At 31.7% G+C, this 72,089-nt stretch overlaps 6 protein-coding genes across 6 annotated transcripts; 5 read left to right on the top strand and 1 right to left on the bottom strand.

Moving 5' to 3' along the window:
- The first annotated feature begins 3,401 nt into the window (after positions 1 to 3,401).
- LOC137825276 (uncharacterized) lies at positions 3,402 to 7,970 on the top strand. The gene is made up of 4 exons (XM_068630949.1): positions 3,402 to 4,545; positions 4,786 to 5,479; positions 5,765 to 6,618; positions 7,762 to 7,970. The coding sequence occupies exons 1-4, from the start codon at positions 3,402 to 3,404 to the stop codon at positions 7,968 to 7,970; spliced, it is 2,901 nt and encodes a 966-aa protein (XP_068487050.1).
- Positions 7,971 to 22,157: 14,187 nt separating this feature from the next.
- LOC137825800 (ethylene-responsive transcription factor RAP2-13-like) lies at positions 22,158 to 24,054 on the bottom strand. The gene has a single exon (XM_068631589.1). It carries the CDS (start codon positions 23,467 to 23,469, stop codon positions 22,486 to 22,488), a length of 984 nt encoding a protein of 327 aa, XP_068487690.1. The 5' UTR covers positions 23,470 to 24,054; the 3' UTR covers positions 22,158 to 22,485.
- An 11,576-nt stretch (positions 24,055 to 35,630) lies between these two features.
- On the top strand, positions 35,631 to 36,590 carry LOC137825275 (uncharacterized). The gene has a single exon (XM_068630948.1). The coding sequence runs from the start codon at positions 35,631 to 35,633 to the stop codon at positions 36,588 to 36,590; it is 960 nt and encodes a 319-aa protein (XP_068487049.1).
- Positions 36,591 to 36,731: 141 nt separating this feature from the next.
- LOC137825274 (uncharacterized) lies at positions 36,732 to 39,233 on the top strand. Its single transcript, XM_068630947.1, has 3 exons — positions 36,732 to 37,873; positions 37,956 to 38,166; positions 38,541 to 39,233. Exons 1-3 carry the CDS (start codon positions 36,732 to 36,734, stop codon positions 39,231 to 39,233), a joined length of 2,046 nt encoding a protein of 681 aa, XP_068487048.1.
- A 133-nt stretch (positions 39,234 to 39,366) lies between these two features.
- Positions 39,367 to 41,446, top strand: LOC137825273 (uncharacterized). The gene is made up of 8 exons (XM_068630945.1): positions 39,367 to 39,496; positions 39,602 to 39,862; positions 39,950 to 40,191; positions 40,286 to 40,498; positions 40,578 to 40,670; positions 40,771 to 40,872; positions 41,005 to 41,100; positions 41,327 to 41,446. The coding sequence occupies exons 1-8, from the start codon at positions 39,367 to 39,369 to the stop codon at positions 41,444 to 41,446; spliced, it is 1,257 nt and encodes a 418-aa protein (XP_068487046.1).
- A 19,036-nt stretch (positions 41,447 to 60,482) lies between these two features.
- Positions 60,483 to 61,175, top strand: LOC137825272 (uncharacterized). Its single transcript, XM_068630944.1, has 2 exons — positions 60,483 to 60,654; positions 60,994 to 61,175. The coding sequence occupies exons 1-2, from the start codon at positions 60,483 to 60,485 to the stop codon at positions 61,173 to 61,175; spliced, it is 354 nt and encodes a 117-aa protein (XP_068487045.1).
- The last annotated feature ends 10,914 nt before the right edge of the window (positions 61,176 to 72,089 follow it).

The raw sequence follows: 72,089 nt of genomic DNA, 5'->3' as shown, positions 1-72,089 counted from the left end.
CATCAATATCATGGTGCCCAATTTTGTGTGTTAGGTTGATGTGAGTTGATTTTAGAATTGCACATTTTTATGGTGGCACTTTGTTTGTGATTTTTTATTTTAGCAATTATGGTGAGAGACCCAAAGAAGATCCCAACAGGACACGAACTTAACCAAGTGGTTAAGTAAGTGTGAAGTTTATCTTCTAGAGGGGAAAAGGAAAACACAAATATATGGTGATTATGATGATGATTGTGGAATTTAAAAGGCACAAAATGAAGCAAAGAATGAAGAAGATGACCAAATGGAAAAAGACATAAACAAGAACATAATAAGGAATGTAAATGGTGAAATGGAAAGGAATGAAAAGAGTAAGGGTGAAGGAAGTTTATAGAGATAAATGGAATGATCACGCCACTTGGAGAGTGGGAGGCCCCAAGATAAGTGACAAAGATCCACCACTTGAAATGCTCACACACTCAAGATAAGACCCCTAACAATGAGTACTCAAGACTCACAAAATCACTCCTGCAGAGTTTCTTTACTATATCAAATTCAATGTCAAATACATGAGGCAAGGCATTCTGTTTATAGGAGAGAGTGTCTTGGAGAACAAGATAGAGGGGTAGGGGTGCCATTTATGAGAAGCCTTCTAGAAGGTAGGTCAAAGAAACCCTAAACCTAGAAGCACTTGTCATGAAAGGTGGACTTGGCACAAGCCCAAATTACTAACACACTTTACTCAAAGTACTAAGCACACCTTACACAAATCACTAAGCCCACCCTACATAAATCACTAAGCACACCTTACTCAAATTAATAAGCACACCCTACTCAAATTACTAAGCACATCCTACTTTAGTTTACTCTTCTATTCGGACCCCCAAAGTGAGCCCAATTTATTTACATAAATTCTCTTGTGGAAAGACAAGAAGGAAGAACTTCTGATATTCTAGTTTATATCTGGTTCTTCTTCTACTGATGCTTTCTCGAGGTTTGGTGGGGCCTGACTTTGTATACTGAGATGATTGATCACAGTGTGAGTTGTCGCTTGTGCCGTTGGTCATCTGTTTGGCTAATTGGTTTGTATCATAGGTTGTGATGGAGATCAAGGCCAAGGACAAATAGAAGCCAATCAACAAGGACAAGAAGAGGAAGAGGACCAAGAGGTAGATGTGCAAGACGTCATTCATCCTCCTCAAAGGCTTACACGAAGCATGTTCAAGGCCTTAGGAAATAATGGACAATTGTTTTCTTTATTTGTAATATCTTTGGTAGATGGTGCTTAAGAGGGAAACATAAGAAACCTCTTTTGTAAAAAGCATCCTTAGTTGTAGTTTAGAAATATTAGAAGCTTAGGGGGGTGTGAACTTAGTAAGGGATGCTAGGGGGAGTGTAGATATGAGTTAGGAGGTGCCAAACTAGGAAGGAAAGTCACACTTCCTTCATGCACAAGTTGGCGCCGAAAGATGCATGTCATTAGGGGCACATTTGCATTTGATTAGCTTCGCATTTCAGCACCTTATAGGCTATAAATAGAGGTGCTTGGCTTGTACAAATCAGATTTGGAATTGGTAGTAAGAAAACTCTACTCAATTTGAGAGAGAAATTGGAAGAGCTTCGGTGCCTTCATCAAGTCTTATCTTGGGTGTCTATGGTGAACCTCAAGTGGCGGCAACACACTAATCTTGGAGTATCCACACTCTAAGTGGCGTGATCACTCACCTATTCTTCCATCTCCATAAGTTTTCTATTCTCAAGCTTTGTTTCCTTTTCATGTTCAAGTTCTAGCTTTCTTGTTTTTCAATTCTGTTTGGTACCTTAGCTATATTCTTCAATTCTGTTCGGTAATTCCTTTTCTTTGGCTGAGTTTAATTGTGTTTTCTTCCATTCTTGTTGTTTGATTCAATTTGACAATACATGGACTTCCATGAGAGCTTTGGTTCGGTGCAAAGTCTTGGTGAGTTCTTGAATTAGAACATTGATCCAATTCTAATTAAAGTGCCAATTCATGACCAACTCAAGTTGTTCCTAAGAATGTCAAAGAATCATGTATTCTTGCTATTGCATTCACATCATGTGGTATCTAGAGTTTAGGTTTTGTGTTGCTTAATTTTTGAGTTGTGTTGCACTTTATTTTCAAGAGCTCTTTATTTCAAGTTGTTTACCATTCTGTTTTAGGTTTTATTTTGAGTTTCCTTGCTGTTTTTCTTTTGTTACACAAAGTGTTTGTGAAAAGGATTATGGCACTCATTGTTCATATGAGTTTGGCTGCTCTTTTGGAATGGCATTCTCCTTCCTTGAGTTGACCTTAAGCTTCCTTTCACTTGTTGTTATATCTTGTGATATGTCTTTTAATTTTGTAATCATGTCAAGTTTTGTCTTAGTCATGTTATTCCATAATTGTCAACACTTCTTGTAGTACTTTTATTGCTTTGATTGTTTCTTGCTTTGGTTTACTTTCTGTTTCTGAGTTTATTGCTTGATCCTTTGTGCATTTTCCTTTTTAGATTTGAGTTCATGCTTGTATTCTAGACCTATACAAGTTCCTATACACAATTTTCTATATGTCTTTGCTAGTTCATCATACTGTTTTTCATTCCTAAATAGGATACTCTGTTTTCTTACAAACGTGCTACTGTTTTCAATTTACTGCAATTAATTGGCTCACTCGAAATTTGTGAAAATTTGGATTTACATTCTTCAAAGTGTTACAAAAGCATAGCAAAAAGAATTACTCAAAAATTCCAAGTACACAAAAAATGATAAATAAAATACGAAAAGTGTACAATTTTGCCGAAAAAAATACGGTAATCTGGCAGCAATTTTGAAAATTTTATTTCTCTCATTTGGCTTACTGTTTTTACCTCTTTCCAGTGCCATTATTGAGTTGAGACATTGAAGTTTCTGTGGTTAATTTTTCACATTCCAGTTCGCTTCCAATCATTCCAGTTAAATCTGTAAACATAGCACAGTTTGCATACAACATTTTTTTCTTGTAGTTCTGTTTTTTGTTTCTTAAATCTACTCTAGTACTTTTCTCTAAGACTCTTTTGGTGTGCCTTCTTTCTTCATTGAGTTCTTTATTTTCTTGCTTGTCTTTCATTCATTAATCTTTGAGTTCGTCTTACATATAGTATTCCTTTTGCAATTACCTTTCTTTGCTTATACCTTTTCTTGTTTGTCATTCTTTCTTCTTTGGTTTTGTGGTGAAGTACTTTCAAGATTGTGTGCTTTTGCTTTGGCATTTTTCACTTGAGGATTACTAAGGCCTTAAGATAAGCTTGGTGCAGAGAGCATTCTTTCTTTGAGAGTGAATTTCAGTGACCACTTCACTTCGGTTTTGGGTCCCATTTCTTTTAGCTAACTTTGTTTCCTAACCTTTGTTTGTTGTTTTGTGTTTGCTGTTTCTCTTTGATAAAATGGCTCCATCTTCTAGTGAGGAATCTTGCAAGCAGAATTCACCTTCTAAAGCTTCTCTTCGTGGTGAATTACAAGAAGCTCAACGCCATATTAGAAGATTGGAGGAAAGGTTGCAAAAACTGGACATGCAACAAGCTGGACCGTCTCATGCTCACCATGCAGCGCACCATTCACATAGACATTCGTCTAGGGGTTCATCCAATGCTTTTGGCCGTGAAGAAGTGCGAAGAAGAAGGGAGCCAACTCATTCCTTTCATGGCTATGATCCTAAAGGGAGAGACCACCGTGAGAATGGATATTACCGAGAGGCTAAAGCTAGACTTCATTTGGTCAAGCTTCCAAGCTTCAATGGAGATAGTGATCCTAACATCTATCTAGATTGGGAGGCCAAGTGTGAGCAGATTTTTGATCTACATGGGGTCCAAGATGAGCATAAGTATAAGTTAGCTACTTTAGAATTTTGTGATTATGCCATGCAATGGTGGCATGGACTTGTAAAGGACATTATGTTTCACAAGGGTCCTCCCGTGGACTCTTGGAACTCTCTTAAGTTTCAAATGCGCGCTAGATTTGTGCCGCCCCACTTTAGGAAAGACCTTATGTTGAAACTCCAACGGTTTCAACAAGGCACGTTAAGTGTGGACGCTTATTATAAAGAATTAGAAATGCTTTTGTGTAAGTTAGAAATACGTGAGGATGGCGAAGCTTTGATTGCTAGGTTTGTTAGTGGGTTAAGGAAGGAATTACAAGAGTATTCATCATTTGGGTCTTTAATTCATCTAGCAATGAAGGTGGAAGCCCAACTTGCTAAGAAAAACTCTTTTAAAAATCCCCCAAATGATGGTTACTACTCCAAATCTTGGAAGAACAAAAAGTCTTTTTCAAAATTTCCTTCCCAAGATTCTTCTTTCAAACTCAAGGAATCTAAGCCATCTACTTCTAGGCCTAAATCCCCAACAAAAACGTCTAATAAAAAATGCTTTAAATGTTTAGGATATGGTCATATAGCTGCGAATTGCCCCTCTAAAAGAAGTATGTACATGCATGAAGGCATTGTAGTTAGTGAACATGATTCCGATTCTCCTAAACATGTATCCTTTTCTAGGCAATCAAGTGGGGATGAAAGTGAGAGTCCACTAGAAGGTGATTTGTTAGTTGTGAGAAGACTCCTTGGCCAAGTTTCCCAACCTTTTGACGAAAGTCAAAGGGAAAATATTTTCCATACAAGGTGTCTTATTCAAAACAACATTTGCTCCTTAATAGTGGATGGGGGTAGTTGTGCCAATGTGGCTAGTACAAGAGTGGTAGATAAGCTTGGCTTGCCTACTATCTCTCATACCAAGCCCTATAAGTTACAATGGCTTAGTGAAGTGGGTGAAATAGTTGTGAATAGACAAGTCCTCATCCATTTCTCTATTGGCAAGTACAAAGATGAGGTCTTGTGTGATGTTGTGCCCATGGAAGCCACACATGTGCTTTTAGGAAGGCCTTGGCAATTTGATCGAAAAAATTTACATGATGGCTTTACAAACAAAATTTCTTTTGATTTCCATGGTCACAAGATTACTCTCAAATCTCTCTCACCTAGAGAAGTCCATGAGGACCAAATAGTCATGAAGAAAAAGAGGGAGAGTGAAAAAGAAAAAATTCCTAAGCCTACACTTCTTGTGTCTAGGCATGAGGTCCAAAGGGAAATAGTGTCTGACAATCCTATTTTCTTAGCTATCCCTAGACCTCTTAAGATAGAAACACTTGTTGATAGTCCTCATTGTTTGGAAGATTTGGTAAAGGAGTTTAATGATGTTTTTCAAGATCCTCCCAAAGGCCTTCCACCTTTGAGAGGGATTGAGCATCAAATTGATCTAATCACGGGATCTTCTTTACCCAATCGTCCAGCATATAGGACCAATCCAAGTGAAACCAAGGAAATTCGCCAACAAGTTGAAGCTTTAATAGAAAAAGGTTGGGTTCAAGATAGCATGAGCCCTTGTGCTATGCCTATCATCCTTGTACCTAAGAAAGATGGATCATGGAGGATGTGTTCGGATTGTAGGGCTATCAATAACATTACAATTAAGTATAGGCATCCCATACCTAGACTTGATGATTTGTTGGATGAATTACATGGTTCCAAAATTTTTTCAAAGATTGATCTTAAAAGCGACTACAATCAAATCCGTATCAAACCGGGTGATGAATGGAAGACGGCTTTTAAGACCAACTTTGGTCTATATGAGTGGTTAGTTATGCCTTTTGGCTTAACTAATGCGCCAAGCACTTTCATGCGCCTCATGCATCATGTGTTGAGACCTTTCATTGGTAAGTTTGTTGTTGTTTATTTTGATGATATTCTCATTTATAGCTTATCTTTGAAAGACCATAGAGTGCATGTTAGAGAAGTTTTAGAAACCCTTAGGAAGGAACAATTGTATGCTAATCTTGCTAAATGCATGTTTGCTCTTGACCATATAGAATTCCTAGGATTTGTTGTAAGTAGCAAAGGGGTCCATGTGGACCAAGCTAAGATAGTGGCCATTCAAAATTGGCCTACACCTTCAAACATGAATGAAGTCCGAAGTTTTCATGGACTTGCGTCTTTCTATAGACGCTTTGTACCTAACTTTGGTACAATAGCCGCACCTCTCAATGACATAGTGAAAAAGGATGTGGTTTTTCAATGGGGAGAAGCACAACAAAACGCTTTTGAGCTTTTAAAAGAAAAATTGACTAATGCTCCCATATTAGCCCTTCCTAATTTCACTAAGACCTTTGAGATAGAGTGTGACGCTTCCAACATAGGCATTGGGGTTGTCCTCCTTCAAGAGGGCCACCCCATAGCTTACATTAGTGAGAAATTGAAAGGGAGTCATCTCAACTATTCCACTTATGATAAGGAGTTATATGCCCTTGTTAGAGCTTTGTATACTTGGCAACATTATCTTTTTCCTAAAGAGTTTGTGATCCATAGTGATCATGAATCTCTTAAATATTTGAAAAGCCAAAACAAGCTCAACAAAAGGCATGCTAAGCGGGTGGAATTCCTTGAGCAATTTCCTTATGTGATCAAGCACAAGCAAGGCAAAGTAAATATTGTGGCCGATGCACTTTCTCGAAGATATACTTTGCTCAATCTTTTAGGCTCTCAATTTCTTGGCTTTGATCACATCAAGGATCTTTATCATGATGACCTTGATTTTTCTCAAATCTATCAAGAGTGTCTTAGGGGAGGACACAAAGATTTTTTTATACAAGATGGATTTCTTTTTAAGGGAAAACGTCTTTGTGTTCCTCAGGGATCTATTAGATTATCTCTTGTTAGAGAAGCACATGAGGGAGGCTTAATGGGTCACTTTGGGGTTGCTAAAACTTTGGATGTGTTGCATGATCATTTTTATTGGCCTCATATGCATAAACATGTTCATAGTTGGTGTGATAAATGCATAGCTTGCCGCAAGGCTAAATCTAGAATGCACCCCCATGGTTTATATACCCCCCTTCCTATCCCTTCAATGCCTTGGGTAGACATATCTATGGATTTCATCTTAGGCTTACCCAAGACATCAAAGGGAAAGGACTCCATTTTTGTGGTAGTGGATCGTTTTTCAAAGATGGCTCACTTTATTCCTTGCCACAAAGTGGATGATGCATGTCATATAGCAAACCTCTTCTTTCAAGAAGTGGTTCGTTTGCATGGGATCCCTAGAACTATTGTGTCCGATAGAGACCCAAAGTTCTTGAGCCACTTTTGGAAGACCTTGTGGGGCAAGCTTGGAACTAAGCTTTTATTTTCTACCACTTGCCACCCACAAACTGATGGTCAAACCGAGGTGGTCAATCGAACATTGGGCCAACTATTGAGATGCTTCATTTCCGGGAATCCTAGAGTGTGGGAGAATTTACTACCTCATATTGAATTTGCCTATAACCGTGTAGTAAATTCTACCACCTCTCATTCTCCTTTTGAGGTTGTTTATGGGTTTAATCCCTTAACACCTCTTGATCTTCTTCCTATTCTGAATCTTGGAGATGTCTTGTGCAAAGATGGTGATGAAAAGGCTTCTTTTGTAAAAACTTTGCATAAAGACATCAAGATGAGAATTGAGAAGAAGGTTGGCAAGTATGCTGAACTTGCCAATAAGAGGAGAAAAGCATTGTTGTTTGATGAAGGAGATTGGGTTTGGCTTCACTTGAGGAAGGATCGTTTTCCTACTCAAAGGAAGTCCAAACTGATGCCTCGTGGGGATGGACCTTTCCAAGTCCTCAAGAGGATTAATGACAATGCTTATGAGTTAGATATGCCTGATACATTCTTAGGTAGTCATACTTTTAATGTCAGCGATCTAACTCCTTTTTCTGTAGGTCTCCAGAATTTGTGGACGAATTCTCTCCAACTCGGGGAGTATGATGGAGATCAAGGCCAAGGACAAATAGAAGCCAATCAACAAGGACAAGAAGAGGAAGAGGACCAAGAGGTAGATGTGCAAGACGTCATTCATCCTCCTCAAAGGCTTACACGAAGCATGTTCAAGGCCTTAGGAAATAATGGACAATTGTTTTCTTATTTGTAATATCTTTGGTAGATGGTGCTTAAGAGGGAAACATAAGAAACCTCTTTTGTAAAAAGCATCCTTAGTTGTAGTTTAGAAATATTATAAGCTTAGGGGGGTGTGAACTTAGTAAGGGATGCTAGGGGGGAGTGTAGATATGAGTTAGGAGGTGTCAAACTAGGAAGGAAAGTCACACTTCCTTCATGCACAAGTTGGCGCCAAAAGATGCATGTCATTATGGGCACATTTGCATTTGATTAGCTTTGCATTTCAGCACCTTATAGGCTATAAATAGAGGTGCTTGGCTTGTACAAATCAGATTTGGAATTGGTAGTAAGAAAATTCTACTCAATTTGAGAGAGAAATTGGAAGAGCTTTGGTGCCTTCATCAAGTCTTATCTTGGGTGTCTATGGTGAACCTCAAGTGGCGGCAACACACTAATCTTGGAGTATCCACACTCTAAGTGGCGTGATCACTCACCTATTCTTCCATCTCCATAAGTTTTCTATTCTCAAGCTTTGTTTCCTTTTCATGTTCAAGTTCTAGCTTTCTTGTTTTTCAATTCTGTTTGGTACCTTAGCTATATTCTTCAATTCTGTTTGGTAATTCCTTTTCTTTGGTTGAGTTTAATTGTGTTTTCTTCCATTCTTGTTGTTTGATTCAATTTGACAATACATGGACTTCCATGAGAGCTTTGGTTCGGTGCAAAGTCTTGGTGAGTTCTTGAATTAGAACATTGATCCAATTCTAATTAAAGTGCCAATTCATGACCAACTCAAGTTGTTCCTAAGAATGTCAAAGAATCATGTATTCTTGCTATTGCATTCACATCAGGTTGTAAGGAATTCCCTTATTATTGTTTAAGAGTTGCATCAGTATGCCCAAAGTGCTTCAAGAAATTTCTTCATCCATTTGCCATTTTTGAACTCATAGTCATTTTTAGATTTTGATATGACCTTGTAAGCAAATTTGACTTGCTCATTTGTTTGTGAGTGCTTATCTAAACTAGTGACGTGATGGATATCAAGACCTTCAAAAAGTTGTTTGAAACCCTTGTTTGTGAATTGTCTACTGTTGTAAGTGGTTAGGTTGTGTGTAACCCCATATCAACATATTATGTTTCTCCTTTACAAACTTTTGTACTTGGTGGTCAATTATTTTTTGCTAAGGATTTGACGTCTATCCATATTTTTAAGTGATTTACAACTAGGAGGATTAACTTATGTTCACACTTAGCTAGCAAGAAATGTTTGATGATGTTCATACTCTATACAATAAATAACCAAGGAGAGGTGATGTCATGTACTTCCTCTAGGGCGGAGTGTATGAGGTTTTTGCGTTGTTGACTTTTTGTGCATCTCTTAACATATTTAGCACAATCCCTTCGCACATTAGGCTAATAATATCCTACTCAAAGTATATAGGTAGCCATCATTTTTCCTTATATTGTATTTCGAATATGCCTCAACAATATAAATACATCTAAAAAATGATGTTGAGTACCCTTATTTAAACAATTTTTCTTTTACCATCACGAATCATGATGCCTTTTTTGCGATTTTTCTTTTCTTCTTAGAATTTCTAATGTTTGTTCCCTTGGAGGACATATTCTCATATAAGTTGCATCCAAAAGATTGGATTAATGGTTATTTCTTTGCATTCTTTTATCGTAAATGTGGTGTATGCTAACATTTGTTAGGTTATTGTTTCATGTTACCCATTTTTCTTTGTGCTCAATGGTTTCAAAAAAAAGGTCAACACGTGTGTTCCCTTCACGAAATATGTTCTCAATGCACGCTTCCTCAAATTTAGCCATAGGGTTGAATATGTGATGAAAATGTTAAAGCAGTAGAGGATTTTTAACTTGATATTATTCGCTCATATGACCTACTGTCAATTGGGACTTACTTCAACATATGAACTCTTGTCTTTGGCCAAGAGTGAATGGTGATCAATGCATCATATTTAGCTTCTTGTTCAAGGTTATGAACTTGAAATGAAAAGATTGCTAGATAATAAAATTATACGGACCTTTCTACAATTGTATTTGCTTGTCTATCCTTCTTGGTTGAAGAACTCTCCATACGCAACATCCATCATACATATTCTTATTTTTAAGTTTCAATTCACATTCATTAACAAATTCTATTAGGTTTTGTTCCTTAATTGGTCCTCTAGGCTCATCATACTTGATACTAAATTTTCATAATTCAACCAACCAAACAATCATCCTTCCTGCTAACTTTGATTTGTGAAGTACTTTTTGATATTAGGCAATTTGTTTGTAGAATGTCTTGATGAATTTGAAAATATAGTCGTTTGAAAGTAATAATAAGTGCAAGATCCATCATTTTGATCAACTGGTATCTAGTTTCGAAGTCTTGGAGGACTCAAATGGTGAAGTAAATTGGTGTTTGTTTCTTGTTTCCATGTACAATTGTTGCACATATAGATTTTTTGGAGATAAAAAGTTTATAGGAAAAAAGGTGTTCTTAGTGTTAGTGTTGAAAGAATGGGAAACAAAGATAGGAAACTTTCAAATTCAAGAATATATACTTACACATTTTTTCCCTTTGAAGAGTTGCATTTTTTTAATCAATTATACAATTGGTTTGGTCTTCTTAACTAGCTTTGGCAATAAGTATGATATGAAGGTGATATGTGGATCACTTTAAAGTTTTTGGGACTTCGCATGTCGATTAAAGCTTGGAACTTATCCGAATTCGCCTCCATGCCTTACTGGGTTAGCATAAAGACCAAGAACTTACCTCTCTACCTTGAAGACACATTTCTCAAGGTTGAGTCTCATTTCATATTTTCATACTTAAGAGAAAACTTCATTCAAGCCAGCAATTTCTTGTCCAATTGAGTCTGACTTGACGACCTTATCATCAACATAAACCTCCACGTTCATACCAACGACATTTCTTATTAAGGCCCGTATAATTTGTGCACATCTTCCATTTTTTTCCTTTCTTGATCAAAATAACATTGGCCAACCATGGGGTATATTGTACCTCTCGAATAAATTTAGCTTGCATTAACTTCCTGACCTCTGGCTCAACCACCAATCTTCTCTCTTCCCATAAACTTTTCTTTTCATAAAACATCAGGTGTGTGTGTGTCTGCATATGATTTATGGTAGATAACTTTACATTTTATCCCTTACATGTTCATAAATGTCTAGGAAAATGATTCTTATTATTCTTAAGGATCACAACTAGGCTCCTTTTTTGGGATCCAATTAGATTCCCTCATGCCTTATATATGTCCCTCTCCTTTGATCAACATGGGTCATCACACCTTTTTAAGTCCAAATGGGAATTTTAAAGCAGGGTGGGGTTGTTGAAACTAGTGTGTTTGTGTCCAATGGTCCACTATCTGTAAAAAGTTGAAATACAAAATAAATATTAGTCTTTATAAAGACATATATGAAATCTCTAATACGTTTTTTCAAAATATTTAAAGTTTTTTAATACATGTTCTCAAGAATTAACAATATTGACACAAACTACGGTCTACATCCAATGTGTGACATAATAACTACATTCAAAACTTTCTTGTTGTCTATTGCACTAATAAATGAAATTCAAGTAAGTTAATTTATTGAAAAACTAAAAAAACAAGAATTTAATAGTTTCAATGAAGAACTAAATATATAAATCCAACTTAGATTATGTGATGATGAAATGGATCTACCATCAAAGACATTGCATACATTAATGACACTAAAAAGAAAAGCCATTAGTAATTTACAATATGTTATATAAACTACAATAACATATTATTTTGTAATTAAAACATATCCATGTATTGTAACCTTCATATCTACATTTGACTTTCTATGCAATGAACAAAAATCACACAACAGTATTGTCCATGGGATAAATAAGCATCAATTGCTAATAAGACCTAGAATAGCCAATTGATTATTCATGTTCTTTGAATTATGTAACATTTAAATGTAACGAGTTTTACTTACCCATTAATAAAAGGGTTCATGTGAATCTTCTTTTCAGGACTCATGAATCCATCATTGGATGTAAGTTTGACATTCCATTTTTTTATTCCTAGACTTTTATATAGATTGAGGCTCAAGGAAACCATAAATATTAGCATTCCCCATGTTGATAATTAATTGATTTGTATACCTACATTATTAATATATATATATATATATTAGTGACAATGGCTTATCTCATGAAACATCAATTCATTAAATAACATCTAAAGATTTAAAGTGTACTTACACCATCCATAGTTGAATGAGTGTAATGTTCAACATTTGATTACCTATGATTTCAAAGACATCCTACATTTTTATGTATAATGATATATTACCATTGTCAATGCCAAAAATTGTGGCATCCCAAGAAATGGCACAAGATGCCTGAAACAAATCATATGAAATCCTAACCAACTCCTAAGTTGGATTAACATTTTGTTCAAGTTTTGGTTGAGGCTGAGGCTTAAATCACCACCAATTGGGGCCTTTTGTCTCCTCCTAGGATCCTGTAAAACATAATAACAAGCATTATATATAAATCCAAATAAAATTAAAAGAATCTAATGAAATATAACTGATAATTTTTTGAAATGGCCTCAATCAGGTGTGTAGGCTACGAAATGAATGTTCCAAGTGCCTCTCCCACTACTTTAACCTCCATTGTGACATTGTAACTACAACACTTTCGTCTCTGACTTTTTCAACCACTACTCTAGTGAAATCATCATGCATGGGCATGGTGTGCATGATTGAACCTCCTAAATACACTATCACAATGACCACTGCATGAGGAGGAACTTCTCAAACAAACAACCTTCGTGTGTTTTCTCCTTTTCTAAGTCCTCAGAAGTGCAACTACTTTTTGTACTAACACAACCACAAGTAGGAAGTACATATGGGTCAATCGCATTATGTTGTTGGAAGATACTCATGGACTCCAATCGTCGGTCGAATTGACGTCTCAGCTCATTAGTAACTTGTGCTTTTATCTAATTAGTTAATTGTAGTGTCAATTGTGCAGTTAATTGCTCTATCATCTCCTGACTAACAAATCCTATTGAAGAGTTGGGTGAGGAGTTCATCCAAAGTATTGTTGAACACCCACATGAAAACTAGTAGTACGCACATGATCGGGGTTCTCTTGAGTGCCAATAGCAATGGTCAGTATGTCATTTCGACCTACGAAAACAAAACTTCCCTATGAGCTTTGCTCTATTAGGGCATTCTGTAATGAATAATATTGTTATTCATATTACGTAATATTAAAATAAAAGAAAGAATATGATAAATCCCTTGTGTATATTGAACACATAGGGTTATGTTTATATAGAAAAAGAAACATATAGGCTAAGCCCATTAAATAAATAAAAATATCTAACAATATCTATCATATCTCATAATATCTAGTAATACCTAATAATATCTAGCACTCCCCCTCAAGCTGGTGCATATCAATCATATGTACCCAACTTGTTACAAATGTAATCAATCTTAGGCCCTCGTAAGGGTTTAGAAAAAAATATTTGTTAATTGATCATTTTTGAATTAACAAACTCAGTCTTGATATCTCCTGATATAATATTTTCTCGAATAAAATGACAATCAATCTCAATATGTTTGGTCCTTTCATGAAAAGTTGGATTTGAGATAATATGAAGAGTAGCCTGGTTATCACATATAAGTTTCATTTGAGTGATCTCTCAAAATTGCAATTCTTTAATTGTTTAAGCCAAATAAGCTCACAAGTAGCCGAGGTCATAACTTTATATTCTTCTTCTACACTAGATCTCGCCACAACACTTTGTTTCTTTCTCTTCCAAGAGATTAAGTCAATAGAGACACAATAACCTAAAGTTGATCTTCTATCAGATGGAGATCTTGCACAATCAGCATCTGAATAACAAACGACTTTAGTATGGTTATTGTGAACATATAACAAACCTTTTCTAGGAGAGCCTTTAATGTACTTCAGTATATGAATGACTGAATTCCAATGGTCTTCACATGGAGAATTAAGAAATTGACTCACCACACTGATTGCAAAGGAAAAATAGGACGAGTAATAGTGAGATAGTTCAATTTTCCAACTAATCTTTTATACTTCTCAGGATCTGAAAGAGGCTCCCCCTGATTGGGTAGAAGTTTGACATTATGATCCATTGGAGTATCAACAAATTTTTAATTCATCAACCCAATTTCCTCCAAAATATCCAATGCATATTTTCTTTAAGAGATAAAAATACCAGTATTGGATTGTGCTACCTCAATCCCCAAGAAATATCTGAGTTTTCCAAGATCTTTGGTCTAAAACTGTTGACAAAGGTGTTGTTTTACTTGTGAAATGCCATGGTGATCCCTCCTTGTAAGAACAATGTGATCAACATATATTACAAGATAAATACACCCAACACTCGAGTGATGATAAAAAACTGAATGATCTACTTCACTGAGAGTCATACCAAAATGTTAAACAAAATTGCTAAATTTTATAAACCAAGCCTTAGGAGACTGCTTGAGGCCATATAAGGATTTGTGAAGACGACATACCAATCCAGAAAACTCCCCTGAGCAACAAAATTGGGAGGTTGCTCCATATAATTTTCTTCCTGCAGATCCCCATTAAGAAAGGCATTTTTTACATCCAGTTGATAAAGAGGTCATCGTTGAAGAACAACCATGGCTATGAATAACCGAACAGAAGTCATCTTTGCCACTGGAGAAAAATTATTACCATAATCTAAACCAAAAATTTGGGTATAACCCTTAGCCATAAAACGAGCTTTGAGACGATCATGTAAGGCATCACCTATTGATTTTGGAATGTATATAGAAGAAATAAAAGAAATGCAGGTATAAAAAGGTTGAGATAGTCTATGGTAACTCAAAGCAGTATAATGTGGAGGAGAATTACGGGTAGAACATATACCTTTACGGATGACAATAGGAAGATCAGGTTCATGTATTGGAGGTTCAACTGTCGGAGCTGGATGGGGTGGAGGTGTTGGCACTAGAAGAGATTCATCTGATAGACGATGGGACGTTTGATGACAACTATACACTTGAAGAGTTGGTGGCGGTGGTGAATCTTTAGCTGCACTAGGCACAACAAGAGTAATATTAACTTGATTAGATTAAGACATGGAAGGAGAAGGACAAGACTTAAAGTAAAAGGAAGATTCACTGAAGGTGACATCTGCTGAAATAAAATAATGGTTAAGAGAAGGTGAGAAACATTATATCCTTTTTATGATCTAGTGAACCCTAAAAAGACACATTTGTGTGACCTATGAGATAATTTATGAAGACCATGACTAAAATTACGAACAAAGCATGTGGAACCAAAAACTTTGGGAGGTAAAGGGTGGAAATGGTCAAGTGCAAATAAAATAGAATGAGGAATTTTTTCACCTAACGCTAAAGATGGCATGCGATTAATGAGATAACATGCACTAAAAACAACATCACCATGGATTAAAATAGTACGAGTTGTTTCAACAAGATATCTATTCAGCTACCCCATTTTGTTGAGGTGTATAAGCACATGAAGTTTGATGAAGAATACCATGAGAAGCCATAAATTTTTTAAAAGAATGAGAAAATGCTCACGTCCATTATCATTGCGCAAAATTCAAATGGAAATTCCAAATTAATTTTTAATTTCATTGTAAGAGATTTGAAATATAGAAAACAACTCAAAACGATTTTTCATTAAAAACACCCAAGTAAATATTGAATAATCATTAATAAAAGTAATAAAATATTGAAATCCTAAATTAGACTTAATACGACTTGGTCCCCAAATGTCAGAGTGAACTAAGGCAAAAAGAGATAAAGCACGTTGTGAGACTCTACTAGGAAAAGAACTACAAATGTGTTTCCCTGATTGACACAACTCACACGATAAACTAGATACATTACACAAACTTTGAACAAGTTGTTGCATCTTGGCAAGACTAGGATGACCCAACCGAGCATGAATGAGAGATGGAGAATCCATAATCACACCAACATGTGCATAGATATGTAGTTGATAAAGTCCATGAGATTCACATCCGGTGCCAATCATTCGTCTCGAACTTCAGTCCTGTAAAGAGACAAAATATTTGGTAAAAGAAATAACACAATCAAGGGAACGAGTGAGACGACTAATGGATAATAAGTTAAATGGAAACCCAAGGACATAAAGAACATTATCAATAGATAAAGAAGCAAAAAGATTAATAGTACCAACACCATGTGATGGTACCCTATATCCATTGGCCATGGTAAATGAATGTAAATAACCCGTAGTAGACAGGAAAAAGAAAAAATATTTATTACCAGTAATGTGATCTGTGGCACCTAAATCTAGAACCCAATGGCCAAGGGAAGTAAAATGAGTGAGGCCAATAAAAGATGTACCTGAATGTGCAACAAAAGCAGTGGAACTAAGGTTATAACGATACTCATACCATTTAAGAAATTTATTGAAAATAGTAGGCTAACCTAGGGTATCAAATGAAGTATGGTCCATAGTAAAAGGTTGCACATGAGTAGTTTAGGAAATCGCAACAGATTTAGGAGGACAACCATGTAAGGCATAACATCTGTCAATTTTGTGGCCAAGTTTGCTGCAATGGCCACACTTATGACGCCCCTTTCCTTGGCTTGTGAGGGCGAGTACGATCATCATGTTAAGAGACTAAAGCAGAAGAATCATCAACAGGAGGCGTTATATCAGTGGTGTGTTTACTTGGCACACACATAAGGGTAGAACAAGTGGAAGTAAAATTGGGCATAATAGGAGATCTTAAAATTTGATCACGAACATGAGAATAATCATTAGGAAGGTCATGTAAGCCCAATAACATGAAGAACTTGGATCTTTGCTCTAATTCTTGAGAAGGAGTGGAGGCAGGAGGCAATAACTGATTAAAATCATGAAGAAAAGCATGAATTTTACTTAGATATTTCGCCACTGTACCATCAAGACATTTGGGAGCAACAACTGTGAGGAGATTTTGACACACACCATAGAGACGTTGAGTATCATTGGTGTATAATAATTTTGCTTGTTCCGAAACTTCTGAACATGTCTCAAAAGTACAAATAAAGATGAGTGAATGGTAGATTTGATAACAATGCATAATTGAGCATCAATTTTCAACCAATGGGAAACCTCATTTTCTTCAACATAACCTTGACTCTTAGGCCATAATTTAATATATGAGGCCCAAGTGTCAAAATTGGTTTCATCCAATTTTTCAATGGAGAGATCAACATTGACATAATTAGTATAAATAGACGAATCTAACATAGTGGCAGCAGAAGAAGTCATAGTGGTAGCAGAAGAAGCCATAAATGACAAGGACAAATCCAGTCATCGGCCAATTGGCGGCAACAGCAACGATGACAGCTCAGGTGGCGACTCTGGCGTCAAGGAGACGGTGGGGCGGTGGCTGGAAAATTCTAGTGAATAGTGGGTTCACCAACAAAAATTGAACCCTAACCCTATGCTCTAGTACCATATGAACGCATAGGGTTACATTTATATAAAAAAAAGAAACATATGGGCTAAGCCTATTACATAAATAGAAATATCTAACAATATCTATAATATTTCATAATATCTCATAATATCTAATAATATCTAACGCATAATGATAAATGTATACCTAAAAAAATAAGACATTATTATGAAACCATTATGAATTTACAATATGTTGGGAAATCTCTAGTAATTTGTTAGATGCCATCTGCCCCCTGCTTTAGTTCTGGTTAACTTCAATTTCTCATGTCAATTAGGTGGGGATGAAGGACAAATAACTTCTTCAGCAAAGATGTTTCTTTTTGTCTCTTTAACTTATCTTCCACTAGTTTCTTTTCCAACAAATCATAGCCTCCTCGAGAGATAGTATGTGGGGGTAACATTCTTCTATTAGATATCTTGAGCTTTATTCCTCTTTTCTTGTAAATAAATATTACAAATGAAATGGAGATTTCATTATATGATTCAATAAAGTGTGATGTGAAATACTAGCAAACCTACCATGAGGGATCATATTAAATTTTAATTTTTTTTTTCATATCTCTTCATTTATACCATATTTCTCATAAGGGACTGGTCTTTGTATTTGTCATAGATGTAAAAACCTTTCAAATTCAACTTGAATTGCCTCCGTTTTGTAGCTACTGATGATAGTATCTTGTTCCGAATGAAATTGAAACTCTCAAACTCAAAGTTTGTCTAAAATATAAAATAAATTTAGTACATTATAATTCATTAAACACTCAAAATTTTCAATACTTAAATTTCACAACCTTTAAATAAATAACTTACACAAATATCCTCCCTAATAAGATGTTTTTCTAATATTTTTACATGATCTCAGCTACGTATCAAAATAGGCACCTTTGATCGAACTATGACATCCAAATAACTAACAAATTGAGCACGATTAGGACTTAATGTCCTTTAAGTCTAACGGTCTATTTCAATTAGAACTCTAACATCACGCAAACGTCTATTGACAAGATGTTGTTGTCGTGTAGCTTCTCTAGTCTTCTTCAATAACTCATCCATGTGACCTGTAAAAAAGAAAAATACCTATTTTATATTTAACTATCATCATATGTTATTGTTAAATTCTTGTTTTACACTAGTGTTAAAAGAAAAATCATTTGGTTAGTTAATTGTTGGATAAGAGTCTTGAATATTTTATAAGCATATTTTGTGAAATATGAAAAAAATTACCTGAACACATTGACCATACCAATACTTTTTTTACACTCACTTAATCATATATATTGTTATTATATATGGTGAGGTTGTTGATTTTTAAATAAATTCCCTTAAAATTTGAGTGATATAGTGCCAAAAAATTAAGCTCATTAGTAAATTAAAAAATAGTTTTGAGATATATGTTGCTGTTGTAATTGTGAAGAAATTGCTATTGTGCGATAGATGTGATTAGCTTTATCTTGGTGCCAAATTTCCCTCCTCTATTGTATATAAGTGTTTGCACCTCCTTTCTAATTTTTTAGAAGTTTTAATTTCTCAAGGCTCTTCAATTTTTCAATAACTTCCAAAATCATACTCGGTTCTTTTCTCAAATGATTAATTCTTTTACCTAATTTGGCTTCAACCTGATTTGGTTTTAGTTATCCCTATTCAAGTTCTTAGTCTTGTCATCAATATTGGCCTCAAATAAAAATTGATGGTTAAGGACTGTTTCAAGCTTTTCTAGCTAGTTGAAGAAGAAATTTTCCTTTCAGAGTGTCATTTTTTTTTTTTAAGACCGTATTAGTTATATTAGTACTGACAGCCATCAAGCAATGATTTAAAAAACTTAATGCAAAAACAGAGTAATGATACATTAATCAAACAAAAGAGAATTTGGCTTAACTCAACCACTTACTGTCCTTATATCTACTATCTAATAATTGTCAATTTTTTCTTTTTCTAAGTATGCAAGTTTTTCTATGAACAATTTTGTAATACTTTTTACCAGAAAATTAATCCAAAATTTATCTACATAAGCATAAAATATTGGAATACTAAATAAAATAAAAAATCAATAGAAAATATTACTTCAGATCATTGATATAATTCAAGGAAGACCTAAATGCATACAACATGATAAAAGAAACTCAATTTATTTATCTGATAGGAACAATTAGTTTTATGAATTTTTTAATCAAGCAACTTTATTATTTCTAAGACTTTCATTATCTCTTTAAATAGGAAAATGAGGAACGGTACCTTAAATTTTAGCTTATTCAAAAACCTTATTATTTCTTAATAGACCAAATTAATTTTCACTTATAAGTTCAAATCATTTTTCTATTAGCAATCTAATAAATTCATTAAATTAAATTACTTATATTGAATTCACCTAAATATAAATATGTATTCTATATTAATTATTAAAATTATAAAATTTATAACATAAATATATATATAACATACTAATTAAAAATAAATATTAAAATAAATAATTTAAATAATTGGTAGTTAAAACATTGGTAGTTAATTAGATGTTAATTTAGAAAATTATTTATCAACAATAGAAACTAATTCAGAAACCAATAATTTTTTAGTCTCTAAAATGGTCTGTAATTTAGTTAATATAACAACTAATAATTTTTTTTTCTAACATTAGTTTATCAAACTAATTATTTTTTATTTATAAAATTAGTTTATATTTATAAATTTCTTATAGTGGTAGAGAAGAATTCAAATCGAATCGGGTCTCATTTAATCTTTTACCAGACCAATGAATGGTATCAAAATAGTTCAAACATAGTCAAAAATAAAAAATGTTAGCATCAGATTCTTAAACAATGAAACTTTATTATGAAAGCTGAAGTATCAAACAATAAAGTTGTGAAATGCAAGTGGTGACTAGCTCATCTCGATGACTACATGTGCAAGGCTCTTAGTTTGTCCAGGGAGGATTTAGGAAGTTGAGTATATCAAGATGTTATATCAATTTTTTTTAGAACAATTCTGATTATTAAATAGTTTATATAATTTTGCTTTTGAACGGGTTGAGTAATTTAATCAACCTTAAACAAGTATTTATCATATCATCACCTTCATTAATGAAATATAATGGGGTGTATCGATTGAGGTGAATGGAATTTAGACACGATAGGTATATCATTTTGTGTGGAACTTGGTTGTGTCTAAGCATAAGACATTTTCTTTACTAAGTTTGTTCATTTATTCAAAAGATTTTTTATAATTGTCCCTTATATTTATTATTTTTTTTAACCCTCTTTATTGTTTTAATGTATAAATAAGAAGTGTTATGAATTATCTCTTTCTCTCTTATAAAGATTGGACAAGATTATTAACTCTATTATTATTCTCTTTCCATATATTAATAATTTAGCTCGTACATAAGTACTTAAGTAGAAAAATATCGTAGTCAGCCCCAATAATTAATTTTAAGGATAATTTAAAAAAAATCTTATAACCTGCTGGTTAACTCACTCTAGAATGAGGAAGGAAGAAGTTCACTAAAAAGTTGAAGGAGGTTAAAGAAAAAAAAAAGTGAATTGATTAATAAGTTTAATTAAAAAAAATACAAAAAAATAATGATTGTGTCATTAACAAAAAAAAAAAATCAAACCTCAAATACTAAAATACTAAAATAATAATAAAATATTTAATATAATATTTTTTATTAAAAATATCAAATTTATTAGATACTTGAAACTTAATTAAACAGAATGATAGTAATTTATCCTAGTTGAATGTGTCATCTTTTTAATACATTCATCATCGACATTAGCTAAGTTTTAGCCCAAGAACTTTTCTCTTTTAAGAGTATATGGTTTAGGTTTGCATCTTAATTCAACCTATAAGAAAGCTCTTTTTATAATGTTGATTTGAATAAATAAAAAAATAGTGATTGTTAAGATTTAAACATGAGAGAATAATCTAACTGAAAAGACTACCTCATTCACCTAAGTACCACATTCAGATATACTACTGACACTCCTACAGTAGCTAGTAAGCAAGATAGTTAATCCATGATATTATAATGTTTGTGGAACAATGAGACAATTTTTTATTTAAAAAAAGTACATATGGTTAGCACCCTTTCACTTCGGTTGCGGTGTGGGGAGAAATGACATCGTGCTTCATGTGAAACCAGTTTTGTTTTGTATCGATTTGTGAAGATAAGGACAAAGTTTTTGATAATAGTGAGGTGGTGTCTCCCTCCCAACCAAGGTTCACTGAATGGAATTACTGGAAGAAGGTGAGTTTTTACGGTACGTGAATAGATTCCATGCTGTGTGCTTTTTGGGTTTAGTTCAATTTCCACCTTCCAAGATCTGTGAGAAAAATTTGATTACTCTTGTGAAAATGGGAAGCCTCATTCTCGATCTCAAGGGCTTCTGATTTTTGAACCTAAAATCTGCGTTGAATAATTCCGACACCTCTCACATGGATCATGTCTTGCACCTTAGACAGAAATCAAAACGGACATTATTCACATGCAGAGTACCAGCGTGAGTGAGTGTTTTATTTTAAAATAATTATTGTTTATGAAATTGAATTTTGGGAAATGCTATACAGTATATGCACCATAAATAGATAGAGGTTCATCTGATAGTTAATCCAGCTGCTCTTTTCTGTGTCAGTTCTGGATTGATTGAAACAAGAAAGTAGTATAATTATTCAAAATAAACTAAAAAAACACATATAAAATGAGATAAAATAGAATTGAATTACATAGTAGGACGAACACCAAAACATGGACAAAAACCTAAGTCATTCTCCCAGGCCAAGCAAGAAAAAAACTAGCTGACCAGGGCAGAGAGATTTACAACATATTGACACAACAGCCAATATGCAAATGATAAACAAAAATAAAAAAAATAAACTAAAACCTAAAATAAACCCAATAATCCAAATCCTACATGCAACACTGCAATCTTCAAAAATTCAATTGCAGCATAGCCCTACCACCTAGCACTAGACTAAATTATTATTATTATTATTATTATTACCCACAAAACATTTAAAAAACATGTCTTCAGAGAGAATCCCAATCGATCTCATAAGAAGGAAATTTCTGCAAGTTAAAATGTGCAGAAGCATCTTCCCATTGCGGTTCGCTGACATCAAAGGTGAGATCAGAGAGCGGAGAAGAATCCACAGAACCCTCACTTTCAGGGGACAGAGCAGGTTCGGCTTCAGGCTCAGGCTCCGCCTTACAACAAAGGTTGGGGTTGGGATCCTGGTTCGGATTCCGAGCCTCCTTTGGAGCTGCTTTTGACTTCTTGGATGATGACCTGGCACCCTTCTCCGTCTTCCCCTGCTTCGGCATTTCGGCCAGGCTCTGACAAATAGCGTCGAGCTTAGCGTCCACCGCCGACTGCAGAGGCTTGTACTCGCCGAGCAACGACCCTTTGAGGTTCGGGAAGTTGAGCCTGGCGAAGTCGCCTCGGAGTCTGTAGGCGGCTTTGTCATACGCCAAAGCGGCTTCCTCGGCAGTGTCGAAGGTTCCGAGCCAGAGCCTGGTGCGGTTCTTGGGGAGCCTGATCTCTGCCACCCACTTTCCCCAATGCCTCTGCCTCACCCCGCGGTACAGCTTCGCGGGCTTCGGAGCCCCACCCACTTGCTTCATTGCCACGGGCTTCGGGCCAAGGAAGTTCAGGGAAAGGGAGGACTGGCTCTGAGCCTGCATCTGAGCCTGGATCTGAGAAACCTGAAACGGGCTTAGGTGGTTGAGCCCAACAACAGAACTGGGTTGCTGTTGAAAGCCTATAAGGGTTTGGGTTTGGTATAGGTAGGAGGAGGAAGGGTCTGTGTAGAAATTGGGGTGTGGAGGGAGAGAAAGAGGGTAAGGAGAGTAGGAATAGGAAGTCGAAGTTGAAGGTAAAGCTGAATCTGAAGATAACGAGGGAGTTGAGGAAGGACTTTTCATAAAAGGTTCTAGAACTTCCATCAGCTCACCTGTGAATGGATCCGACTGAACTTGTGGTTCTCCGTTGTACAAATCCATCATAGCTGCCATACAAAATTACCAACTACACACACAAATCAAAGATAAAAATTCCTTTCCAATACTCCAAATTTCGAAAACTCAAAAAGCTTGGAAGAGGTTTAAAATAGACAACCTCTTTAATCCAAGGAAAATTCAGAAGAAACAAAAAAAAAACAGAGCTTTGAGGGATAAAAAACAACCCTCGTGGCTGACAAAAGAAAAGAATGATTTTGAAGTAAAAAAAAACTGAAAGAAAAAACCTGGATCTCGATTCTGAAAACACCTGGCTTTCGAGAAATCCTTTGAAGTTTGATTCCGTGAGAGAATAGAGGCAAACCCAAAAAATCACGCGCTGAAAGACAGATGATTAACAGAAAGGGATTCAGAGAAGCGGGGAGTTACAGAGGGGGGGGAGGGGAGAGAGATAAGAGAGAGAGGATTAGAAGAAGTGAGAGGTGCAGAAATTTTGAAGGAGAAAAGGGAAGTGAGAAAGAGGAGATTTGTTTGGTGAGAATCTCTCGTCACTCTTGTGGATGAAAGTGTGGATGAAAGTGGGTGTGGTTATATAGGAGGAGGGAAGTTGAATATGAGTGTTGATTGGTGAAGTAATTGAAAAGTGTAATGGCAGTAAGAAGGGGTAGTTTGGGTGAATTTCGGCAGCAACCAGAACAGCTAAGGTCTGATTAACGTGGGAGCCAATGACTGAAAGACACGCGCCGCTGGTTGTCTGCACACGACACGTGGCCGCTCCATCCTTCAGGTGTGGCTGTCTTTAACGTTCATGGGAAGCCAGTTTGACCATGTCTTTGCGCGTTCACACCTCACTCTCCATTCAATTGCAAGCTATCTTTTTTTTTTCTTCCTCCGGTTTACCAGGTAACTTTCAATATATATTCTTTTTACATCAAATTTTTAACTAAATCATTTTTTATTCTTTTATTTCATTCTTTGTATTTTATACAATTTTTAATTTTTTTTAAACTTTCTTATAGTCTTTTAATTTTAATTATTTCTTTTATAACACTTAATTGTGCGATTAAAAGAAAGATGTTTATACCTCTCAAATTAAAATTTTCTTATTTTTTTAGTAAATTATGAATTATTTTTAAAAGCGTTTAATGGATGAAACTGATATCCGTAGGTTTATTTGTTTGTTTATTTTTAATAATAATTGAGTCCAAACGGGAAGGGGAGAAAAATGTATACTACAATGACTAAAGAGATATAATAAAATTTTAACATATATATTTATTTGGCTTTTTATTTTCGTAATATATATTAATACATAATTTTTTTCTTAATTTACACAAACTAATCACGTTTTCCTCGTATAACAAAAATATTAAGCTCGGCTCACACTTTTATTGCATTCCCATTCACAAAGAAGCACCTTCAAGATGAAGAATTTAATTTAATAATTTATACAAAAATTAAACAAATGTGATTTATTATATTTTTTTGGATGGAATAAAAGAGAAAACAAGTAAAAATAAAATTATTTAAATTCAAAGAAAATAGTTAAAAAAAATTGGAATATATTTATTTATTAGTAAATATATTTATAACATAATCAATTACATAAAAGATATAATTGTAAATATTTTATTAATATCTAATACATAATTAATTATGTCGATATATATAATTATTAGTTGTATAAGTTTTGTGTAAATCTTACTATGTTTATATGAAAAAAAATCATATTCGTTGTTTTTTTTATACTTTTTAATTATTTTATTTTGCTTTTCATATTTTGTATATCTTTCTTGGCTATCGTTTTTCGCATATGTCGTAGAGTGAATATGTGAACGTAAATTTCCATGGGCTCAAACATTTAGCTTTCAAACAAATTCTAGTTTGTTTATATATCTTTTTTTATTTTAAATTTAAATTTTGAAGTAACTTTTAAAATATAAAAGAATTGAAGAAAATATGAGTCCTGGGCTTTGTATATATGTGTGTATTTATATATATAAAGAAGACAATTAAATTTTAAATTAAATGTAAATTTGGATATTTTTAATTAAATTTTTATTAAAAAATATTATATTGAATATTCTAATTTTTATAATTTTTAATTGAATGTAAAACTTAATTTTAATGTAGATTGGAGTAATTATCATTGTTATATATTGTATCGTCATTACTTATTACTCATCTATGGATAATCACAAAAATAATTTATTTAAATATTTTTAATTTAACTTCTATTAAAAAATGTATTATATTGAGTGTCAAAATATTTATAATTTTATTTGAGTATTTGTTGTTAATTAGTGTGATTTAGCTATTTAATTTTTTTAATTTCAAGCAGATCAATATGAATTTAGAAAAAAAAAGTTTGGAGACTATTTATATAAAAAAATATCGTTTCTTTTTATAAATTAAATATTAAATATTAAAATCAAAATCAAATAAATAATGTGAAATACACCAAACAATATAATTTGCTAAAAATAATTAAGATTTCAAAATTTTACTTTTTTTATTGTTCAAGATTTTATTATTATGCTTTAAATTGTAAATTTAAACCGTCAGATCAATTAATTGACAATAAAAACTTAATTAAAAAATATAATTTTTTTAAACTAATAAAAATTGAATTATATATTTTTTCATATATCATAAACTTAAAATTTAACTAAATAATTTTTTATTTTTCACATAGATACAGCTATACCAATATATAAATATCAATATAGGAGATTCTCCATTATAACCGTTATTTTGTGTTCACAATTTTTGTCCGATTTTATCATTATTTAATATATCTCATTTTATTAGTACAATGGAGTATTTTGTCATTTCATATGAGTTACTTAAAAAATAAAATTACTTTTGAATTTTTTAAATTAATATTAATGTACAGTTTTTATAGGCATATTGACTTCCACTCTTCCCTTAATTCTTTATTGTAAGGCAACAATAGGAAGAAAGAGATAGCATATTCATTCTCACACATCAAATCTCTCATATCAAATAAAATAACCTCTATTTTCAATCACTCTCTTCACTCCATTTCAAGCAACTATATTATTTGGTAAAACCATTATTCTTTTATATCTACAATCAAGTCAATATTAACCTTAAAGTGAACATCATCACATCCTCTTATATCAAAACTATCAATGAAAGAAAAAAAAAAACTTGAAGAAGAAGAGAAACTCAAATCAGAGAAAAAAAATAAGTTGTTTAATCAATTCATCATTTTTCTTTTACATATTATTTTTTGTTTTTCAATTTTGACTTATCCAAAATTATTTATGTATGTATGATAAATTTTTATCATCGTAAAAATTAAATAAATGAGAAAAATGTGGATACACAAAAACACAATAACGTTGTTACGCATAGGTATCCACTAGGAAAAGTAATGAGAATGGAAAATAACAGTTACATAATTCAAATTAAAAACAAAAATAAATAACATAAACTTAATATATAAAAAAAGTTAAACATAAAATAGAACAAAAAAAACTATAAAAAGAACTTAATTAAAAATAATTAAATCTATAAATGACTTTAAACTTACTTAAGTTTATTAAAAGTCTTAAAGCACACTTGAACCAGCAGGATACGCGTTAAGACACACTTGAACCAGCAAGAATAGTCAAGGCGCGTGATGAGAAGTAAGGAAAGTTAATAAAGAGGGTGAGAGAGAATAGAAAAGTGGTTGATTAATGTAGCAAAAAATGTTCAGAAATTTACTCATCTTCATGGATTATAAAATTAAGATCAGATTGTTATAAAATCTCTCTACTTTAATATGGAGATGCATAAAATTAAAAAAATTAGTTAAAAAATGAAAAATTATTTTTCTGTTTTGAAAACATCTCCTTCTGTAATTAAGTAAATAATAGTTTATTTAAATAGAAATCTTAGAAAAAAATTGAATAAAATAAAAATTATAAAAGGGTTTTACAAATGAAGTAATAAAGAGGAGTGAAAAAGGTGTAGTAGCAATAAATATAGAGATGATAGGTGGAAGAAGGAAGGTTTGACTTCATGGTTGCATGCAAAGGGGAAGAAGGAAGCAACAAGGGATGGAAGGAGTAGAGTAGACTAGAGTGTGGACCCTTCATTGCAAGTTCCACTTGCACCCTAATTTATATATATTTAATTATATAATAATGTGTATTATACATAATATATTTAATGCATATTATATTTTAATATTCTAGATGGTGTAACTCATATTTCAATTTAATTGAGATGTGAACAGTAAAAGATAACAGAAGAATTTAAATCAAACTCTTTAATTTATCAGTTATCTAATTTTTTAAAAAAAATTGTTAAATATTTTTAAAAAAATTATCATATAAACTTTTTTTTTTAAAATAATGCTTTTTTCTATATTTTGATAATATTTTTAATAATAATTTTTTGTCTTTAGAAACAAAATCGCAGTTGGTGTTTTGATCAAAATTAATGAATTAACATATAAAAATAATATTACAAATGTATTAAACCAAATTATAGACATCCAAATAAAATAGCATAATTTTAAAATTGAATTTGTTTAATTCAAAATAAAAATATTATTAAAAGAAACCAATATTATTGTTTATTGCATTCCAACCGTTAAAATAAAATATATGCATTTACCTTATTTAGAAATAAATAAATAAATTATTTGGTTTAATCACTTGCCTTAAAATAAGTTAACCATATTAGTTTAAAACAGATTTTTATTTTACTTTAGTTATTTAAAAACAAGTAAAATTAATAAAAATATTCAATCTATTTGACAATTATAGCAAATTCTTGCAATATAGTAAACTATTTGAAAAACATTGATTCTACCCTCTTAATTTTGATTTTGTGGTATTATTAGATCATACAAAATTTATGTAATTGCACCTAATCCATATGTTTAAATTGATTGTATATGTTTTTAGTTATTTCATGCAAATTTACTCACATCCTCCAACATGGTGACACATCACATCATAAATCACCTTCTATTTATTTTAACACTCTAAACATGGTAACACGCCACACCATAAATCACCTTCTATTTATTTTAATAACCATTATCATGTGTTTTATTTTATTTTTTTAATATAAAACATGAAGTGTCTCCTATTCACGATTTGTTCATACACTCTTTTTTTTTTGTTTAAAGAATACATTTAAACTCTACAGTCTCAAAATGTTCCTATTTAGAATCAATGAAAATTAGTTGATGGAAGAAAGATTTAAAAAAATATAAAATAAAATGAGAATTAATCAAAACATGTTTGAATCATATAATTTTAAGAGAGAGGAAGCAATTCTACATTATTTTTTCTAATGTAGTGAAACCTTTTAATAAAGATGTTTTTTAATTGATAGTGAAATGAAGCATTACTAATAGATGATATTAATTGAGTAGGTTTCGAATTGAGAAGTTCACTAACCAACAATACACTAGTTGCAAAGTTGAGTACTTTGTGAAGGAACATATTAATTAGTTTAGTTGAGAGTCACACAAGTAGGCATATTGGTCAAAATTGATGGAAATATTATTTGAGAAAGCCTTCAATAATGTGAAGGAGACATTTAGGCTACATTTAATTTAGTATTGAGCTAATGTAACAAAATAAAAATAAAGAATGGTTAAATTTGATATTAGTTAAGAAATTAAAAATATTTTTTTATTGAACAACATATGAAAATGATTATAATATCATAAAAAGTATACTGTATGTCTCTTAATATATCTTTTTTAAAAACTTCTTAATTTAATTTAAGTGGTCTTGAGTTTCATAAAAAGAAGTCACATGTAGTAAATGGATAAGTAGTGTACATGTTTAACCACTATCTAGAATTTAGGGGTACGTAGGAATTAAAGTGGAGTAAATGCATAACCACTCTATATTATCTTCGTTTATAATAATTAAGTTCCAAAACATTTACAAATTATAGTTTTGAGTAAGTTTGATTTTATGTTTTAGAGATAACGTTTATGTATAAATCAAAATGGAATTAGAATGGAATGAATCACGTCATTTTGTATAGAAAATTATCCATTTAAATAAAATTAATGTATCAATATAAAAGGTAATACATGAAAAATAAATAAATAACATGAAATAAATTTGATAATGTTATTTTAACAAAAATAAAAATATATAATCAGTATGATTTATAAACAAAATAGTTTCCTATAAGCACGATAAATAAATACGATTATAAGATATATTTTTATTAGTATATTTAGAGAATATTCTCAACTAAGTACTAAAAAATAAATACAAGAAGAAAATTGACAAAGAAGCGATTGATTGATGCACAAATCGCAATTATCTCAACCGGTAAACGTTGCTATATAAATTTTATAAAAGTATAATTTCCAATAAATTATTGTTCTAGACAATGTCACTTAGTTATATTTTATATCTGTTCATATGCAGGTAGAAGTCATATATATTATAACATATAGTTGAAATTATCTTGAAGTTTAAAAATAAAAACATTAAGAATTGAGGGAGTGTAAGATTAATTTTCAATTATTTATTTAAAAAGGTAAAGTTCTTTAAACAAATTTTATATCTGCACGTGGGTGCTGCGCAAGGCAAGCACTGTAATTGCGGCGAGTGTGGGTAATATTAGACCCAAACGCTGATACGTAAAGTGTGAAAGTGTGAGTGAAACGCCATGCTTCATGGCACCTTTATTGTTGCGTGGAATACACGGTGTGTAAGAAGCGTGAGCGCAGACTTGATGCTTCCATGGCACTCAGCCTCCAAAATTTGCTGGTTAAGTTAGTTGAACAAAGAATTGAAATGGTGTGCCACAAACAACTCAAAAACACAAACAGCTTCTTTTCATTCATCACTCTTCTTCCTACTAACATGGCTGCTAATGCGTGCGTATTCTGCTTCTGCACTTCACACTAAACAACTATTAAAGCAGATTCCATTCATAACTTGTCAACACACTTCTTCATTCATTTTCTTTTCTATTCATGTCTACTATTATTACCACAAATTCAACTACACCACGTGACAACAATAATTACTCCCTTTTTCTTTCTTATCAATTATCAAAAGGAGAATTCATTCTTCCTCCATACACCTCCCATTCTTTCAATTTCATATATATAATTATGTACACACCAACTACCATACTATACCATAATACCCTATAAGAAAAAAATTTAACGAGGTTATTTATCGAACGTTGTTGGAGATCCCACATCGACTAGAGATAAGGACATTTCATAATATATAAGTGGGTGCAAACCTCAATCTTATGAGCCGGTTTTATGGGGTTGAGTTAGGCTTAAAGTCCACTTCGTAATATGGTATCAGAGCCATTTCGAGCCTATCCTAGCGAGTATTTGTTGGGCTTATCAGGCCACCCGCTATCGGGCCGCGGACCACCCATAATATATAGTCTCACGCACGAGCTTCTATCTATCACTCTCGGCGTGAGGGGTGTGTGTTGGAGATCCCACATCGACTAGAGATAAGGACATTTCATAATATATAAGTGGGTGCAAACCTCAACCTCATGAGCCAGTTTTACGGGGTTGAGTTAGGCTTAAAGTCCACTTCGTAATAAAGGTTAATATAATCTTGGGGATTTATTTAATTAATGAAATTATTTTAATTTCCTTTAGTTTTTAATTCTTTTAAGTTTCAAAGGTTATTTTAGAACTTCAATAAAATAACGGAAAGTTTTTAAATCTTCATTAAATTTTAAAAATTTATTTTAAAACTTCAGCAAAATAATGAAGATTTTTTTAATCTTTCTTAAATTTTAAATGTTTATATTAAAATCTTAATAAATAACATATGTTTTTTAAACTTTCGTTAAATTCTAAAGATTTATTTTAAAATGTTAGTAAAATAATAAAGTTTTTTTAACCTTCATTAAATTTTAAAGATTTATTATAGAATCTCAATAAAACACTTCATATTTTTCAAACTTCAATAAAAAAATATAATTAAATCTATTTATAAATAAATAATTAAAAACTACATAGTTTTAATATATTTTATAATTAAATTTTCTAAAATTTTGAAAGTGTAACTTTACATTACAAATAAGTTTTCTAAAGTTTCAAACATTTATTTTAAACACTCAACAAAATAACCTTGGATAATAAATATTTCAATAGTATTTGCATATTTTTTATGATTGATGATAGTTAGTTTATATAATTCCTAGTTTTTATTGTTACGAGCTCATACTTCAAAAAACCTGACTTATTTTGTTTTACCTTTTGATATACATATATTTTATGTGAAATTTTAGTTTTAGTTATAATTAATAATATTTAATTCTCATAATTTTGAAATATTTTAAATTAAGGCCTTTATTTTAAAATAAATCTAATAATTAATTCATTGTGAAAGTGAGAAGTAATAAAGTTAATTTCTCATCGCAATATGTTTTTGCAATATTTAGCCAAGAACACACATGACTTTGAGGCCCGCATCTAATAGATAATACAATTATTTAGGATATATAAAACACGAAAAAACACCAATTGTTGTCGAGCTAGGTAACAGTAGCTTGTGACCTAAGTTGGGACAGTAAGATGATGGAAGAATGAATATTGGAGTAAGAAGAAAATACACTACAAAAAAACTTGTATAATGCGGCGGTTTTAATATGGCGGTTATTAATAACCGCCACAATCTGCCGTATAATACGACATTTTAGTAACCGCCACAATGATCCTTTAGAATATGGCATTTTTAACCGCCATAATTATCCTCCAAAATAAAATTCCCGCTTTTGCTTTCCCTCCTATACCATTCCTCTTTATTTTCATTTAAAAAAAAATTAAAAATTTGTTAAAAATTAATTTTGTTTTTGACCAGCCTTTGGACCAGCCTTGTCTCCCACTCTTTGGACCAACCTTGTCTCCCACTTTGGAAACCAACTTCTTCTCCCTCGTGTCTTCATGAAACCAGCAGCATTTTGTCTTCCTCTTCTTTGGAAACCAACATTGTCTCCCACTTTGGAAACCGTCTTGTAGTGTCTTCATGAAACCAGCACCTTCTGTTCTCCTTCTCCGCTAACGCAACCTTCACGACCCACGAAACCCTCAGGCGAGCTTCACGAAACCCTCTGTCCGCCATTGCCGCTCCGCTCAAGGTTGTTCCTCTGACCTTCAAGAAACCCTGAGTCCGCCATTGTCGCCTTCGCGCCAGGTTTTTCAGGTCTGTGCTCACGAAACCCTAAACCTCTGTCTTGGGAGTGTATTTTTTGAAATTGTTATAGGTTAAAATCGTTAGCAGATTTGGGATTCTATATAGATTAAACAATGTTGCCATGTTCTATTCTAATTCATGTAACAAAACAACTTCACTTCTAATAATTATGAACTTCAAAATATTACCTACTAGGAGACGTTCTGGATCTAACCCGTGATTGTGAGAGGCATTTGCTCGGGCTGAATGAATGACCTACAATGTGTAGGATTTTAAAACAAATGCTACCAATTTTGCTTTACCATATAGAAGGTAATAGAATATAACCTTTCTCTCCACTGAAAATGAATATAACTTGAATCTAAATAATCATAAATTGTTGTGTTAAATGCAGACAAAATTGAAGTACGAGTGAGGATACTTTAGAATTTTATATTGGTCTTATAATTGGGAAAGTTAAAAGACAACTAGTGTTGCTACCTGATAGACAGTTTTTGCTGCTCGTTTTATTGTCAATTCCAACTGCATCAATGCATCTTTAACAAGCATGCCACGAACCAGAGCAGCAACTAAGTTGACCTTCTTTGGACTCTAAAATGCCACAGAAGACAGGGTATATAAAAAGTGTAATCAGTCAGATATGAACCAGACCCTTAAACAATCAATTAGTTTACACATCAAACCAAGGAAGGTATTCCAATAGCTTAAAAAATATGTTCTAACTTGTCTGCAAAAGTTGATAACAGATACTGAATATAGCATTATGAAATAAAGCATTACAACTTTTTAATACTCCTATTATAGCTATGCTGAATATACTTGTGATGATACTCTGATACTTGTTTATATTGCCAAATCAAATCAATGGTTTTCTTTAGCCTGCATTAGTGCTTACTTGAAAACCAAACGCACAGATGTGTGGGAACATTGAAGGTTAGAAATGGAGAGATAAAAAAATATAGTAGATACAGTCAAAGAAAGAGTGGTAAGTAGAAGTAGGATGGGGAACTATGAAACTGGGGGGCAAGATGGAATATAATTATTTGAATGTTATATAGAGACACGTTTTAATATTTTTATTTATCTAACAGATTAGGATCATTTGAACACCCATGGGGGCAAATGTCCATAGATTTAGCTCCTCTAAAGTGAGAGGAATGCAATTCAGCAATTGCTGATTAAAATATTGAAAGTTGAGATTGTAATTAACTTCAGAATTTGTTACTGTTGGAATCACTCCTGACTTACCTAAGTTACAACCTCATTGGGGATTGCCTAAATTGTTCTCAAAGGAGATATGACTAAAGTAGAGTATATACTCGGGTGCAAACCTTGATTTATAAGTCATTTTTATGAGTTTGAGTTAAACTTATACCCAAAGATTAGAAATTAGACATGTACTTGATTTTGTCACAACACTCAACTGTTGATGGTTCAATCAACAGTTATAACTACACTTTATTGGCTTTGTTTTGCTACCTAAATGATGATGGCTTAGTCTCACATTGTTTAGTGATATGACTAAAGTACAGTACACAAGTGGGGTGAATCCAAACCTTGATTTACAAGCCAGTTTTATAAGATTAGGTTAGAGTTATACCCAAAGTTTAGGAGTTACACATGCACTTGATTTTGTCAAAACACTCAACTGTGGATTGTTCGATCAACATTATGTGTACTGTATTAGCTTGGTTATAGAAGTACAAGCATTGTTTAAAAGTATGTCATTTGGGTTTACATATTCACCTCTTTTTCATCAGTATTATGCCATATTTATATATATATATATAGCAGTTCTGAAATGATATCAAAGATGGTGCAATTCTTGAGTTTGGCAGTGGCAGTTGCACTTGGAAAGATGAAACTAGTCTAGTCCAACAGAGTACAACAAATTCTTTTACTTTCTCCACTCTCGAAATGATTTTAAAGGAAAAAAAAACAGTTTCCATAATAGCATGCAGTTGAATTAGTTTAATTCATAAAATAAAATTTATTTCCTTTTTAAAAATATTTTTTGGCTTGTCAATAGCACCCCGTGGAGTAGTGCAATCACAGAACAACATTGTGGAGCGGCTAGAGAATGCTACAAATTGAACATTTCTAAATACATTCATCACATGCATTATACTGAATGAATAAAGTAGGATCTGTTTCACTATTTAAGTAATTAAAATACTTTTCCTTCGATGTTGCCATGTCTGGTATATTAAATGTTAAAAGTTTTCATTTGTACTTTTTGGCACTTAAAATTGGAATCATTTCATTCAAAATTCGTTCAATATATACTTGTTCAGGTCTACCAAACATGCTCTTAATGAAGGAATACCAACTATTGCATACAAGAAAACCAAAAGCAAACAATCATGAACACTGATATGCATCTCAAACCTGCTTTATTCCCTTTAATATTGCTTGAACTTTTTCTGGCTTAGTAACAACTTTCTGCTTCTGATCTTCACCTTTTGAACTACCCAAAGATGAAACTGGGACTAAAGGTGACAAAACAGGTGTTTCCTCAGATGAATTTGCCAGTAATGGAGTAGTGCTTGAAATTCCCTGAAACGGAAATAATCAAGTAATAAAATAAAAAAGATGAAGTTAAGAAGAGGGTTAACTACAAAAAGCAAGGGTTCATGTCTTACTTCAACTTTTATTATATATTAGCCTTTACAGACTTAGTTTCATTAATTTGAAGATGACCTGCACGTACTTAAATTTTGATTGCATTGTGTTAGCTTATAGAATGATAATGGTTATTTATAATGGTTATTTGATAATGATTATTTATAGAATGATTAAGAAATTCATAGAGACAACAATTGATCCAAACCAACTTGCAAATTGGTTTGGATCTAACTTTATATTCAACCATCCAGATTTGTTTTGAAGCGTATAGATTGGTTGTATAATTAAAATTTTGTTTGTGTGACCCATAAAATTTACCAAAAGCTAGTTTGGTAAATGTAGGTTCTGATTAACTATTTTATGTAGTTAACACATTTATGTAAGTAATTTTTTGTTATGGTGTTTTGTTTTGTAGTCATGCCAATTGATAAAAGTTGGATTTCTAAACCACGAAACACCATTGAATATGCAAATGGTTTGAATGAATTTTTGGAATTTGCATTTGGACATGCTAATGGTCTTGTCATAAAGTGTCCGTGTTCAAAGTGTGGTTTCAATAAGTGGCAAACAAGGGATGTAGTTCAAGAACACTTAACATGTAGCACTTTTCCTCAAAACTACCAAACTTGGTATATGCACGGTGAAGGACTAAGTGGAAATGAGTCTGTGGTTGTTCCAAGTGCGCATGTCATTGAAGATGTCATAGAATCTCATAATCCAATGGAAGACATGTTGAACGATGCATTTGGGTTTGTGGGGCACCACGATGATCACATTGATGAGGGTACTCAAGATGATGGTGTACAAGATGATATGTTGCATGGTGAAGGAAATACAAACTTTGATGCGTTGTTGAAGGACAATAATGAACCACTATATGAAGGTTGTACCAAGTATTCAAAGTTATCATTCATGTTGAAGTTGTATCATATAAAATGCATGTGTAGAATGAGTGATAAAGCAATGACCATGATTCTAAACTTGCTAAAGGACGCATTTGAACATGCTAAGTTTCCTAACTCATTTTATGAGGCCAAGAATGTGATTAACAAACTTGGTCTTAATTATGTCAAAATACCAGCTTGTCCAAAAGATTGCATGCTATATTGGGGTGAAGAGAATGAAAGCTTAGAAGAATGTAAACGGTGCAAAATGTCTAAGTGGAAAGATAAAGATAAGAAACAATATGCAAAGATCTTGCGTTACTTTCCATTGAAGTCAAGATTGCAACGATTGTTTATGAGTTCTAAGACAACTGAACCTATGACATGGCATGCATCAGAGGATAACCAGGATGGGTTGATGAGGCATCCTAGAGATTCTGAGGCTTGGAAAGCATTTGATGTATTACATCCAGAATTTGCAAATGATCCTTGAAATGTACGACTGGGCTTAGCTAGTGATGGCTTCAACCCTTTCGGAACCATGAGTACAAGCTATAGTATATGGCCAGTAGTCCTCATCCCATACAATCGTCCTCCTTGGGAGTGTATGAAGCAAACCTCTTTTATCCTATCCATGATAATTCCTGGAAAACAAATGACAGGAAACAATATTGATGTATACTTACAACCACTCATAAAAGAATTAAAGGAGCTCTGGTTCGATGGAGTGCAAACTTTTGATTATTCGAAAAAAGAAATGTTTACATTGCGAGCGGCTTTGTTGTGGACAATTAGTGACTTCCCTGGCCTAGGCAATTTATCTGGATGGAACACGCACACTGGTCTTGCTTTCCCAACTTGTAACTTTGACACTGAGTCTTCTTTGTTGTATAGGGGCAAATACAGCTTTATGGGACACCGTCGATTTTTACATAAAGAACATAGATTCAGATTGAGTCGTTCTCTTTTTGACGAAAGAACTGAACTAAGGGAAGCACCAGAACATTTGTCAGGGTCAGACATATTTAAACAAGTTGGAAAACCATTAGAACCTACGGATACAAGTAAAAGGGGTCGGGGAAAGAATGTTCTTGAAGTTGTTGGAGCAGAACAATGGAAAAAGAGAAGTATATTTTTTGATCTTCCTTATTGGGAGACGAACTTGTTACACCATTGTCTAGATGTCATGCATATTGAAAAAAATGTTTGTGACAATGTTTTGTATACATTACTCAATGACCCTAAGAAATCAAAAGATAATTTAAAAGCCCGAAAGGTACTTAAAGAAATGGGTATAAGGAATGAACTTTGGCCAGATGAAAGAGGAAGATTTCGGCCAAGTGTGTTTTCATTGTCAAAACCAAAGAAAAAAACGTTTTTACAAACACTGAAAGATGTGAAAATGCCAGATGGATACTCGAGTAATATTTCAAGGTGTATTGATTTGAAAGCTGGAAAGATTTTTGGCCTTAAGAGTCATGATTGTCATATTCTTATGGAACATTTACTACCCATTGCCTTACGTAATGTTTTACCAAACAATGTGACTGCAGTGATAGTAGAACTATGTTCATTTTTTCGACAATTATGTGGCAAAAGTTTAAGCCAAACCGAACTTGATAAACTTCAGTCCCGCATCATTGAAACTCTTTGCCACATGGAAATGTTGTTCCCTCCTACCTTTTTTACAGTTATGGTGCACTTAACTTGTCACTTAGTTGGTGAGGCCAAACTTGGAGGCCCGGTTCATTATCGTTGGATGTATCCCATAGAAAGGTAAATGTTTTTGGCACACATAGATTTTGAAGTTTTTTTAAGCTTCATATTTGATTATCCTAATTGAAAAATTATTTTATAGGTATTTGGGACATTTAAAATCATATGTTCGAAACAAGGCACAACCTGAAGGTTCCATTGCCGAAGGATACCTAGCTGAAGAGGTTCTGACCTTTACCTCTGAATATATGGAAGGGGTTGAGACAAGAAGTAACAGGCCTTCACGTATGGATGATTCTTGTAATACAAATATGCCACAATTGAGTACCATTTTCCCACCAATTGGTAGAGTAGTAAGTGCCTCTTCAACTTTTGAGTTGTCAACCATGCAAAGAACTCAAGCACATTGATATGTGTTATTTAATTGCCCTGAAGTTACCCCTTTCATTCAGTGAGTGTTAACACAACTATAAATTTAATTATATTCAAAATGTGTCCTTAATGGAATCATTAGTAACACATTGGTTATGATTATTTTCTTAGGGAATTTAAAAGTCATTTGCGAAGGAGGTTTAGAGGGAGAAGAATTTCAAATATAGAGATAGAAAGGATTGTTAATAAGGATTTCATGAATTGGTTTCCTCAAAGGGTACGTAGAAACTGTTTTTATAATTGTTTTATTAAAGTTTGTAACATATGTTCACACATTCAATCCTTATTTTTGTAGATTAATAACCCAGACATTTCAAGTACAGTGTCAAATGATCTTAAGTATCTATCTCAAGGTCCGACTCCACATGCTAGAAGATTTTCTGCCTTCAATGTAAATGGATTCAAGTTTAGGACCGAAAGTCGAGAACATGGGTTAAAAACCCAAAACAGTGGAGTTTACTTAACTTCATCAACATCATGTGTTGCAAGTATGGCTGATCAAAACATTAGGGAAGCGGATTTGGCATACTATGGAAAATTAGAAGATATAATTGAGCTTAATTACTATGGTCGTTTTAAAGTGACATTGTTCAAATGTAAATGGGCTGACACCACTAGAGATAGGGGGCTTAGAAAGGATCCGTGGGGTTTTACTTCTATTAATTTTTCAAGATTAATTCACATGGGAGATCGTGAGGAGCATGATCCATATATTGAAGCTTCACAAGCTGAAATGGTATATTATGTTAATGATGAAGTTAACAAGGATTGGAAAATTGTCGTCCACTTGAAACCACGAGACTTGTATGATATGGGAGAAGGAGATAATGAAGTTTGTGAACTGGAACCATGTCCACAACAAGATTTAAACCATTTTTTCAGCGAGTCTGAACATTTGCCATTGTTTAGGGATGATGAAGATGATGAATTATTAAACGAGGATAACAATGATCACGGACTTCATGAAAATGACTCAATGTCAGAGTAATAATAAGCTTGGTCTGTTAATAAAACTGCACATGTATGGTTATTGTTAGTTGCACATCTATTTGATTATGTACTTTGATATGCATTGTTATATCTTGTTTTTGTATTTTATTCTTTCCTTTTTATGTGCAAATATGCCTAAGCCTAAGAGGATTAAGAACTTGCTTAAGGCAATTGGTGGACATAGTTCAGACACATCTGTGAGGAACTATGTTCAACCTAATGACACGCCTCAAACTACACGTCAACAAATAACTAAATCTGGTTAACCACATATTGGATCTCCATTACCACAAGCATCTGGACATACACCACCACAAATCTCAAAATCTGCACAACCACGAGATTTACAACCTACTTTTGAATCAGCAGCGCTACCACAAACTGAGTCTACTCAACCACCAATCTCACAATCTGCACAACCTGAAGGCACATCTGAGTATGCACAACCACACACATCTGACTCTGCACTACCACATACATCTGAGTCTACACTGCCACATACATCCGAGTCTACACAACCACATACCCCTCAATCTGCACAACCGCATACATTAGAATCTGAAGCAGAAAGGGTGGCACCAAAAAAAGGCAGACATTCAAACCACTATTGGTTTGTTGATACTATAGGTAAACATATGTTAATTTTGTTGTTGTGTTTTTCTTTTTCATTTAATTACTTTCATTGCAGATACCTTAATGTATTATACTTTATAGATGAGCATGGAGTTACTCAGAAAACGAAGCTCAAGGTTAGGGATGCTCATAATTTGCCCATTGGAACACGTGTGGTTGTCAACTATGATGATAACTTTCAACCCATTGGAGAAGCATGTGGTTTGCTTGCTGGAGTTTGTGGACAGCTAGCAGCAAATCATATATTGTTGCCTATAAGTTTTGAAAGTTGGTCATCTGTGCCTGATACTTACAAGGATACTATATGGGAGAGTGCACTGAAGGTAATTGACCCTACATTCAATAAAACATTAAATATGTACATTCTTATTTCAGTTTTTGAATATATATGTGGACTAACAATTGTATTATTTGAAGAGTCGTTTTTGCTTCATGGTAAATGAAGATCTCGCTAAGAGAGATGTTATGTTCAAAATTGGCAAATTGTGGAGGGAGTATAGATGCAAGCTCTGGAATGAATTCTATGACCCAGTGTTAAGCAGAAATGACTTGATAAAGAATGTTCCAGATGGTCTTAACATGGAGCAATGGGCTATATTTGTGGATTATCGTCTCAAGCCTTCCACAGTGGTACATACTTTTCATTTCATATATTTCTCACTCAACTTGATTTTAAATTTGCAAAAACTGATTTCATTTTATTGTGTAGAAACTGTGTAACAGGAATAGAGAGATAAGAAAGAAACAAACTATTCCTCACACTGGTGGAGCTATGGCATTGTCAAGAAGGAGGGATAATCTGGTATATTTACATATATGTAGCTTTGTGAATTTGGCATATATTTTGATTTATAATATATTATGTATTTTTGTAATTATATTATCCTTTTTGGAATGTATAGAAAATTGAGACTGGTAGGAACATTGGCCGATCTGAGATGTGGAAGATCACACACAAGAGGAAGAATGGCACGTATGTTAATGATGAAGCTATGGAGATTGGGGTAACTTCTAATTATATCAGTTTTGAACCTCTCATTTTCTTCTTTATGTTGAACAGAGTAATTGTTTTCTGTATATACTATTTTTGAGACATACTATTTTGGATTTGGATACTGATTTGGATATTGTTTTAGACTATTTTGGACTATTTTAGATACTGTCTTAGACTGTTTTGGGTTATTTTGGACACTGTCTTGGACTGTTTTAGGAACATATTGTCTCTACCATGGGTATATATTGTTTTGGACTGTTTTGGATTGTTTTGGATTGTTTTGGGCTATTTTGGATACTGTCTTGGACTGTTTTGGGAACATATTGTGTCTGCCATGAGTATATACTATTTTGGACTGTTTTGAGCTATTTTGGATACTGTCTTGAATTGTTTTCGATTGTTTTGGGAACACTTTGTCTCTACCATGAGTATATATTGTTTTGGACTGTTTTGAATTGTTTTAGGCTATTTTGGATACTGTCTTGAACTATTTTGGATTGTTTTGGGAACATATTGTCTCTATCATGGCTATATATTGTTTTGGACTATTTTGGACTGTTTTGAGCTATTTTGGACTGTTTTGAGCTATTTTGGATACTGTCTTGAATTGTTTTCGATTGTTTTGGGAACACTTTGTCTCTACCATGAGTATATATTGTTTTGGACTGTTTTGAATTGTTTTGGGCTATTTTGGATACTGTCTTGAACTATTTTGGATTGTTTTGGGAACATATTGTCTCTATCATGGATATATATTGTTTTGGACTATTTTGGATTGTTTTGGCCTATTTTGGATACTTCCTTGGACTGTTTTGGACACTGTTTTGGGAGCATATTGTCTCTACCATGGGTATATATTGTTTTGGACTGTTTTGGATTGTTTTAGGCTATTTTGGATATTGTCTTGGACTGTTTTAGACTGTTTTGGGAACATATTGTCTCTACCATGGGTATATATTGTTTTGGACTGTTTTGGATTGTTTTGGGCTATTTTGGATACTGTCTTGGACTGTTTTGGGAAGACGAACATTAAAGTTGGTTGCTTCCATTTTTATGTAGGATAAAATTGATGAGTTAATGCTGGAAAATCCAGAAACTGCATCACATATATCTCCAAATGATCCTGTTGGTGTCATTTTTGGAAAGGAGCATCCAGGGAGGGTCAGAGGACTTTCATATGGAGCTTGTCCTACCCTTGCTTTCAAGAAATCCACAACAAGGGTAAGCAATATGAATAATGGTTCCTCTAGTGGTGGGTCTTCAACAAATGTTGAAGAAAAGGTAGAAAAGATGGCAACATAACTTGCAGTTGTAAGGAGCCAAATGCATACTATGCTAGCCTACATTGCTTCTAGACCAGACGTGCCGGAACATTTTGCTGCAATGGCAGCAAATTTGGTACAAGCATCTATTAATGAGGTATAAATTACTATACTTAAAATTTTATTATAATATTGTTTTCATTTATTTTTTAAAAATTGTCAATTAATTTTAAACATATTTTAACTTATTCCAGGCACCGGATGTTGCTAGTGGTGCTCCATCACCAAACCAGAATATAAGATCAAGTGGAGGGAGTAAGACAAATTAGGATTGAGAATTTACTTGTAATATGTTTAGAAAATGAAACAATTTACATTTTGACAATTTAATTTACTTGTTGTTTGGATTAGTTTGACATTATCAACTTTGTTATTTCAATGAATGAATGAACTCATCTTTTGATTATTATATTTCTCAATTTTAAATATATTATGAAATTAGTTTATGTTATAACTTAATTATATATATTATGAAACATAATATCAAATTAATTAATATTATAAAATCAAATTATAAAATAGAATTAAATAAATTATTATAAATATTAAAAATAAAATTAAAGTTTAATTATAATATCAAATTAAATAATATTATGAAATCAAATTATAAAATAGAATTAAATAAATTATTATAAATATTAAAAATAAAATTAAATATTTAATATTCGAATTATTACAGTTATAAAGTGGCGGTTAAAACTGCCACTATTTACGTAAGAATTGGTTTACCCAATTTTAAAATTACGACATTTATAACTGACATCAATTGCACGCTTAAAACCGCCACATTATACAATGCATACTATGGCGTCTGCTACAACGGTTCTCATTTGACCGCCACATTAAACTTTGTGGCGGCAAGAATTCTGGCGGTACGCAATACCGCCACAGACGTATAATGCGGCGGTTAAAAACGCCAGTTTTTACGAAAATAACCGCCGCATTATACACGTTTTTTTGTAGTGATAATGTCTTATTTAGTGTTTCTTCTCCTTAGATATAATGGACATAAGTGTGGTTGAATTGTGATTTCTTACTAGGACTGTCATCGATGACCATTGAGTATGTGCTGAAGAGCAACGTGTCTACGGTGGAACAGAGAAATCAGAAGGATTGTTAGAGATGGTGGGAAATGGCGTTGAAGGTTATTTCAAATGACAAGTCATTTTACGAAAACTTTGAAACTCATGGTATTTTACGGAGGTTCTTAAACCCATGGTATTTTACAGAAGTTTTGAAACCCATGATATTTAATAGAGGTTTTGAAACCCATGGTATTTTACGGAGATTTTGAAACTCATGGTATTTTATGGAGGTTCTTAAACTCATGGTATTTAACATGGGTTCTGAAAGACTTTTCCCGAGGTTTAAAAAAACCCCAGGGAACATGTTCCCCAGTGATGGTTTAGCGGGGGAAACTGCAACCCTGAGTAAATGACTTAATAGAGGTTTTAACCCTGAATAATGTAAAAATAAACTCCGGCGAAAACTATTTTTTCTTGTAGTGCTAATCTTCTAACTTCAAACTTCTTTTCAAAATAATTCTAAAATATGTTTTAAGTAAAACACCAAGTTGAAAATAATTTTGTTGCTAATATGTTATTATTGATATAGGACAATCTTATAAGAGATTATGTTTTTAGTTTCTTTTCAAAATATATATGTTTTCAAAATAAAATAAAAATAAAACTAGGTTCAGAGAGTGTGTTTTGATACTATCCAAATTTTTTTTTTCAAAAGAATAAAGTTTTACACTGTTTTAGTATTTTAGTATATTGTCCTCCAAGATTTTCAATTAAAATATTTGTATAAGTTGACATTTTCATATTTTTTTTAAGATTTTTTTATTAAAGAAAAATCATAATTAGTATTTTCAACGATTTTAATTTTGTTTTCTATCTACTCATATAGGATTATATAGGGTTAAGGGTGGACAAAAAATTCAAATTGCCAAATCCAATTCATAATTATTCAAATTCATATTATTTTTAATCCATTTAAATGGATTTATCCAAATCCATATTTTTGAATTTTAAGTCCAATACATTTAATTGGATATGGATTAAATATAGATTGATACATTTTTTGGATTGTCCAAAAAGAATTTTGGGTTGGATTTTGACTTGGCCCCGACCTAGGTTGAGTCGGGTCAATTCGGGCCATGTCGAGCGAAGTCATCCCGAGTCCATGTCGTGTCGAGTCGGCCTGTGCCGATGTCGAGCCAAGTCAGCCCAGATCCATATTTTTGAATTTTAAGTCCAATACATTTAATTGGATATGGATTAAATATAGATTGATACATTTTTTGGATTGTCCAAAAAGAATTTTGGGTTGGATTTTGACTTGGCCCCGACCTAGGTTGAGCCGGGTCAATTCGGGCCATGTCGAGCGAAGTCATCCCGAGTCCATGTCGTGTCGAGTCGGCCTGTGCCGATGTCGAGCCAAGTCAGCCCAGATCGATGTCGAACTGAGTCAGACCGGGATGATGTCAAGCCGAATTGGCTCAGGCCAATGTCGAACGAAGTCGGCTCGGGCCTTTGTCGAGTCGAGTTGGGCTCATGTTGAGCCATGTCAGTCCTGGCCGATACCGAGCCGAGTCAATATGGACCCATGTCACGTCGAGTAGGGTTGAGATTGACCCGATTCGACCCTGGTCCAAGTCTAGCCGAGTTCGTCAGGTCCAGGTCTAGCCCAATGGGCCTGGGTATAGATCTAGCCGAGTCAATCCAGGTATAGGTCGGGTCGGTTTAGGCCTAGGTCGAGTCAGGTTAGCCCGTGTCCAAATAAAAATAGATTTAATCTAATTTACAAAGGTGATTTAATCTAATTACAAAGTGAATTTAATCTAATTTACAAAGTGGATTTAGTCTATATTTAATCCACTTTAAATGGATTTAAAAAAATCCAAATAAATTTGATCTATCCAATCCATTTGTTTGGATTTGAATTGGATCTATATTGGATTTTAAAGAATACAATCCATGACCACCCTTATATAGGGTTCACTATTTAAATTCTAGAGCATCAATTAGGTTAAATTCTTTTCTATTTACCTGACATTGATATCAGTTAAATAAGAAGTCATTCTATATTTTTTACTAAAATAATTACTTAAAAGAAGATTAAATATAAAGAAATTGATCTTTTAATTTTGACGGTTTTTAAGAAGTGAACTTTAAATATAACTTTACAAAAATGACTCATAAAATGTTGTTTGCATCCACTTATATACTAGAATATACTATTAAATGTTATTATTTCTAGTTGATATGCGATTTTCAATACACTTCCTCACGAGACTATTCAATTTGTGCATAAGACTATATATTTATGGATGGTCCGATAACAAGTGACATAAAAATTCCAATAAACTCTCATTAGAATAGACTCTACATTGTTCACTATCTACTACAAATGTTAAGATTCTTAATTCAATATATATAAAGTTAATCCAAAATACATTATGGTTTTTGAGAATGAATAGACTTCAATCTCAAACAGACTAATTTCATAATAATCGAAATTACACAGATTGAATTATATGTTGCCTACTGGTGTAGAGGTCTATGTGCAGATATCTTCCCTTCTATCTTAGCACGAGGCCATCCAATAATATATATACTCAATGGAAGCAACTTAACTTTTCATTTTTGTTCTTTAAATAACCAACACCAAACACACATATAAAGAGCCCTATTTTCGTCAGCACGTGTATTTTTGAATGAGACAGCATATTCTAGCAAAACAAAAAGAAGATCAATTTACCATTAAACACATTATTTTTTAAGTATCATGGCAATATGCGATGTTGTGATGATTAATTTTTGCTTTCAATATCTTATTGCGGAAATATGGGAAGAAATAGAATTCACGATATTAATTGTGTATGGAATTCCTCCAAAAAGAATAATAAAGTCAATTCAATTATAGGCAACTCGTGTTCCAACTTGCATCTCTATTCTCGACGATGCAAACGCACTTTCTTCATTTAAAAATTGCGAGTTCTTATTTTCTTCACGTCAAAAACATGGTTTCTTTCCTTTTTCTTCCTCATTGCCTTTCTTTATTTTGAAGGAATCAGCATCAAATGTAATTAGAAAATAACAGTATATAGGACCATCAATGACTATTTTTGTTTTTTCCTCTCTAACGAATAATAGGTTTTGGACGAATATATATGAAACATCAATTTATAACTGTTTGTGATAAGTATTGTTGGGTGTTCATTGCTACATGCGTGGATATCTTAGATGTAAGGATAAGATTCGTGATGTGTATTATTTTTACAATAATTAATACGTTTGAAGCTAAAACTTCTAGCAAACTATCTAAAATTTAACTATTAAACCAAGCCTAGTATATTTATGACTTATTATGTATCTGACAGAAAATTTGCATCAAATAAAAAAGAAACATGGATACCCATAATGATAAAATGGGAGAAGTCTAATCGAATTAACTAAAATGAAATTTTAAAGAAAATTGATGAATTCCTTAAAAATACTAGATAGGTATAAAGGGTATAAAGATAATGGATTTATAACTATTTGAAATAATATTTCTATTTTTCTCAAAAGTTCCAAAAATTACAAATTTAATGTATCCTTCTGGATGAAATGATAAATAAAAGTACTTCAATTTGGTTAAAAGATGTACAAAAATATGTGTGGGAGAAAAACACCCTCAAAATGGTTTAATATGACTGGTGAGGAAGATGGTGTAACTCTCAAACCAATACAGAAAATTAGATAAACACAAATGTTTGGAGATCCACTTGCTATTTTTTTTTATTGCGGCTGAAAGTTTATCTAGGATGGTTAGGCAAACTGAAAGTAATGGACCTAAAACAAATAAAGGTGGAAAACAAATAAATTAAAATAAGAATGTTGCAATTTGTGGATAACTTTATGTTTGTATGCAAAACAAAAACCCATAATATCATGGTCCTTAAAAATAGTATAAGGTGCTTTGATCTAACCTTAAGATTAAAAGTTAATCTCCAGAAGAGTAGAATTGGAGGGATTAATAGATTTTCAGCAGTATTGAATTCCAACACCATGACAACCCCATTTACATATTTAGGAATGTCCATGGGTGGAACCATAAGAGAAATTATTTTTGGTAAGGTATGATAATAATGAAAATAAAAAAGAGACTATTTAGGTGAAAAGGAAAATATTTATTTTTGACTGGAAGGGTGAACTTGATAAAATAAATATATTATTTGTTATGTCTCTTTTCTTCATGTCAACTTTTAAAATGACACAGAGAGTGAAAAATAAATTATTAAAATATAAAGAGGTTTTTTTTTTATGGGGATGGGAAAATAGAGAATGAAAATGACATGGATAAAGTGAGAAACTATTTGTAAGAGCAAGGAGGAGGGATGATTAGGTGTTAAGGATTTGAAGTGCTTTAATATAGACCTTATAGGCAAATGGAAGTGGAAGTTAAGAAAGGATGAGAGGAGTTTATGAAGGAATATTCTAATCTCATAATACGGGTCGTGGAGGAGTCTAAATAATTGCAAGAAATATACAAACGAATATTGATGATGGAGGATCTTGGGAGTGTAATATATGACCAATTTTGGAAAATAAAAGTCTTGCCAACAACTCAATTATGTGCATGAAGAATCTTACATAACAAGTTAGCAACATATGACAACTTAGCCTTTAGAGGGATTCAACCACATCATAAAAGGTGTGTAATATGTCAAACACATGATGAAACTATAAATAACATTTTCTTCACATGTAGGGTAACAAGAAAGATATGTGAAATTACTAATATTTGGATAGGTGTACAATCAATACATCATAGCATGGCCAAGGAACATTTCTTAGGTTTTGAATTGGTAGCTTTAAGTAGCAAGGATAACAACATTTGGTGGATTGTGTGGGTAGCCATTATATGGAATATATAGAATCATAGAAATAATGTCATCTTTAGAAACCTCAAATTTGATGTAGCAGAAGTATTCACGATAGTTTAGATGAAAACATGGACATGTATAACAAGCAAGTATAAGAAGAATTTTTTTTTTCATATTCAGATTGATGTTTTGAATCCAATAATCTACATAAAATAATTGGATGAGAAGAAATGAAAACATAAAGGGGTAGAAAATTTTATCGATAGATGGTGAAAGAGTTTGTCGTTGGATACTCATAAGTGATAACCATTTAGTGGTAAAGTCATGTAAATGAAAACATATATTGTAAAAGGTGGTTGAGTATGTTGTTTTATTTTGGTGAGTTAGTGATCATTTGCTGCATGAAAGTTTCTTTGTGTTGTAATTGCATGTGATAAGAAAACATATGCAAGTTGACACAAGAAACCTTTTAAGCAAGCCAAAATAACAATACAAAAATAACTACAATCAAAGAAATTTAGGACTAAGGTGGAAAATTGCTGCAACATTCTGCCATTATTATTGCAATAGCTAAGTGAACAAGTGAAAGGGTTGGAAAAGTTTACCAACTTGGCTGAGTGCGAAAAATGGAAATATTTTCCTCACATTATGATAAAAATAGAATCCACAAGAAAGACTTGTTTTAAGGGAAAACTCCTCAAATGTATATCAAACAACAAACAATAGGAACACTAGACCAACAACATAATAAGAGTGTATAGTGTTGCAGACAAGCTTCTTTATGTCATAGTATATAGGATGGTCATGTTTTTGGATAGTTTTTACTGATGTATGACCTTATATTAATTGTAATTATTTGATCTCTATGTAATTGTGTTTGATGAGTAGATATATAACTATAGACATAGGCTAGGAATAAGAGAATATAATATGGTAGAAGAAGGGAGGTAGACCAATTTCAAACTTTTCTGTATAAGGGTTGTAACATTCCTCAAATGCTTCACTTTTATTTATTTTATTCTTTGATGATAGAAAAAAAATAACTCACTTACTCTTATCACATTATATGACTTCTGAATCTATATAATCAATCACATGTTCCTGTGAATAATTTAGGTAGCATTTAGATTTTTTTTATAAACTTTGTTAAGAAAAACTTATTTATAAGTTAAAATCAATTTATCTAAGGAAAAACTCTTTATATTTATTTTTTATTTTTCAATTTTTCAACTTTTACACAAACTCATTCAAACTTTCAAAATAAATAAATTTATTATTTTCTTAAATTCGTTGTAATGAAACTTCTTTATACATACTCATAGTTTAATTTTTATTTGAGAGACAAACACATCTATCAATCTCTCTCATTTATGGTCACCCATTCTCCTATTATATTGATATTAACCATTCTTCTATTATATTGATATTAAGTATAAATATATCATGGTTCAAGGGTAATTAAGTTGAGAAGAAGGGTAACACATTGATGTAAAATGAAGCATTAATTAATAGGAAGGAAGTTTAGCTAATATGTGGAAAGAAAAATGGCCGATATGAACCTATGAACGAGATATAACACACTTATTGTGCATGCATAATAATGAAGCAAAAGTGGTAATTACTGTAGTAAATTAGGCTTTAAGAAGAACAAAATTAATTTCCCAAGACGTTAGTAATCATTGTCTGTAAGGACTTATCCGCGGTATATTGCGCAAGTCTTCCGGGATACAACATGAACTTCCCGGTAATTTTCGAGGATCAGAATTAACAAGTCACTCTTTAAAAGAGTAAGAACCCAATATAATATTAAAATAAAATAAAGTAAATGAGGAGAGAGAAAGTGGAAAAAGTGAGAGGAAGAAGATGGTCACGGTGGTGGATTTGAAGAAGATGAAGAGGTGAGTGTGTGAGATGCATTTTCTGAAGTGGATGGAGCTCTCTTTATATAGGGAGAGGATCCAAGAGTCTGTTGCAACTTCCAGACCCACGTGGTTTCGTTCAACATCTCAACTGCGACAACGTTCTAAAGTCCCGAAAGACCAGGCAGTGCGAGTGCGGAAGCGGAGCAACGTTCTTCAACTTTCGAAGGACCAGACAAAGCTTTCCCGGTCATGCGACCACGATCCTAGGTGGAGAGGACAACGAGCGCGACAATCTCTGTCAGTTCCAGTATCTACTGCACTTCCAAGATCTCCTCCAATGAAATCGAAAAATCTAAGATTTTTCACGCACAATCTAATTTGTTTTACAACATACTCTGTTTTTTCGTTTATTATTTTGCCATACCTGATTCTGTTTTACAACTTGGTGTACAAAGTTACTAATTAGCAACTTATTAGCACACCAAATGGTGCCTTCAATTACCCAATTAAATTGAGTAATACAAATTTTGATGGTAATATCTCCTTTTATACTATCTTTCTATATTTACTAGTAGTAAAAAAGAGGGAAAATTCATTGGTATTTTTTGTTTGTGTAAAAGCTTTTATGAAAGAAAATTAAAATAAGTTTTTTAAATATAAATTTTTAAAAGTTAATCTTCTAATTTATACACAAATTTATTTTATTTTTTTAATTAGAAACTCTTACATAAAAGTTGTTAATTAACAAAGTGGGTTTGAACTTTGAATAACAGTGGGTCCCACTTTCGTCACCATTTGCATTCTGTCGCCTCTCACTCAACAGCTTTGCCTTTCAACGCGGTTTCATTCCACTTTTCTTTTCAGGTGCAACGGTACAGGACTAGTAACCCGTTTACGGTCAAAGATGAAAGGATAAAAAGGTTAGTTATAATTACTTATGCTATGTTTATTTTCGATTCAAATAGTTTAAATTCTAATTGAATTCAAAAAAATTAGATTAGTCAATTAAGTTTAACTGAAACTTAAGAAATAAAGATACTCGTACTACTATTTTTTTTAATTTATTTTTTTAGTTTTTTCAGTGTACATAATAAGCTTCATCTTTAAGATTGTTATAACCCATAACATTTTTTTCCAAATTAATATTAATTAATTAATTTTTTGAGAGATAATATTCAATTTTTATTATTTTAACACATGCACCAAAATTTGTTACCTCTATAATATCAAGGAAGTATTAATTTACTTTCTAATAGCTTCCTTAATTATTACATAATATTTTACATTTTTTATAAATTTTATGTTAAATATTTTTATGAAAATTAATATAAACATTAAATTTAAATTATTATTTTTCATCATATAAAAAAATATTATTAAAAAATAAAAAAATATAAATTAAATGTGAGATTAAACTAAGACTCATATTTACGAAGAAAAAATCAAATTAAAAATAATAAATTGGTAACTTCATCTCTCAAAAGTAAATAAAAAAAAATGTCTTTGATTTTTTATTATATTTTTAGAATTCAATGTTTGTTAATTTAGACTTTATAAATAATATCTCACTTTATCATATTTTTTACTATTTGTCTAATTACTATTGCAATAAATAAGGAAAAATTAGTTAAATAAATTATTTTGTTAACATATATGATCTGCTAAATAAAACGTATACAAACAATGAAAAAAACATGATAAAAGAAAACAAAATAATGATGATTATAATTGGAAGATGATTATTTATGGTTGTTTAAGAGCTTGTAGGCTTGAGTTTGTCGGTGCAAAATGTTCAATTAATTTGAAGACAATGAATGGCTCAATCACGTTTTGATGGTTATGCTAACGCCATATCCGTTTTCTTTGACCGAAATGCAATTGTATTTGGATAAATTTTTAATATTTATTCAAAATTGTAATTAATATTGACAATTTTAAACTGTTCAAAGAATATTAAATTAAATTATTTTTTTTAACGTTAAAACTAGTGGACCTGACCAAAATTAGCTATATCAATCGTTTTAGCAAAGATACAAAATAAATTAATCTTTCAAAGGATAAAAAACCAAATTCAACACAGTTATAGGTTAAAGGAAAAACAAATATTTATTTTTATAATAACTTGTAAGAAAAAATAAAATAAATTTTCATTACTTAAAATTAACTCAGATATAAATTACAACTATTTTTTAAAAAACTAATAGAAACAATGTTTGTTAATAATTTAATATTATAATTTAATTTTTTATTTCATGTATTTTTTTTTCTAGGAAAAAGTTTTTCTGAGTTTATTTTTAGTGTTCAAATAGAGAAGAAAGAACTAAAAATAAAATAAAGACAAATAAAAATATAATAGATAACGCGCTAAGAAATAAAGAATGAGATGGTGATGAAAAAATAATATGACTTTAAAATATTATTGTGGTGTTGAAATTTTGGACCGACTTGATCATTATATGTTTAGGACAGTCAGATTCACTTACCATCTACAGAATAAAAAGAAAAAAAATTAATTACAAAAATAATATTAAATTAAAGTTTTAATGTTTTTAATTCAATGCATTATGATTTAGGTTAAAATGTGTAATTGATGGTCAAAACTTGAAAATTTTGAAGTTTATCATAAATAAAAAGAGAAATGATATGATTTTAATTCTTTAATTCATTATAAACTATGTATTATATTATATTTTTAATTTTTAATTATTAAATTTTAATTTTCATGCCTTTATATTTTTTTAAGCATAAAAAATTAAAAATATATTTTTATCTTCAAAATAATCATTTTAAAATTTAGGTAAATTCAGTTATTTAGTCCACCAATATATGATCACTAAAACAAAATAATATTTTTATGGAGATATTTAGGGCTAATTAAAAGTCTGACGTAGATATGGGCAAATTTACATTGCACATAATATCTTTATGTAATAAGTTATATGATATAAATAAGAAAAAGTTTGTTGTGATAGGAAAAAAATGCACGCGGAAGTAACACATAATCACGAATCAACTGCAGAAAATAAACACAAGATTTAACGTGGTTCGGTCGCCAACTGCAACCTTCATCCACACGGGCAACTATTAGGTTTTCATTTCTGTCATGTTGCACCTCAATTACAAGTACAATGATCTATTTAAATAAAGATTATAAAAGGGACACAATGATTAAACCCACTCACTAAACATGGTGTTTAGTCAGCCCAACCCAATTGGTCTTGACTTCATACCCAAAATCTCCCACTTGAAGCCACGAAACAATGTTCACCTACGCTTCAACTGTGTACAATGATTAAGCCCACTCACTAAACATGGTATCTAGTCAGCCCAACCTAATTGGTCTTGACTTCATACCCAACAATCTCCCACTTGAAGTCATGGAACAATGTTCACCTACACTTTAACTGTGTACATGTACTTCTGTAATCTGTTGACGAAACTCAATTTTCCACCTCTAGTTGCCACCAACCTTCTTAATCATTTTGAAGACTTCGTTAAAACTCCCCTGAGTTTCAACACGTCAGTCACTGACCCGTTCTCTGTTCCTACCGGCTTCCACTTACAGGAACTGCTGGATCCTGGAACAACCTGAGAAGAAACACTCTTCATATTCAACAAAAAATTTTCTGGAGAAGTTTCAACAGCTGGAATACTGGTTCTCCTAGCCCACTGTCGTCTAGGAACCTTAACTGAAGCACAACCCGTGCTCCCACTGCCACAAGTACCTCTGATTGGTCTACCTGAACCTTTCCATGCTCGTTCATCCTAAATCTGATCTGTGGCTCTGAGTTTCTCTCTTGTAAAGACAACCCTCTTCTGCCCACGAGATTCTGTGAACCGGACTTTGTTTATCTTCTGAACTGGGATGGTCACTCCCTCAAACGGTAATCTGACCATATACAACGAACCTCTCTTTCTTTCGCAGGCCATGGCAAGATTTCCCTTGACGAATTGCTGATTTCTGAACTTCACTTCATGCCCTGTTCGTTCAACTGCCTAACAAAAATCAAACTTTTCATCAAGCTTGGAACAACTCTGACATCCTTCAAAGTCCAAAAACCAACTGGTGTCTTCAACACTATGTCACCCATGCCCGTAACATCAAGAGTTCTGTTGTCCACTAGTCTTACCTTTCCAAAGTCTCTAATAACTCGATTCTGCAATGCTTCAGAATCCATGACCCAGGAATCCCCACTGTTATCCGCGCAACAGACTAAAAATTCATCGTCCGCGAAGTCTTCTGCAATGTTGACTTATTTATCATTTGGGCATTGATTCCTGAAATGTCCCACCTCCCTGCAGTTTCAACATGTTACGATTGAGCCATCCTGAGTCTTTGACTGACTCCTTCTTTTGTTCTTGCTCTCACTATCTTTGATATTTTTCTTACCTCTGCTGACATATAGCGATTCACCAGATAATTCCCCAAAACTCCTTCTTCGGACATCCTCGCCAAGAATGAGATCACGAATCTTCTCAAAAGTGAATCCATCGGATCCCACTAAATTGGTAACTGCTGTAACCGTTCCGGACCAACTGTCAGGCAAAGACAATAGCAGTAGTAAAGCTTGAACTTCATCATCGAACTTAATGCCCACTAACATAAGTCTGGCTAAGATCGAATTCATTTTATTAATGTGCTCAGTAACTGAACTGTCATTACTTCGTGCCGCAGCGAAAAGTAGCCACACCCCGCGCCTAGCACCGCATCGTCATTGCTGCACCAACAGAAAAATGCACACGCCACCCTGCGTCTTCCGTCACTGCCATCGTACTGCACCTCTGTGCCGTCTCGCTCACCACAAGCACCTGCACCTGTTCGCCGTGAAACACGATTCGCCGCCTTACTGGCGCACTCCGCCGCACTGCCTAGACACGACCCTACTCCGAGCAAGCCACCTGCACACACTAGTACAAAAATAAGAAAAGAACGCTCCTTATTTAATGCGGTTCAGCGCTTAAACGCATTCGTAAAAAACGCGGTGGCATTTTTGAAATTATTTTGATTTACAAATGCGGTTATTTGAATAACCGCATTTGTAAATCAAAAAGCTTGATTTACAAATGCGGTTTTTAAGTTTAGCCGCATTTGTAAATGGTTTTTACCCTAAAAATTTTAGGCGCTCAATAGTTTCGTTCATTCTTCGTTTGCGCTCATATCTGTTCTTCGTTTTCTCTGGTTGCGAAGTTCTTCATTTTCGAAGGTACGTAACTGCATTGCCCCTTATTCTCTTGTTTCCATTGCTCCTAACAACTGCATTGAACTCCAATGGCTTTCGCTTTCCATATTGCTTTCGTTTTTAATGGGTTTCGCTCTGCATTTTGAAGGTGTACTCTTCCATTGCTTCCGCCGCTGTCGTATTTTGCTCTCGCCGCTCCGCCGCCGCACTCGCCGCCGCTGCCGTGTTTCCTCTTCTCCCCTTCCACTCTTCACCAACAACGTGCCCCTAAAACCCCAGCTCATTCAGAAGAATATACAAATGCGAGCTCATTTAAAAGAATATACAAATGCGGTTATTTCAAATAACCGCTTTCGTAAATCGCATTTACAAATGCGGCTCTATAGCCGCATTTGTATTTCTCTGATTTACAACTGCGTGCTGATCAAATGCGGCTCTATAACCGCATTTGTAAATGTAAAATAGCCGCATTTGATTAGCATTTCTGCGCTAGTGACAACGTCGCGAGCCGCCTCCACTCCTGTCGCGACCCATACCACTGCACGTCGCACCGCCTACTGCGCGCATCCTAGGCCATTGTGAAACCCTAACTTTGGGACGCCACTGCAACCCTTGCAAAACCTTAGCTTTGGGACACTGCTGCCGTCTCTGGGAAACCCTAGCTTTGGGACGCTACTGCAGCCCCTGCGAAACCCTAGCTTTGGGACGCTACTGCAGCCCCTGCGAAACCCTAGCTTTGGGACGCTACTGCAGCCCTGCGAAACCCTAGCTTTGGGATGCTACTGCCGCCTCTGCGAAACCCTAGTTTTGGGATGCTATTGCAGCCCCTGCGAAACCCTAGCGTTGGGACGCCGCAACAGTCGCAATTTTCACGTCTCATTGATTAATTTCTGCTGATCGGATCTCTAGTGTGTAAACGAACCAAAACTCTTGATACCACTTGATGGGAAAAAATGCACGCAGAAGCAACAAACATAATCACGAATTAACTACAGAAAATAAACAACACAAGATTTAACGTGGTTTGGTCGCCAACTGCAACCTACATCCACATGGGCAACTATTAGATTTTCATTTATGTCCTTTTGCACCTCAATTACAAGTACAAAGATCTATTTAAATAGAGATTATAAAAGGGACACAATGATTAACCCCACTCACTAAACATGGTGTTTAGTCAAGCCAACCCAATTGGTTCTAGCTTCATTCCCAACATGTTGGAGATAGAGAAGAAAAGTATAAAGGAGTAAACATAAGAATTATGACAAAGAAAAATAAAGAAGAAATAAAAGAGAGGTTCCAAGAAAGGTTAACGATATGTACATTTGTAGTTTCTTAGTATTCAACTGAACATAAAAGAAGTTGGACGAATACTTAGGGAGTGAGAAGTGTATTTTCACATGCCACTTTTAAGTGAACATGGATAGTTTGACTCTTCCAATTGACCATTCAATCTTTCAAGAGTCATCTATATAAGAGAGTCTCCTCCATTTGTAAAACTCACTCTTACATATTGAATGAAATTCTCTTTCTGAGTTCATATTTAAAAGTCTCAAGAGTTATCTTCTATTGCTTTGGTTCTTATCTGAGAAGTTTTCTCAAGTGGTGAATCTCCTTGCATTTATCATTTGATTCTTCATTGAAGGTGGTGTGTTCTACTCCATTCTCTTGATTCATTTTTACTTTCATTTATTTACTTATTCTTGTTTTTCCTTTGAATTTTAATGCAAATTGAATTGATTTCTCCATGGATACCATGCTTTCACCATTATTGATTAAAAAATCATGGAGTTGATTAAGATCTTTCCAACATTCTAAGGTTTACATCAATGTATTTACACTAAATTTGCGACAAACATGAATGGGTATAAGAAAAGAAAAAAAAAGAATTTAGTCGACTAGTGCATGGTTTGATTAGTGCATGGTTTGATGTAAATTTTTGATTTTTTTTAAAAATTTAATTCATTTTGGCTTAAAATCAAAACCTGAAATGCAAAAAAATAAAATAAAAAATACCAATCCATATGTACTTACAATATAAGCTAAACATTTCAATAAAAACTTCTATAGAAATATCTAATCTAACCTAAAAATTAGCTAAACAAGAAAATAAAACTAACTACATTATCTATGTTGGATAAGGAAGGTTGCCCATTGTTCTCTTATTTGTTGGATGTCATGCAGAGACAATGGAAATTGAAGACCCGAAACATTTGACTCATGTTATTATGCAATAGTCATAAAAGTAAAATTACGCTTTAGAAAATATTGAAATGTCTTACCTTTATTTAGGAGTCAGTAAGACTCACTTAAATAATGACTCTCATCTAGTACATGATGTAGTAGCCACGTTCGAATGAATTCGCTTGTCTATTACACTAAAATGAGAAACAAGTGACAAAAATTATTTCCATGCAACTTTTACATAAAATAATTATTGTAATTATTAAAAGTTGCCTAATCTTAGGGAACATGAATTGTAATGACCTTGTTTTTCTCCTTCCAGTTAAAATAATTGTGCCAACCACAACCCTAATTATAGTAAGGACACATGTTACTCGGAATACACTTATACCTGTCCAATTGAATGAAAAATGTTAAATTTACCCTTGTAATAAAGTTTTCATTTCTTTGAACTGTAGAAAATCACACTACTATGTATAATTAGAAGTAACAGGACTTACAGTGAGTGACAAATGATTAATTATATAATTAGAATAATTTAAAAAAAATACAAGTTAAAAACTAACCCTTTAATGTATAAAACCAAGTAAATATGCCTTTCCGAGTCATTCATCCATTTTTGCAAGTAATTTCAGTTATTTGAATTTTTTATTTTTTATTTTATTTTGCGGTTGTTTTGTTTTCTGTTTATTTGTTAGTTTGTTTTATTTACTTTTTGTTTTGATTTTATGTTAGTTTCTTATTTGGTTATTTTTATGTTTTGAATTATTTTTGAATGAATTTCAGTTTTAATTTAATTGTTGACTAGTTTTCTAGTTTTATTTTTCTCAAATAAAAAAAGAACTAGAATATTAATTTTGAATTGTTGAAAAAAAGAATTTGTGTTTAAATATTAAATAGTGAGATGAATTAGACATAAGTTAGAAAATAAAATATGATTGAATCCCTATTCAAATGTAGTTGAAATTGTGATACATGAAAACTTAACACGATAATTGATTAGGATAGAGAATGACAAAACAATGAGGCCAATTAAACCAAGTGTGTGTGAACCTTAAATAGTTTTTGAGAGTTTTACTGATGAATTGAAAACTGTGGTTGCTTAATTTTTATTTTCTTTACATCATAAAAGAGCATGAAGATGATTGATGCATTTGTTTTGTGTTAATCAGGAACCCAGAGCCAAATAGTCAACCTTAAGTTTATTAGAATTCTTTTTTTTTTATTTCTTTTGGGCCAAGAATTGTTGTTATTATTGCACCCTAACGTTTGATGATATATTTTCCTACCCTTTAGCATGTTTAAGGAAGGAAAACATAGATGCAATAAATATAGAATAGGGAATGGTTGGTTTTAAATTTTGAAAGTTCAAAAAGTTAAAAAATAGGAAGAATCTATTCCTATTGAAAAAAAATCATCATGAAAATCATGAAATGGTAGAAAGAAAAATGAGGAAAAGTGTGAACTCAAAAGAAAATGGTGATTATATAACATATATGTTCTCTATAATTGGATTGTAGGTATGTTCTTCTTCTTTAAGATGTGCATTTTGTTATCTAAAAAAACCAATATTTTTTGGAAGTCCAGCCTCATTACAACCTTGGAAAAGACCTCAAGATTCTTGTTTCTAATATGTTTGTGATTTAAAGATGAAATGAAAAGTAACTGTGATTTGTTATGATTCAGTGAAAATAGAGAGAAAAACTTACGTGTGAGCATATGAGAAGATATTTCTTGATGAATTTTCATTTATTTTTTTTGATTTGATCCTGAAATATTTTTCTATATTTGAATTTGGAATGATCATATGTTTCTAATTTGATCTGTTGTTTAGTGAATTGAGCTGTTTGATATTTAAATTCAAATATATTGATTTACTTTGCTTGAGGACAAGCAAGATTCTAAGTTGAGAAGAGTGATAAGTGTCTAATTTCAGTAATATTTCATATTAAAATATAGGCACACATGAGTATTAATTTATAAAATACATATAAAATAATCCTTAATTTATGAATTTATATATTTATAAATTTTTTATGATCTTTATTTGAATAAGAGCATTTTATTCTCAAATTTGGTGTTAATTTCAGGTTTTTAGGGAAGAATGGAGATTTGGACTAAAGAGGAATGATATAAAGCCAAAAGGAGAAAGTTGGAAGACCCAGAAACACACAAAAAGTCCAACTCAACAGTAGGGATTCTTGCTTAAGAGAGATATTCTCGCTTGAGCAAGAATGCGTCAGACAAATTGGGCCATTTTACGTTTTTATCAAGAAGCCCATCAACGCGACGCAGGAAGTCACCTAACCCTAGCAAATTAGGTTAAATAGGGGGCTAGAGGCATAACCCTAGGGTGCAAGATTAAGGGGAAAACACCATTGAGTGACTTGTAACCTAATAAGGAGAATAAAAGGTGTTAGAAGATGTGTGGCTAATTCTACCATGTGAATTTATGAGTAATCTGTTTGAACTCTTATGTATTGAGGTCATATTTAAATATTTAATATTCTGTTCTTGATTGATTATTGGTATTGTTGTTTTACTTCTAAACCGTTGTGATAGTTTGAGAATCTTAAATCTAACCGAGAGGTATTTTTAGGGTTATGATCTAAACAACAATACTTAATATATTTGAGTGCTAGAAATAAACTTGAAATGTTAATTGCCATTAACGTCTGAGTGTGATTCTAAGTTGTTTTTATAAATATGCGAGAAATTGATATTTAGGAAACATTTCGAAATTGACATTATTCGCATGGGTCCGAAAGCATTTATTAATTTATGTCAACGAATAAGAGGAACGAAGATGGTTAAAGATGCATTCTAATATACAGTTGAAGAACAAGTGGCTAAATTTTTACACATCATTGGTCATAATGTCAAGAATTGAAGTGTTTCGTTCTTCTTTCACCAGTTTGGGGAAACACTGCCTCATCGCTTTCATAATGTTTTGAAGGCAATATTGATGTTGCATGGAGAGTTCTTAATTCAACCAGTTGGGACTGAGGTTGAACCTCATATCTTAAACAACAATCAATTTTTCCATACTTTAAGGTATGAATATGAGAAACAATAGTTAAATATTTAATTCATGTTGTATGCAATACAAATTATTTATAAATGTGAAGTTGTTTTGTATTAGGATTGTTTGGGTGCCATAGACGACACTCACGTCCGTGTTAAAGTCCCCTGAGCTGATGTTCCTCGTTTTCGTGGAAGAAAAGACTGGCCAACGCAAAACATATTTTGCTGCTTGTGATTTTGACATGAAATTCACATATATTCTTGTCAAGTGGGAAGGAACCGCCTTTGATTCCAGGATATTAAAGGTTGCGTTTGTACGAGAGGATCCATTAGTCATTCCAGAAGGTTAGTTGAGTGTATTTTCAAGTGCAATAAATATTCATTTGGTCACACGACTTATAAGTAATAATTGTTAATGGATGGTTGTAGGCAAATACTACCTTGGAGACGCGGGTTTTATGTTCAAAGCCCAAGTTATAACTCCATATCGCGGAGTTCGATACCATCTAAAAGAGTATTCCCGAAGAGGTCCACAAAATGCCCATGAGTTGTTTAATCATTGTCATTCCTCACTTAGAAATGTTATCGAAAGAACATTTGGTGTCCTCAAAAAGTGATTTCCAATTATCGCTAGCGGAACAAAGCCTCATTACTCTGTGGACATTATGACCGATATTGTTTTAGCATGTTGTATTCTTCATAACTTTCTTGACATGGTGGATAATGATGACTATTTGTTGGAAGAAGTTGATCGTGAGTTGATGCAAGGAGATATAGATGCGTCACACTCGCAAACTCGAGAGGATGACTACAGGCTTGAGTCACAAATTAGGGATACTATAACGAATGAAATGTGGACAGGTTAATGTAATAATTAATTTTATGTAACAAAAAATGGACTACTGATATGGATTTCTGACTGCTGAATGCCATGATCGATGAGACATCTATGGGTAATCGCATTCATGGTGGTTGGACGACGCAGGGTTACACAAACATCGTTAAATCCCTACATCAGAGTGGATTGGTAGTGATTACAAAAAATAATGTGAAGAACAGGCAGAAAAGCCTTAAAAGGACAGATGGCGTGAGATCCATGATCTATTTAGTGGACTGAGTGGTTTCGCTTGGAATCCAAGCACGAAAATTTTCGAGGTCGAGGATGAAGTGTGGGATATGTTGATAAAGGTAACGTATTCAACCTGATGTTCACTTATCACATACATTAACCAATAATTTTTTTTTCATTAACGAACAGGCAAAACCCTCAGCTGCAAAGTGGCGTGTTAATCCCATCAGGCACTACAAGTTGATGGAAGACTTATGGGGGCTTGATCGTGCTACCAGCCACGGTGGGGAACAACACTGTAGTCATCAAGTCGAACTCAGTCTCATCATTTTAATGTAAATCTTAATGATCACAATATGGCAAACATCCTAGAGGATCCAGAAATGGATGCGATCCAATGTGAAACTCCTCGCTCAGCTGATCCTAATGTTGATTCATACAGCCCTGGCCCTAATATGACACCCCCATTGGTTCCATCCCAGCCATCAGGTGGTACTTCTTCTTCTAGAGGCTAAAAAGGAAAAGCCCCCATGGTGGACGTCATTGATTTGCAATTGGAAAGGCTTAACACAAGGTTTGAAGGATTAATTGATATTCTTGGGAGGGGTAGTAATCAGTTAGATAGGTTATGTCATATTGTTGAGCGACAAACCATTTCATTTGAGGTTGTCGCTTTATCATCACAATGAGTGGCTAATGTTATGGAAGAAAATCTGCAATATAACAGACGCCATGTTGTTGCAGAAGAAGAACGAAACTCCATATTTCGTGAACACACGCGCACACTCCACCATACATCGACTTTCTAGTATTCTGAATTGATATCTGGGAAATGTTAGTGGAGATGAACATACTGTTGAGTTTAATAGTGTCAAAGTTCAAGAGGGGGGGGGGGTGAATTGACCTTTCAAACGCTTCTCGCAGAAACAGTGTTTAACACAGTTTACAAAAAATAAATCGATTTAAATGGAAATGAACAAATTTATTTTGACACTATTTGTGTGTTTGAAAAACTTTTATACAGCAAGGTTAATCATGAGATTATGCAGATGGATTTTTCAGATGCACACACACTGATATAAGAAAGAAAAATAGTGAATCACCAAAACAGCAACCTTCAATTTCAAGCAAGTGATTAAGGTTCAATTAATGGTTTGACAGTTTATTGAGTGATCTATTACAATCAACCTGTTCTAATGGCTTTTAACAGATTATAAGTGTTCTTATTGAAATCAACCAGTTTTCCAGAAATTAAGAACAATATGAACCGTACCCAGAAAGAACAGATTTATTTTTAATTGAATAGATTCATTTCTTTGTTGTTTTATCAATTATGCAGAAACTTAATTGCAGAGATTGAGAGAGAATGAACACAAGGCAGTTATATTGGTTGACTCAACTGAGCTACATCCAGTCTTCACCTAAACCAAGGTGAAATTCACTAAATCACAATACAAACAAACACAATTCCCACTGTTCTTGAAACCTACAAGAACTTAGGTACTCTTGCTGAAAAAACCTATTTCAGCTCACACACACTCTTCAAGAAAACCTATCAAGAAGAGTGTTCAACCAAACTATTACAAGAAATGAAAAGTGAAACGACTGCACCTGATTGAGGATACAAAGATCTGCCTTAAACCAGTAGGCAAGATTGCTAGAACAGTAGCAGCACCTCACACCAAGCTTTTGGAACCAAACCAAGAACAAGCACTTTGTGATTTTCGAAATCTTTGAAGAACAAATGTTAATTCTTTGTAAACTCTTAATTCTCTGCTGTAAAACTTGTTTTTACAAATGTATGAACGATGTTTAAACTCAGAAACAAGTTTTCATTTTATAGAAAACCAACTTATAACAGATTTTTGAAAAACAGTTAAAGCTGTTATAAAATGAACAGATTGAAAATAAAGTGAACAGATTTATTTTCAAAAACAGTTAGAGAATTTGTTATGTGAGGAGACTTAGTCAGCCATTCTGGTGCAGGGACAAAACTGAAAACCGTTTAAGATAGCCATGACACCAGAGTAAAAAAGAATCTATTCATTTACAGATGAACAGATTTATTTTTCAAAACGAAAACAGAGAAAACTTAACTATTTAAAACACAGTCATTTTGAAAGGTAGAAGACTTAGTCAAAATACTTGATGCACAAAATCTAATTTTCACAAGACTTAGCCAAGGCATCAGTTTAAAAATGAATCTGTTTATTTAGAAAAGAACAGATTTATTTTCATGCAGTAAACGTGTTTTTTGTAAAACATGTGAAAAACAGTTTAAGAAACCTTATGCTTGTTCTTATCACATGGCCAGGGTAGGAGGTGAGTTACTCAGTAAAAAACCCACTCTTAAACAACCTCAAAACACTACCTAAGACACACTTAAAGCAAAAGGAAATATACATGAATAGTACATAGAAGTCTTCATCAAACACATGTCTTGAAGGGGCAACAACCATCTTCAACACATACAAAATGAAGATTTGTTGGATAACTCTTACAACTTCTTGTGTGGTCATCCTAATGCGGTAAAACAACTCTTTGGCCTGCCTCTCGAGCGACAAATGAGAAAGCTGGTGAAGATAATGACTACAAATCCCTAAACTACATAAAAATTTGGTTGTATTTTAGTATGCATGTGCGTTTTTCTTTTCGAATATGTAATCTAATTTATGACACGAATCCCTAAACAAATTAAGGACTTCCATGACTCTTTTGAATGATACATATTTCAATGTATCATTCATAAGATTTTTCCGAAACATTATTATTATTATTATTATTATTATTATGCACAAACTTTGTCAATGAATTTTGCTTTAATAAACTAAAATACTGCATTAATATTTATTTCATAAAAGAAAATTCCTTTATCAATTTATAGCTCCAACACATTATCATAAATAATTTGTTCTAGTACCGGGAATAATCTTTTAATTGCATACAACTATAATTGAAAAATAAATAATTCACAATTACAACTTTGTTCTAAAAAAGTTTATGACAATCATACATATGATCCAAAAAATTTATATAATTTATATTTTTCCGAAATTAGCTCGAACACGGTATCAAAAATACTATTTCAATTGCCGAAAAAATAATTTTAATTAAAAAACAATAATAATTCACAAATAATCAATCAAATTAATTTTTTATCAATTTTTAAATGTAAGGGAAAATGTGTAAAGTTACATTTTTATCAATTAAAAAAAATACAATTTCAATCACACCCATCACATCACTCACAAACTTTTATAAACTTTCTCAACACTTTCCACTCTATTTACCTTAATCCAAGCACTCAAACTTTCTTTACACTTCCTCTTCAAATCATCTCAAATCCACTCCTTAATCCAAACAAAGCATAAATAAGGCACTATCTTCTTATTACTCAAATATTGCTTCTTCCATCACCTTACTGTCCCAACTTGGATCACAAACCACTACTACCTAGCTCGACAACAATTGGTGTTTATCACTGTTTTATATATCCTAAATAATTGCATTATCTATCAGATGTGGGCTTCAAAGCCATGTGTGTTCTTGACTAAAGATTGCAAGAACATATTGCAAGGAAAAATTAACTTCATTACTTCTTACCTTCACAGAGAATTAATTATTAGATGCATTTTAAAATAAAGGTCCTAATTTAAAATATTTTAAAATCATGAGAATTAAATATTAACAATTATAACTAAAACTAAAATTGCACATAAAATATACTTACGTCAAAAGCTAAAACAAAATAAGTCAGGTTTTTTGAAGTATGAGTTCATAAGGAAAGAAAATTATGAATTATATAAACCAACTACCATCAATCATAAAAAATAGCAAATAGTGTTGAAATACTCATTATTAAGATTAGTTGTTGAAATACTTATTATCCAAGATTATTTTGTTGAGTTTTTAAAATAAATTTTTAAACCTTTAGAAAACTTATTTGTAATGTAAAGTTACACTTTCAAAATTTTAGAGAATTTAGTTATAAAATATATTAAAACTATGCAGTTTTTAATTATTTATTTATAAATAAATTTAATTATATTTATTTATTGAAGTTTGAAAAATCTGGAGTGTTTTATTAAGGTTCTACAATAAATCTTTGGAATTTAAAACAGGTTTAAAGAACCTCCTTATTTTGTTGAGATTTTAGAATAAACATTTGAAACTTGACAAAGGTTAAAAAGACTTCCGTTAATTTGATGAGGTTGTAGAATAAACCTTTGAAACTTACTGAAAGTTAAAAAAAACCTCTATTATTTGGTAATGTTTTAGAATAAACCTTTTAACGAAGATTAAAAAAACCTCAGTTATTTTACTGAGGTTTTAAAATAAACCTTTGGAATTTAACGAAGGTTCATTATTTTGTTGTGGTTTTAGAATAACCTTTGAAACTTAATGAAGGTTAAGAAACTTCCGTTAATTAAATCAATTCCTAGGGTTATATTAACCTCTGCTAAATTACCTCCGTTAAAACCCTTTTTGCTATATATATATATATTTGAATAAATCTTGTTCCAATATATCTAATAGTTTCAAATCGCTTAGAAGTTGATGTTAATGTCAATTTAAATACACTATTCTTCCTTAATGCTTTGTTTGGATTAAATAGTGGATTTGAGATTATTTGAAGGGAAAGTGTGAAGAAAGTGATGTTGTTTGTATTAAGGTGAATAGAGTGAAAAGTATTGGGAAAATTTATGAAAGTTTGTGAATGATGTGATAGATATAACTAAAATTGTATTTTTTTAATTGATAAAAAATGTAAGTTTACAAAATTAATCTTATATTTAAAAATTATTAAAAAATTATTTTAATTTATTTATCTATAAATTATAATTATTTTAATTAAAATATTATTTTTAGTGATTGAAATATTATTTTGAATAATATATTAGAACTATTTGATAACAAACAAAATGATATAAGATATAATAAAAAAATATTTAAATATTTATAATTATAAATATTTGATAAAAAATTATTTTTATATCAAATAAAATTATTATTTTTATCTTTATTTTTTATAATTAATATAATTATTATGTAATTTTATTTTTATTATAAAAAATATTTATTACTATTATTAATAATAATTATAATTATAATTATAATAATTATTGATTATTATACATTTTTCTGACATAAACCTATTTAACATTTAATATTTTTATTTTTTAAATATTATTATATTATATTTAATTATGTAATTTTATTAAAAATAAATAATAATTTAAATTTAAAATGAAAAGGGTTAACAAAATAATTTATAAATAATTTATTATATATATTGCGAAGAAAGTTTTCTATAAAAAATATTCTTGATTTGCGTGTTATTCTAAATATATTTTTTCGATTTTTATGTTTCATCCCAGAGAATCCTCGTTATTACTTGTCTTTTTCTCGTTTGAAGCAAACGGGTCTTAAATGAAACTCAAGCTAAAAGGGAACAATGAATATGATAAGGTTATTAACCATAACAATGATTTCAATAGACTTAAGATTGAAATATTGATATCTCATGTGAGGATGAAAAAATAGTTTTAAAGATGAATTTTCCTTTTTTTTACTTATCGACTATAGGTTTGTTCTAGTACATCCAATAATTCCAGACTATGAACAATTTAAATATAATTTCTTTTCTTAATTTATGTTTAAATATAATTTAAACATAAAACTACTAACTCTAAAACAAATAATACTTCATATACATTAATTTTGAACAGATATATAAATATATAAAATTAAAGTAACTAATTAAAATAAGATAGTACAATAAAAAGATTCAGCAGTATTATTATAAAAGAAAGTTATGAATTGGTTGTATTTGGAAAAATGGGTTGTGAAACGATGTCTAACGTGAAAACATGCAAGTTTCCAAATTATTCCTACGCTATAGTGCCCGTATGCTTGTTCAACCACAAAATCTTGAGTTTTTCGTCTGTGTTAGTCATTATAAGTCAGTTCGAATTTAATGCGTAAAGTTAAACGAAGAAAAAAACACAGGCGACTAGGTCTTGTAGGAATCATCCGCGTTCATCACGAATAATCGTGAAAAGTAGGAAAGGAAAAATTATTTTTCAACATGAAAAGTAGGAAATAATTCAAAATGTTTCCTTTAATTTTTAACACGCGTTTTTCAAATATATAAGCAACAGAAAACATATTAGTAGATATATATGCACGAAATATTTTTTTTATCATTTAGTTATATTTAATATATACATAGTTATGTTTAGTATTAAAAATCAAATATTTTACTTATTTAATATTTGTTATACACATATTCTTTATGAATTATATGAAAGTCAAATCACTAATTTATCTTCAATATATTTTGGAACATTGAACTTATGTTATTTTAACCTGTTGATAACTTGTTTTATAGTATATGTTTTTGAAATCGATTGTTTATTTTAATTCAACTTATTGATAACTTGAAATAGATAGTTTTATAATAATATATAGTTGCTTAAATTGATTTTTTCTACTGTTTTGAATCTTATAATAAATATTTTAATTTATTAAATTCTTTTGATTCTACAATTGTCAAAATAAGTAATTAATTTAATTTTTTAGATCTTATTACTAATCTCATATATATATATATTAATATTTAAAGTAACTTTATTATTAATATGCATTTCTAAATATAAAAATAAATAATAATATTTTTATACAAATTATCAAACGTATAAATAATGTTATGCATACGATATTATGAAATTGTTTGTCGAGATGAAACTAACTTAATAAATTGATATTATGTTTTATTAATATTTATAAATTTTTAATTTTTATTGAGTTGTAATGTGTGAGTTTTTTTTTTTCAAAAAAATTTATGAAATTATTTAAAGAAAATCTTTTATAATATTATCATTTGTATTTAAAATTGATCTATTTAGAGTGTTTTTTTTCCTTAAATTTTATGAGCTTGTATATGTTCTTAAATAGATTGGAAAGGTCAAAATTCGCTGCATAGTGTGGTTTGATTATGCTTTTTTTCTTCAAATAAAATAGTTTATATACATTTTTTATATTTTGAAAAACTAATTTATACACAATACTTCATTCATTGAATAAATATTATTTTATTAAATTAAAATATTAATATTTAATAAATATTAATTATTTTAAAGTCACAACACTTTGATTATAATAACTAATGTTTTATTATATATTTCTCTATCTCAATTTTACATAATTTATGGAAGAGAGTGGTTTCACATCTCTATGGTTTAAAAAAAATTAATAATAATTATTATTATATTAAAAAATAATGAATGAGTGGTATGTAATATATATATATATATATATATTATTTATAATGTATTATATTTTTAAGATGTATTCAGAGTTAATTTTAGTATTTATAGTTTATTTTTTTTATTTTTTACTTTTTAAAGTATAATAAAACTAAAATAAAAATAAAAATACTTTGTATATCATAACAATAAATATACATTATTTCATTTGAAATCTTTTATTACCTCTTTAAATCCTACAGTACACCCACACATGTTATTAAACTGTTATTATAGGTCCAATTTTTTTTGGTTAGAACTTTTGATAGTGTGAATCTTTTAACCCCTGTTTGCTTCCATGAATGTACTGTTCAATAGGAAGGATGTGAGTGGATATCCATGGTTTGGATTAAGGGATGTGCAGGGAAGTGAAGGAGAGGATATACCTGTGAACAGTAAATATCATTTCCCCTCAAAATGAAGAGATGTAGAAGGAAAACCATGTCAGCATCTCTTATTTCCAAATTTACCCTCATTTGAATGTATCACAATGCTTCATTGGAATGTATTAGTATTTTAAAAAATTTATTGTACAATGTTTAAAATATATATATATATATATAATATTTAAAATGAAGAAACAAATCATAATAAATTTTAAGGAAGTTTTAAGTTTGTTTATTATTTTATAAAATATTATAAATCAGTGTAAAAAAAAATATAGTTAAATAAAATATTTCATTTATATATTAGTTATTAGAGTAGATCAGGTGATACCTATTTTTCAAGTTCTAATCAGATATTTTATTAAATGTGGTTGAATTTAGTTTTTTTTAAAGAAAAAAATATATTATATCTAATTAAAATTGAAAATATTACCTGGGTTGGATCATGGTCATCACCAAAAGGTTATACTAAACATTTTTCATTTTATTTTATACTAAATATTTAATTTGTTTTATACAAAAAATTCCCTAAAAACAATCCATCACTTAAAATAATTTTATTCTAACTTAAATTATTCATTAGAAACTGAAAATATAATTAATATATTTTCACGTATTTTTACATAATTTGTTAATAAAAACTACACTTTATTATAAATATTAGTTATTAAATAAATTTAACTAACACAAATATTTAATAAAACAAAATAATAATAATTAATTATTGAACTATATCGGATTATACTACTAATACGTTTTTATCCTATTTTTTATGAAATCCTTTTTTATAGTTAATTAAGTTATATTTTTGTTATGTTGTATTTTTTAGATTGTTTTATTGTGAATTTTTTTAATATTAAAAAATAGTAATTTTTTATTTATATAAGATGTGATTTATTTTTTAATTTTATAGTATATGTTTAATATTTAATGAAATTATTTGAAATTCTGTTTTTATTTTTTTTTATGTTTATATTAATATATTTCTATATATAGTTATTATGTTTATGAGTTATAATTTATTTTATTATAATTTTTTATGAAATTTTTTTCTATTGTTAATTACGTTATATTTTTGTTGTTGTAGTATTTTTTATTTTTCATTTCTAGAGGGTTTTTAATATTAAAAAATAATATCTTTTTATTTATATAAGATTTGATTTATTTTTCAATTTTATTACTTGAAGTTCTGTTTTTATTTAATTTGTTGAATACATATTTTTTTCTAATTATAGTTTTTATATTATACATATTTACATTTAACATATATTTTTTTAATTATAATTTTTAAATTTACGAAATGTGTGAAAGTTTTTCATTTTTAAACAAAAACAACTCATTTTATTATTAATTTTTTTAATAGGCAAGGGTTAATCTGTAAAGTAACAATTCACACCTTTAAAAAAAATTAAAATTTCATCATAAGCATCATATCACTCACAAACTCCCATAAACTTTCCTCACACATCCACCACAATCCAAACACGCTCACTTTCTTCACACTTTACTCACACATCTTCACACATACACTCTCTCAAATCCTCACACATCCCTCCTCAATCCAAATAGAGCTTAGTGTTTAAATAATAGATTAGTGTTTAAATAATAGAAGTTGATAGGTAGCCCTAAATCTCAGCACAGGTTTTGAAGTGTGATCAGAAAGTGCAATTAATCAAAGTGTATACGTTTCTCACCAAGAAATACTTTTGTCATGTTGTTCCCATTTTCAACAATTTGAGTTGGAAAGGTTGGAAGGCAGAGTGTGGGTGATTAGAACGAGGGAATGCTTCCATTGGTGAGAAATGTTCTTTTGGCAGTCAACAAAAGAAATAGTTGGTAAGGATTTTTCAATTTTCTGGTCCATTCACCAAATGGCGTGGCAAGTAGCAAAGCCATTAATGAAAAATCTTGCGTTGTTTTTTATGTCACTTCCGGAGATACTTCATAATTGTATCAGATTTTGTGGGGGTAAGGCCGTCATTTACTTCTTCACGGCACTACTCTTCCTCCCTTTCTTTCTTAGATAATCATGCATATCTTCTTCAATTTCGTGTGTGCACTTTCGAGAAGCCATAAACATTTGCGTTCATTGGATAGTTTTGGTTTGTGATGTAATTTGTATTAGAAAATGAGTTAGCATAAAAGGGTGAATCTGTGTTTATTATTAGTTGAATTAAGATTGGGCCAGGGTTGGAATGTTTCTGAAGAGAGAGCAGGTAGCACGCGCCTAAAGTTCCTCACTCACCCAATTTCACTACAACTTTTTCTTTGCCTTTTCCCTGTTTTACAAATTTAAAACAAACACACTCTGTAGTGCTTTTACTTCAATCCTTTTATAGTCAATCTAGCATAATTACCCTATTCTGAATTCAGATTTACATTACACCAGTAGATCTTCTCTTAGAACCTTCACAATAATAGAGTAATATAATAATGTTTCTAAGGATTCTTTGGATGCAGCGGTTTATAAGTTTGAAAAACCAATTCAAATATGTCTTTATTTTTAGTTAATATAAATATTTTTAAGACATTTTTTTAAACTTTGCACCCATTTATCTGTTATAAAATATTTATGGATAATCTAAAAAATTTAATAAACTTTCGATAAAATAGATTCTAAATGATTCAAATATCATAATAAAAAATAAATTTTAAGTCTAATTCAACCTTATAAAATTGATTTATAAAGTGAAGTTTACACTTATTTATATACTATAAAATGTATTTATCTTTAATCGATGTAAGATTTACAATACCAATCATAACTTAATTAACTGAAAGTTAATTTATGCATAAACAAAATTATCTTAGTAAAATTTCAAGCGTTAGAAGATTGGTGAGTTGAAATTTCCCAAAGTGTTACTTTGAATTTAGTATAAAATCAAATTGTGTTGTTTTGTATAAATAGTTTAAGTGCCTATTTGCTCCTGGGGTGACACTGTTCACACGAATGGATGTTTGGGTGCCATCTCCGTTTGCTTCCCTTCATTTTATATTTTATTCATTTGATTCTTCACA

Source organism: Phaseolus vulgaris, chromosome 8 (genome assembly GCF_000499845.2).
Source record: "Phaseolus vulgaris cultivar G19833 chromosome 8, P. vulgaris v2.0, whole genome shotgun sequence".
NCBI classification, from domain to species: Eukaryota; Viridiplantae; Streptophyta; class Magnoliopsida; order Fabales; family Fabaceae; genus Phaseolus; species Phaseolus vulgaris.
Note: the sequence above shows the minus strand (reverse complement) of the source record. Positions and strands in the feature narration are given on the sequence as shown.

What these genes read in the sequence shown, in the direction of transcription:
- LOC137825276 (XM_068630949.1), top strand. Translation starts at nt 3,402, where the DNA reads ATGGCTCCATCTTCTAGTGAGGAATCTTGCAAGCAGAATTCACCTTCT. An exon ending in AAGTGAGAGTCCACTAGAAG is followed by an intron (nt 4,546 to 4,785) that starts GTGATTTGTTAG and finishes TGGGTGAAATAG; the next exon opens with TTGTGAATAGACAAGTCCTC. An exon ending in ATCAATAACATTACAATTAA is followed by an intron (nt 5,480 to 5,764) that starts GTATAGGCATCC and finishes TCTCATTTATAG; the next exon opens with CTTATCTTTGAAAGACCATA.
- LOC137825800 (XM_068631589.1), bottom strand. Translation starts at nt 23,469, where the DNA reads ATGGCAGCTATGATGGATTTGTACAACGGAGAACCACAAGTTCAGTCG.
- LOC137825275 (XM_068630948.1), top strand. Translation starts at nt 35,631, where the DNA reads ATGCCAATTGATAAAAGTTGGATTTCTAAACCACGAAACACCATTGAA.
- LOC137825274 (XM_068630947.1), top strand. Translation starts at nt 36,732, where the DNA reads ATGATAATTCCTGGAAAACAAATGACAGGAAACAATATTGATGTATAC. An exon ending in TGGATGTATCCCATAGAAAG is followed by an intron (nt 37,874 to 37,955) that starts GTAAATGTTTTT and finishes ATTATTTTATAG; the next exon opens with GTATTTGGGACATTTAAAAT. An exon ending in TCCCACCAATTGGTAGAGTA is followed by an intron (nt 38,167 to 38,540) that starts GTAAGTGCCTCT and finishes TTATTTTTGTAG; the next exon opens with ATTAATAACCCAGACATTTC.
- LOC137825273 (XM_068630945.1), top strand. Translation starts at nt 39,367, where the DNA reads ATGCCTAAGCCTAAGAGGATTAAGAACTTGCTTAAGGCAATTGGTGGA. An exon ending in GTCTCAAGCCTTCCACAGTG is followed by an intron (nt 40,499 to 40,577) that starts GTACATACTTTT and finishes TTTATTGTGTAG; the next exon opens with AAACTGTGTAACAGGAATAG. An exon ending in ACATATTGTCTCTACCATGG is followed by an intron (nt 41,101 to 41,326) that starts GTATATATTGTT and finishes GAATTGTTTTAG; the next exon opens with GCTATTTTGGATACTGTCTT.
- LOC137825272 (XM_068630944.1), top strand. Translation starts at nt 60,483, where the DNA reads ATGTTCCTCGTTTTCGTGGAAGAAAAGACTGGCCAACGCAAAACATAT. An exon ending in TCCATTAGTCATTCCAGAAG is followed by an intron (nt 60,655 to 60,993) that starts GTTAGTTGAGTG and finishes ATATTGTTTTAG; the next exon opens with CATGTTGTATTCTTCATAAC.